The following is a 58,494-nucleotide window of genomic DNA, read 5'->3' as shown; positions in this document are numbered from 1 at the left end:
GCTTATCCAACATTCTGCTGGCCCGTTTATGTTGGATAAGTGAGACTCTACTGTACATGTTTTCAATCCTGTATAAAACTACCTCTGAGTATTCTTTACTTTAGAAAACCCTATGCAGTTTGCAGGGTTGCCATAAATTGACAGGTAACTTGAGGACACACATACTTATTAAAATCAATGTGTCTTAAAGTGTCTAATTTGAGCTGAGAGTTAGAAAACAAAGGAAGAGTATATGGAAGCAGAAGTGTGATAAAAGGGGGAAAGTTGATGGGTAGGTTTACTGTTGGATATGGTCCTGTCTTGCTATTGTAAAATATAAACCCATGTTCAGGAAAAGCTTTATTTGATTAAACATCGAAATAGACTGCATTCAACTCAATTCTTTTTGGAACGCCAATTGAATGATAATCCAGAAATTTGCATCTAAGAACTCCTCGACACTGTCCTAAAACCCAGGGGGAACAGGCTTATTTTAACCCAGTTCCTACGATCATATTCTGGGATATAGGGCCTGTTTGGAAGGGCCCTCAGACAATATATGGGTAAGTTAGGATTGAGGTGCAAGGCTGGCTTTGGGTGGTTTTACTGCAGCAAATTAAAATGATTTTATTTATGTATTACTTTATATATCTGAAAGAGGTCTCCAGATAATTTATAAAAGGCTGGAAAAAACTATGTATCTTGGAAGTCCCTTTAAAAACATACCTCAAAACACCCTCTGCTTTCCCATGATCGAAAAATGAATGAACACTTGAGATGTTCTAACAGATCACATTTTTCATTACTAAAACAAACCTTTTTCAGGACTATACCACTTCGGACTGCATATCAAAACCTATGTGAATAAATTATCACGCCTGGGTGTATTATGGATTGCCAGAAATTTCCCAGTACTGTATTTAAAGAGAGAAGTGGCCTGAAATGGCCACATGAGGGAACCAAAGAGGAAGAATGGGAAGAGAGGGGCTTTGCTGTCTCACCTTTCAGCTCCACTAGAGCCAGATGGGATGGTCCAAGCAAGAATGCACCCATCTTGGTTCCTCTGCACATCCCATCCCAGGCTGTTCCACCTGAAGAGGGGGGGGGGGTGCTTTTAAGAAGGGCCAATTGTTCCGTTTCAGTTCTCCCATGAGTCCATTTAAGGACACTTCTTTCTATTCCATTATTTCTCAGGAGCGTGGAGCTCCTGACTTCCTATTCTGAATTAATATTCATCCCCACCTCATTGTGCCTACAGGATCCCTGTTCAGTCACCACCTGAGCTACCTATCCCCATGTTGCAGCAGTACTCTTAACCATTTGGGAGCCTTCCAACCAAAAAACCTTCCTGATTAAAGATTTGAGTAAGGTTTTCTGGCAGCTTCATTTTTTCCATTTGCTCCAAAGTCCCTCCATACCTTTTCATCTGAAAGTTGGCTGCCTTCCCTCCTTTTCCTGTAACTTTCTTCCAGTTTTTATCAAGAAATAAAGTATTTATTGGCAGCCCAATTGTTTTAAAGCATGAAGTTGTATAGCACAAAAAACCCTCCTCCTACTCCCATTTTTCTAAAATTTGGCCGGCACAATCACTCCCTTCACATGAAGAGTTACCCCACACATAATCTCCCCCCTGTAATTATTTTTAATTTCCAGTTATAATCAGTGTTAAATACAAAACTTTGGATTTCCCAATCTTTGTCCAGAGGCACATCCACATTCCACATTACAGCACTAATAGCCCCCTTCTACACTGCCAGATTATCAAAGCAGATGATCCACATTATCTCCTTGAACTAGATTATATGAGTCTACACTGCCATGTAATCATGTTCAAAGCAGATAATCTGGATTTTATATGGCAGTGGATAAGGGGCCTTAGTCTACTCTAACTGCCATGGTTCACTCCCATGGAATCCTGGGGTTTGTAGTTTAGTAAGCCACTGGAGCTGACTGAGAATTCTAAATATGGATATGTCTATGTGCATTCAAGTCACCTGTTGACTTCTAAATACTCTTTTCTAAATTCAAATCCCAGGATTCCATGGGACAGATCATGGCAATTAAAGTGGAATAAGAGTACTATAATTTTGTAGTGGGAATGGACCCCTTTCAGAAGTGCTTTAGTTTTGTATTCCTGCAAGCTGGGGTTTGAATAGATGGCCCTTGTGGTCCCTTCAGATCCTAAGATCCTATGACCCAAGCACACTGACAGTCTAAGTTGATGTGAATTAAAGCTATCTTTTCCCCCAAATCAGGGTCTGAACTGAAACTTGTGGATATTGTACATTCTAGAGAATATAAAGGAGGCAGCAAATTTGGTCCTTGTTGATGCCTTCACTGCCACACAATAGGAATTATCACACTTGGAAAAAGTGTTGTGCTGCTCAATTTTAATTTGTTCTCTATCTATTCCATTGGTCAGAGATCTCCAGTAAACAGGGCACCAAAGTTCAAAGGGCAATAGAGGGTTTTTTTTCCATTTCAGGAGTGACTTGAGAAACTGCAAGTCGCTTCTGGTGTGAGAGAATTGGCCATCTGCAAGAATGTTGCCCAGAGAATGCCTGGATGTTTGATGTTTTCCCATCCTTGTGGGAGGCTTCTCTCATGCCCCTGCATGGGGAGCTGGAGCTGACAGAGGGAGCTCACCTGCTCTCCCTGGATTCAAACCGCTGACCTATTGGTTCGCAGTCCAGCCGGAACAAGTGTTTAATCCATTGTGCCATAGAGGAATGCTAAGATGCAATTGTATGCATGGTTTTTTTTTTTCTACATTTCTCCATTCTGCAGTGAGACTATTTGACAGAGTCATTCTCTCTGGCTACTGGGGGAAAACAGAGTGAATCCATTAATTTCATATCTCTTAGGGCAGATAATGTTCAACAGTGGAAGTATACGGATAGGGGCTGGCTTTACAAGTCCAAACTTTAGCAAAAGGTAGCCCATTCATGAGGATGTGATGGTGCATGTTTCTCTCAATATATGGTCCAATCGCTTCCTCTTATATTGAGACTATGCAATATTTTTATGAATATGATCTTACTCTTGTTTTGTACAGATAACAATATGAGGACATGAGGCACTCTTACAAATCAATATAGTATTTAAAACAGTCTTCTCAGGTCCAAAGGCAAAATTCACAGGATACTAGATACCTGCTAGAGGCAGAAGCAAACGCATCTATTTTGAACCCTGTTCTAAGGAAAACAGTTGAATAAAAATAGAGACAAATAGATAGATATCTATTCAATACTTAACAACTGGTGAGCTGGAGGAAAATATCAGCGTTCCGAAGGCAGAGTTCAGGAACAAAACCAGGTCTGGGGCAATTCACCACCCAGGTACTGGCAATATCCACCCCACTGTCACCATGCACTGTTGACATTTGGAAACAGAAATAAGAAGCTTACCCCCATGTTGTTTTGCTTGAAAAAAGGCAAGTGTGTGTGTGGAGGGGCACACATTTTGTTACAAAGGGAACTGTATTTTTAGAGGCATTCTGGGGGATGATTTAAATGTAGAAACCCATTGCCAAATTTCAGCATCCTGCAAAACTAGCTGTAGAGCATTCAGTGGGGGCCCTTCTACATGTGCTGTAAAACTCAGAAATAACTGGGTTAAAAGGGGTGTGGGGGGGATTGAGTTAAGAGGTAAAATGCACATGTTAAAAAGATGAACGTATAACCCGATTCCAGCTGAAAAATGCACACCTTTCAATGACTATATATCCCTGCAGTCATGAAAAACACATGCTTTCCTTCCCTTCCCAGTGTAGACTGCTCCAGCACATGTACGCTTTTTAAAAGCCCAATACAGCTGATCTACTGTCACAACAGACACACAGATGGCTCAAGGGAAACACAAATGGAAAGCAATTAGAACTCTCTGAAACTCTTTATTTTACACTTTATAATCTTATAAAGCTTTAGGTCGAATTAACAATTGGGGAAAGAGAGAGATCTGATAAAAAATGTTTTAATAAATTTCCACTGTTATGCGCTGGACCTCACATGCAAATCTGCTTATATTTCTATTGAGATATTCGCATGTGCGCATATACGGTCCAGCGCATAACGGAGTGAATTTTAAAAAATAAACTTCCTCTGGATCTCTCCCGTCCACCCTCCATCTTAATCTGCTTCAAAAGGGGACCGTATTCTTGAACTGATAGGTATGTGTTGTGGACCTGGTGTCAGGTTCCAGGATTTTTAAACCCACTTTTAACATGTGGATTTTGGCACTGTCTGGAAGCGCCCTGGGACAGAGGCTACATGTGACCTGCAGAGACTGTGTTGCCTTAATGCTTTTTAAAGGAGTAACTTCATGTTTGGATTAAAATACAAAGGACATCTCCTTTCCTACCTCACACACTGAATCATCCACTCTTAGCTTGCAGTTTTATCTGACCAAAGTCCTGCCAAGGGAGTGATCCTCGGAACAATGGGATTTATAGCTTCTCTTATCAGAAAATCTAACTTGTTGTTCCATTTTTCTTTTAACTGAAAATTAATGGGGGCACTTCAAGGGATCTCTCTATGAACAGCCCAAGTAGCATAATAATGGGTAAGCTTTGCCATGAGGACCTGAACTTCCTATAAACAATATTGTTGAGGGAGACCTCTGTGGTTTCACAGACTCAGCCTTCCTGCCATTGAAATGTCCCAAAGCACAATTTCCTTGAATAAACATCACAGACAGGCTTTATAACATAAAACTCATCTAATGCCTTTATGGAGGAATTAAAAGCATGTAGCTCCCAGAAATCCTTGAAAAACAACCCCACCATGCTTAAATACAGAGGATTGTTTTTGGCATAAATGTAGCTGGGTGGTGTCCAGGAGAACCCTGCCCCTAATTCGATTATAGGGGTGCACCCTATGGCCTTCAATCTGCATTGCTGAATGGAATTGCTGGTACACAAGCAAAAGAATATACATAGACTAGACTCAATGTCAAGGGGAAACCTTTACCTTTAAACAGGAAGTCACACGAACATATATATCATTAAAAGGATTCAAGGAAACTTTTCCAGTAAAAGAGGTCATATACATTTGCATGAAACACAAGCGAGAGGTGCTGTTGCTTTTGTTTCTGAATTTCCCAGAGGTATTTTGTTCATGGCTGTGGGAAAGACCTTAAGTTTCCTCCATCTGTGCTCTTCTGATGTTCTTATGTAAGAAGAATTCAGGCTTCCCTCTCTATAACCAGAATTGTTATGAGATGACAACCCACTGCATAGGCTCCTCCAACATCTCTTGTTACTGCATCACTAGGAGAGATGGGAAAGTGGTTTTCATGCAACATTAAAGTTATATATTATTGGGAAAATAATGTAAAAGTCTGTGACACCTTAGCAACAAATACATATTTATTTTTTACAAAGAAATCCTCTCAGGTGCTTAGTGGGATTATATTATACAAATGTATAAAAGAAAAACATGATTAAAAACAAATGTTACACAGGGGAACCTAGAGGCAGAAGTTCTGAAAATCCTCTAATGCAAGAGCCATATTTCTCTGGAGAGGATAAAATTCAGTCAGATAATATGTGTCCAGTGGGACACCTGGTGTAGGACTTTGAGGAAGAAGTCCAGACTCTCATCCAGAAGAATAAGTGAGGCATCCTTAAACACAGCAGAAGTGGTTCACTATATTTTGAAGACAGCAAGGCCCCATTTACACTGCCATATAAAATCCCAATTATCTGCTTTGAACTGGATTATATAAATACTATATTATACTGTGTTATAACCCAGTTTAAAGCAGATAATCTGGATTTTATTTGACAGTATAGATGGGGCCTGAGATAACATCATTACCACTTACAGCTCGCTTAAATAAGACAAACTTTTCTTTGAAGTTCAAAGTGATTTAAGAGCCATCTGTCAGGGGTACTTTGAATGTGCTTTTCCTGTATGGTAGGGGGTTGGACTAGATTGCTCATGCAGTCTCTTTCAACTCTACAATTCTAAGAACCTTTTCACACTATATAAAATTAACAATCAAATAATCAATTAAATAATTAAGATTCAGTTTGATTTTAGACAGAGTATCTCTAGTGCCTCGTGAGATCCCATAAAATGTAGATGTGGCAGTTAGAGTGGAACCACAGTGCTATAACCATCTAGTAAGAGTCCTTCATGTATCATTTGATGTGAATGATTTCCAGTTAGAGGAAGAAGTAATTAACTAGCACTGGAAGAAAGGGCAGAATTAGAGGACAATTACTTCCTACAGTGAGGAAACTGGTCCTTAAATGCTATTTGAGGCTTAAGGTACATGATACAATGACTAACAAATTCTAATACAAAGACTTTATACTGGAACTTCTCTTAGAAACTCTTTGTTGTTAAGCAAAATGACTTTTCGATAGGGAGTTAGAAAAAGCTAAGTTGTATTTCCTCAGCCCTTACATTTAAAATTAAGAGACGCAAGGGGAAAAAACCCTTGTATAACTAAAAGATGTACCGCCTTCTCAGATGGCAAAGGCTTTGCTTTCCGGAAGTGTCAGCATCTTGGGTGTGCCTCCTCCAAGCACAGGAAGCTCCACTGTGTCAGGAATGACTGGTGGATCCAATCATCGCTGATGCACAGAGATGGTAGAATTGCTGGCTCTAACAGAGACAGCTAGGAGGAAGACAAGCCCAAAACAGTGATTAATGCAGAAATGCAGTGGACAGAAGCCTTTATCAATGAGTACTTCTCTAGCTCACTAGTCATTATGTTTTAAATATATTTATTTTTCAGAATGGCAGGGTAACTGTTATCGTCAAAGAGTAGCTGAATCCGTCTGTTCCATGAATACAAAAGAGCCCTGTGATATCTTTACAACTAACAGATTTATTCTGCCAAATATTCTAAAGAAAATTTTAAAAATAGCATCCTCACATGTTTCCACAGAAGAATACTAAATCCTAAGAAACATCTATTTAAATCTCTCTATATAAAAATGTAATGTGTGTTTTTCCCATGGTGTAAACAACAAAATCACTGAACCAAATCACACCAAATTTGGCCACAAAAGACATAGTCATCCCATCTATGTCTTTCAATCAAAAAACCCTAGAAAAATAAAGTCCAAACTACAGAGGATGAGGAGCCGTTCTCCCCCTGGCTGCTAGTCAGGAGGGTAGGCCCCACCCCCTTTAGGCCTCACTCACAAAGGATTTCTCCAGGGAGGAAACAACCAGGCTTTGAAGCTGCAAGTGCTAATCAAGGTGACTAATTACAACATTCATACTTGCTTCCACAAACAAAACCCCACTTAGGACTATGCCGCAGCAACGAGTGGCTCAAACTGAACACTCCACATAGTTTTGAATGGCAGTTAGGGCCCTTCCAGATAGGCCCTATATCCCAGGATTTGATCCCAGGTTTTCTGTTTATCCCAGATTATTTGACAGTGCGGATTCATATAATCCAGTTTAAAGCAGAAAACCTGGGGTCAGATCCTGGGATATAGGACCTGTCAGAAGGGCCCTCAGGCGCAAGAATGAAACAGTATCAGAATTTAATGATTTACCCATGCTTCTTTTTACAAAACCTCAGAACAAAAAATATATATATCCAGAAATATAGAAAGTGGGGTTTTTTTTATAACAAATTCTAGATAAAGGATCATATATGAACATACAAAAGAGCTTTTTCTTAAATGGGGTCACTGTTATTGTGGAGAAAATTCAGCGGTTGGATTAAACACTGAATGTGTTTCCAGTCTTGAATTGGTTTTGAAAACAGCTCTTTTCATGTCTTTCTCATTCCCTTGAAAATGCAAGAATCCTAGCGTGGAAAGCAGAAACGATAGTGAAAACCTGCCTCTTGGGGGCATATAGCAGTCAAGTAGGGTTTTTCCCCCCAGAAGAAAACAAAGATCCCCATCCAAGTCTGAATACATTCCAGATAAGGCCCTCCAGCTCTTTTTTATCCAGAGTAAAAGTGAAAACATGTGGTTTATATGCCGTGCTTTTGCCTTAGCTGTCTTGCTTTTGATTGATTCTTCTGCTGATGCTTTTTCAGTCCATTTTCCTGCATGCTTACATTGTCCTTTATTATATTTGTAATATTCATATGTGGTATTGGGCCATATCCACAAAATAGCTAAATAACTGATTTTATGGTCTTTCTTTTATTTACTACTAGCTTGGGGAGCCCGAGGTGCATGGGTCATTTGAGAAAGGCATTGTTTGTCTGTGCTCCAAGTTTAGTCTAGATCCAATGTCATAACAATGTTTGAAAGTACTGCAAATCCCATAATCCATGGTCCATCCTCCCCCAAAGTGCTGCAGCGTGTAAAGTGCGTCATTTGGGATATGTGTGCCAAGTTTGGTCCAATTCTGTCATTTGTGTCAATTGCAGTGGTCTCAGGAAGTGAGTGACGGTACTGCAAGTCCCATCATCATTGGTATGTCCTCCCCCAATCTGCACCAGGATGTAAAGGGGGTCATGGGGATTCTGTGTGCGAAGTTTGGTCCAGTTCCGTCACTGGTGGGCATCACAGTGATCTGTGGGAGCCAATGCAATTTAAAGTACTGCAAATCCCATCTCCGTGGTCCCTCCTCCCAAAAACCACACCAGACATAAAGTAGGTCATGGGGGTTAAGTGTGCCAAATTTGGGCTAGGTCAGTCATTCGTAGTAGTTGCAGTGGCTTGTGAAAGTGGGGGCCAATCAGAAAGCTGCCACATACATACATACATACATACATACATACATACATACATACATACCCACCAACATACCCACATACAAACACTGACTTTTATTATATAGATAGATATAGATAGAGATAGAGATATAGAAGATATAGATATAGACTAGAAGTGCTCCCTCCTTCAAGGTTCTGACTTCCTCGGATTTGTATAAATTCCATTTGGACTGAATCAAGAGGGGCCATTGTTTGTTCATGTTTGGTGTGCTGGGCAGAAAAGTGGAAAAATTAGTGAATTGTCTCACCTTCCAGTGAAAAAATATTACATGATACTCGGGGTTACAATCTGGCACCCTTACGCTGAACTAAGCAGGTTCTGGCAAGATGAAAAGACTGGCGGCACTTATGCCTACAAAGATGTCTTGTGACATTTTAGTAATACATGCCTCAATGATGTTTTTAATATTTGTCCACCAACCTTTGTGCGAGAGTTCAGTGAGGCAAGAGGAAGAGGGCTGAACATGGGAAAGTTACTTTTGAACATGGGAAGTTATAAGTTCAAAATCCTTCAGCCACCCAGGCGAACATTTTTGGACTTTGGAGAATGTTGTATTTTGTATTTGCCAGATAAAGGATGCTCAGGCTGTACTATGTGAGCAAGGATTTACAAGGAGCATGTTTGCATGGATTGAGCACTATTGCCAGGGACTACTTTTTGTCCCTTTGTGATGCGCAGTGGCTGGCGGAAGGATCCGGCTCATTCCAATAAGTGAGGCTGTCCCGTTGGTTCCGTACTGTTTTTTTCCCACTCCTTCTATTGCCAGAGCTTTGGGCAGGATGAGGGAGAGAGATTAGGGGACAGGTAAGTCAAAGAACATTAAATTTACCTCCCCCCCCCCCAAAAAAAAAAGTGAAAAGAGGAACAATTGGGTAATCTGGCAAAACCACAGCAGAGCATAGCTCAGATTTGTCAAAGCAAACCAAGGACCTTTGATGAAATCTTCACTTACAAAAACAAGTTCCCTGGTTAGAGAACAGTTAGTTAAATGTGGAAAGGAGAGACTACAAAGAAGCTGATGGAAAGTAGGGGAACAGACCCTAGTGACACAGATAAGGATGGTAAGAACGAGCATGATTTTTATCCAGTGATGAAAAGATTTTTAAAACCCAAGGGTGTTTGCTGTAATATTGACTATATATTATAACACACAAATATAGGTACACAATAGATTCATGTGGATTTTTCTGTGAAATTGTGAAGCTCTTCTGAATCTACTCTCCTTTGGCCACCTTCGGCAGACCCATCTTTGAAGATCTGTGCAGTGAGTTATTTTGACACATGGTGTAGCCATGGCTATTTGGATCGATTTGAATAGTTTAAGTTTCCAATCCTCCCTTTGTTTACTTTATACTTCCTTTTCGAATATTGTACGATTAGAATATGAAGTGCTGGCTTAATTTTAAAGAAATAACTGATGATCTTGTTTTGTTTGTGAATCGTTCTGGGGGCCTTTGGTCGGAGTGGAGGGCATTAGTCTCATTCTTTCAGATGCACTCCTTTAGCCTTGTAGAGTCAGCATTAGTTTGGATTTCTGCTGGTTTTCTTAGGCAAGGTTTTCTTAGTTCCCAGGCAAGGCTGAGGAAACACTGATATTGGGATTATTTATCATAGATCTGTGGAAGAAACCAAGCAGTTACAATTTCAGTGGACAAAAATACAGGTTGGCTACTTTTTTGCTCTCTATGTGTAAAATGAGGAATTTTTTTGGAGGATTTCATTTTCTATGTGCTCTATTAACCTGATATTTACCCTCAGCCACAGAAGTCATGTAAGTAAGTGTATTTCATTCCTCTTGCTCTACATGGAAATGTATTCTTCTATTTATTTCTATGGGAATCCTTTTCTATGTTTTAAACCGTTGTGCTTTGATAACCTGATTTTTACCCTCAGCCACAGAAGTGATGTAAGTGAATTTAATTCCTCTTGCTCTACATAGAAATGTATTCTGCTTATTTTTATAACCTGATATTTACCCACAGCCACAAAAGTCATGTTGATAAGTAAATTTCATTCCTTTTGCTCTACATAGAAATGCATTGTTTATTTCTATGGGGAGTCTTTTCTATGTTTCAGATCGTTGTGCTCTAATAACATGATATTTACCCTCAGCCACAGAAGTTATGTTGGTAAGTACATTTGACTCCTTTTGCTTTACATGGAAATGTAGTCTTCTGTTTATTTCAATGGGATTCCCTTTCTATGTTAAACAGTTGTGCTCTAATAACCTGATATTTACCCTCAGCCACAGAAGTCATGTAAGTACAATTAATTCCTCTTGCTCTACATAGAAATTTATTCTTCTGATTATTTCGATGGAATTCCAGGTTTGAGGTTGAAGAAGGGATGTTTTGAGATTATGTTTCACTGAACAGACAAGAAACTCCCAGACCAGTGAAAATATCTGTTTACTGGGAAATTCCCAAAATCAAGACGGGAAAATACCATTTCATGATCCAGCAGCTGGAAGTTCTGTTTACGTTTCGGGAAGATCAGGCCCATTGGTGATAATGGGAGAACTTGTGAGGGTCTTCTTTCAATAATTTCTACTGCTATCAGGATGAAAATGGCCACATTTGGAGGTACTTTAAGAAAGATGCCTTTACTCTGCACCACTGGAAAGGTCTTGAGAGCAAATGATCACAGAGAAATTGGTGCCTTAAGAAAGATGCCTTAATTCTGATTCAGTGGAAGGGTCTTGAGTGCAAACGACCCCAGAGAGAGTGGTGCCTGAAGAAAGGTGCCTTAACTCTGCTTCAGTGGAGGGGTCTTGAGGAAGGGTCTTGAAAGGTTTTCTTTTCCTGAGAGAACACACTTGTGTTCTCTCAGGTTTTGCTTTTCCCCTTCTCGCATTGCCAGAAAAAAGCAAAAGACGCTGGTGGTTGGCGCTCCTGGTTTCCAGGATGGGGTTCCATTCTCAAAGTATTGCTGTTTTATTTTCTCCTTTAATTATTTTCTTTGTTTTGTAGAAACAGAAATATTCTATGTCCAGAGGAAATCAATGAACCAAATACTACGATTAAAAGCAAGAGGATTTAATCTGTTGTCAAAAATCTTGGGGGTCGGGTCAGCCCAGCGTGCCAAGCTCCGATCAATCCAATAGAGATACACAGGTTTTGAGGGAAGAGTCAGAGATCGCTTTATTGCTTCGTTTGGGTGTTGTGAAAAGAAGGGTGTTGTGAAAATTCTCCCAGGTCTGAGCTTTACGTTCACAGACCTGGACATTTTATAGACATTTGTAAACAACAGATATTGCTTTGATTGGTACAAATTATGACTGTTATTTCATTGGTTCCAAGTACATTCAATGTTGTCATGTTTATGTTTGTGATTAGTGGAAAATTTAATAAAGATTTTTTTAATTGGAAGAATTCTGGAGTCCGTTTTCTGTATCCGTGCCTGTGCAAGCTCATTAGCAGAGGAAGTGATTACTTCAGGGGAAACAATGTTTGCTGGTTGATATCAGGGCTGGAAAAGGGAAGGTTCCTCGATTAAACAATGGATAGTAATCCTGGAATGATGGGCTTGGGTCTTCTTTGGGATGAATTCATTGTATCTTCATGGGATCAGAAGATACCTGAGTTCCAATCTCTGCCCTCTTCCAAGGCTTGGCCGAAGCCCCATTTTGTGGTGGGGAAAGGAAAATGGGAAATTGTCAGTCCTACTCAGCTGAGGATTAATTTCCAATGTTGGGAGGGGCAACTATAGGACATTCCTAAACCTCAACTTTCTTCGGGGGATGGTCCAAGCTTCAGACAACAAATCTTTATTGGACATTGATGAGATATTTTTTTAAAAATGATAAAACATTTGGGGTTTCTGTAGTTCTCTTTACTCAGAGATGGGGATGTTTTTCTTACAAGGGTGAGGGATTTATTGTCTAAAGATACAATATGGAATACCACAGTCAGAATTGCCCATGCCATTATGCTTTCAATGTCTGTGTGATCATGAAAGTTGGATAGGGAAAAAAGCTGCTAAGAAGAGAATCCACTTGTAGAGCTGGAAGGAGGCTCATGGGCAATAAAATCCAACAACCTGTTCAGTGTAAGGTCTCCAACTAAAGCAGTGGTTCTCAACCTGTGTGTCCCCAGATTTTTGGCCTACAACTCCCAGAAATCCCAGCCAGTTTACAAGCTGTTAGGATTTCTGGGAGTTGAAGGCTAAAACATCTGGGTACCCCAGGTTGAGAACCATTGAGCTAAAGTATCCCCAGCAGGCAGCCTCTTGACAAAATTGGGCTCAATATTGTTTCAAGACTACAGTCTTGAACCCACTGAATTTTGCCGGTTGTTGTAAGCCGCCCTGAGTCCCCAAGGGTGAGAAGGGCGGGGTAGAAATGTTGTAAATAAACAAATAAATAAATAAATAAATAAATTTCCCTGAGAGAAAGGCCTCTGAAATAAACAGGGATTCCTTGCATGTAGACGCATTTGTCTCCCCTGCTAACATCCCAAAATTGAGCTCCTGCTCTAGAAGCAGGAGTCGAGACTGTGAAAAAACACTGGACTCCAAGTTAATTGCTACAAAATCATGGCCTTTGAGTCTTCTCTTCCCAGGTGTTGGGAGGGAAGGGTGATCTGCACATGTCCCAATAAACTTTTTTGACACAGGTGTGTCTTATCTAGGGTGAAAGGCACAGAGCCCATATCCAGTCTAGTCCCCTACCTCCCTGATTTAGATTAATCTGGAAAACCACTAATCTTCAGCAGCAGAAAAAAATAAGACACCCCACCTAAGATATGTGACATTGGAGGAGAGTCCTTAAATGACAGATGGAGGGATTCAAGAGCAAATCAAATCTAAATTCTCCCTAGAAGACAAAATGACTCAGCTGAGACTTTGAACATATGAGGAGACAAGAAACTTAGAAGCAAAAGTGATGCTTGGTAAGGTGGAAGGCGGAGGGCAGCAGGAAAAAAGGGAGAGTATATTACAGGTCAATTGATTTAATCACAGAATAAGTCTGCAAGACCTGCTCAGAGATCTTGGGACAGGGGGAATTGGAGGTCTCTCATTTCCAAGACAGACATAAGTTTAAGTCAATTCAATGTCCATTAACAACCAAATCTTTGTTCCTGTTGTTGTATGCCTTCAAGTCATTTCCGACCTATGATGACACTAAGGTGAACCTGTCCCAGGGTTTTCTGGGGTTGAGAAGGTGTGACATGCCCAAGGTTATCCAATGGGCTTCCATGCCCAAGCAGCAAATCAAACCCTAGTCTCCAGAGTCATAGTCTACTGCTTAAACCACTGTATTGATAGAGATCAAAGACTGAAGGCAGAAGTTCCCAAATGGTGTTCTGTGGAATCCTAGGGTTCTGAAAAAATAACAAAGAGTGATTCTCACATAGAGTTGCTGTGAGTTTTCCGGGCTGTATGGCCATGTTTCAGAAGCATTATTTCCTGATGTTCCACCTGCATGTATGGCAGGCATTCTCAGAGTTTTTGAGGTATGTTGGAAACTAGTCAAGTGAGGTTTATATATCTGTGGAATAAAACCCCACTTGACTAGTGAAAAGATGTCAGGCAGGGGGGAATCCTTTCAGATCCCACCGCTGCCACCAATTTGAAAGGATGTCAGGCAGGGGAGAATCCTTTCAGATCCCACCACTGTCACCAATTTGAAATGATGTAAGGCACTAAACTTAGGTGTTACACTAAATCTTGATACGTTGCCACCAATTATATACTGTGTGTGTGATTGCGATGGTATGAGGTGAGGCAGGGAAATGGTAAATGCTATTTCCACTGCTGAGGGGAATATTGATCTTTTATTCCCTCTAGATTATATATATCACCTTTATATGAGGGGAAGGGTTACAGGGGGTGATCTATGTTTCAAGATCCCAGCCTCTGTTTTTGTATTTAGGGATTTAGATGTTGTGGTTCCCTTTCTGAGGTAAATATGTCTGTTATTCTTCCCCCAATTAGGTGATTTATTCAATTAACTGCCACCAACGTGAGGTTTTTGAATTAATACTGATGAAACTTGGCTCCACAGACGTAAATGGAATGAGATGAGACAGATGTTAACAAATAACAACAAATTTATTTGTACAAAGCTTAGTTGCGGGTTTGGTTGATTAACTTATATAACTTTAAATAGACAAGTGGCTTAATAACTCTATAACTACCTAACAGTAGACTTTGGTGTAAATCTTCTTTCACTCTCTTATTGATGTTACCAAATTGTAGCGAACCCTAACCTCAGTCGAGTTCCTTCATGGACAATGTCCCCACTACAGTAAAACTAATAATTTGATCCAATATCGATCAAATCTTTGATCACTAGTCTTCTCTCAACTAGTGGTCTTACTAGATTCCCTTTAGTCTATCCTGATTAAAGATTTCTGGCCAGTCAGCCCTTCCTGACTCCAAAGCCTCCAGCCACGCTCACACACACTTTCTCCTTCTCTCCCACACCCTCAAAAACTGGCTTCTCTTTTTAAAACTGCTCTTTTTCCTTCTCCTGACTCCGCCTACTTCTCTCTCTCATAAGCTAGCCAGCTTCGTTTCCATGGTAACCGAACCACTGTGGAATTGAAACAAAATGGCTGCTGTTTCCTTCATGTTACAAAATGGCTACTGTCAACTAAAACACAAATACATATTCCAACAGACATAATTTAAACACAATAGCCATGACTTCTCCACAACTAGTTTCCAACCTACCTCACAACCTCTGAGGATGCCTGCCATAGATGCAGGTGAAATGCTCGGAAAGAATGCTTCTGGAACATGGTCATACAGCCCGGAAAACTCACAGCAACCCAGTGATTCCGGCCATGAAAGTCTTCGACAACAGATTCCCACATAGTTGATTTTTCACATTTGTATTTGATTTGTATAGTTTTGAGATGAAAGACATTTGGGATAATAGTGAAATTTCTGATTTGAAAGAACTGTATAACAACGAGTCCCAAAATGGGCCAATGCAAAGCCTCAAATTGGAGGAATCAGATTTCAGATTTGATTTCTCCCAAACCATGCCCAAATATCGTACTACAATATGCATTCCCTCCAACAATGTCACCACTGATTATGCCAATCACTTTTCTAACACACCAAAATGGTGAAGGCTGAATTAGAATATTTAGACATCACGTACTAATGTACTATAGACAGTCAGAGAAGTTTCTGTTTGGGCTTAGTCGTTTTCTATTTTCATGATGAATACTTTGTAGCATGACTTTGGGGTCATGCAAATTAAGGAACCCTGGGATGTCCATTCTGGAGGAAAAACAGAACATCTAGGATGAAATTGTCTTCGCATGAAAGCCTTCACTTGGGTGGGAAGCAGAATAATATTTGTGCAGGGCACTGGCAGGGTTTGGGCTACATGTTCATGGCACTCACTATAACCTGCATGTCAATGGAGGGAGGGCTATAGGTGTCTCCAGCTCAGTGGGAATTAGATGTTTGTGGAGGTGGTAGGCTGTCTGTGTAAGTGGACACCTCCTTCACATACACACATAAACATTTTCCACTTTTATTATGTGTATAGATTTAAGCTTTAACTATTCTTGAGGTGCTATGTTGAACCTCAGACTGACAAACATTTTGAAATTGATAGCATTGTGATTGTTGTTTCCAATCATTTCAACATGTACATTTCCACATCCAGACCAGAGAAGCATTTAGGACAGGGGAGTCAAACTCATTTTTATCATAGGCCACTTTGGCCTTATAGCTTCAAAGGGCCATTGAATCAATGGGCACAGAATTTGTGGATACAGTGGGCCAACTATAATTTTTTCACATGGGGGTTGATGTTCTTTGGTTTTTACTCAGTTTGGGTCCCCAGATGTTATTGAATGACAACTTCCATCACTTTTGATTATCCGCCACACAGACTGGGGATAATGGGAATTGAAACCTAACAGTACTTGTAGCTCTGAGTTGGGGAAAGGTTAAAAGACATTTTAAAGTCCAACATCATATCCACAAGCCTTGTATCTGAATTTAAACCCCATTATCCGAACTAAACAGAAAAAATCTGAGGCCTTCCAGTTGTTACTGTATTCCAACTCCCATCAGCTCTAGTAGTTCAGAGTCAGGAGACCCACATAAAATGACATGGCTGACCAGATTTGGCCACATGCCTTTTGCTTAACTCATGTAATTTAAGATTAAATTCATTTTCAATTCTCTTCTAATAGATCCCATATTTTGTTCTGGGATACTGTGATTCACAGTATCATAGAATCATACAATTGGAGGAGACCACATGGACCAACCCTCTTCCATGCAAGAAAAGCACTATCAAAGTACCTCTGACTGAGGGCCATCCAGCCTCTGTTTAAAAGCCTCTAAAGAAGGAGCTTTCACCACACCCTGAGGCAGAGAGTTCCACTACTGAACAGCTCTCATGCCAGGAAGTTCTTCCTAATGTTCAGGTGGAATCTCCTGAAACTTGCTCTGAGTCCTAGTTTCCAGGGCAGCAGAAAACAAGCCTGATCCCTCTTCCTTACGACAGCCTTTCAAATATTTAAACATGCATATTGTGTCTCCCCTCAGCCTTCTCTCCTACAGGCTAAACATGCCCAGCTCTTTAAGCCACTCATCATAGGGCACTTCCTGCATCAAAAAGGGGGGTGTCCAGGCATCACCCATCCTTTATCTTTGCATTTTATTTTTTCTGCCTAAGTGAAGTATCCTACATTTCTCCTTTTTGAAATTCGTTTTGTTAGTTTTGGCCCAGCTCTCTTAGGGCCCACCCAGACAGCCCCTTTTATGCAGGACTTCCTGCATCAAAAAGGGGGCTGTCCAGATGATGTTTTTTGAAAACATGAATTAATTCAGCACAATCCAGGAAAACCCTGGTTTGTGGCAAATTAATTTGATAGTGGGTTTATTCCGTGCCTTCCAGGAAGGCGCAGGATAAACTCACTACTTCCACTGTCTGCAGAGCCGGCCCTAGGTATTTTTCAAGTGTAGGCAAACAGAATTTTGGCGCCCCCCCAAACCAATCACTGAAAAATAAAAGCGTTGGATAAGCGAAAATGTTGGATAATAAGGAAGTATAAAGGAAAAGCCTATAAAACATCAAATTACATTATGATTTTAAAAATTAAGCACCAAAACATCATGTTTTACAACAAATCAATAGAAAAAGCAGTTCAATACATGGTAATGTTATGTAGGAATTACTATATTTGCAAATTTAGCACTAAACATTGAACAGGGATATAGGGCAGTGTGGACTTAGATAACCCAGATAGCCCTCAGTATTTAAAAAAACCCTCTAAAATCAGGACAATAAATAAAGAACAACACTCTGAAAACAGAAGAAATCCAGACAGTAAACAATCAGGGACAGCTAACTCCTCCCAAAAAAAGATTCTCCCAGGCAAGAAGAAGCCAGGCCTTGAAGCCACAGGGCCATTAAATGCTAATCAAGGTGATTAATTACAACATTCACACCTGCTTCAAAGAAAAGTTCTTTCTCCCACCCTGGACCTTCTACAGATATATAAACCCCACATACCTAGCTTCCAAGTTCCTACGGACCTCACAATCTCTGAAGGCCCCAAAGGTGGGCTTGCGTGGTGCGAAGGTGGGTCTGCGTTGGCCGGAAGGCCCAGCGCAGCCGCTGGAAGGCCCGAAAGAGAAGGAGGTGGAGAGTGGTGCCCTCCTCCCAGGACGATGGTGCCCCCGGGACGATGGCGCCACAGGCAAATGCCTATTTCGCCTTATGGTTGGACCGCCTCTGACTGTCTGGACTGTAGTCCAGACAACAGTCCCATAGTTTTCCGGGCTAAATTGGCTTTTCTTGTTGGTCTGTAATTTCAAGGCATTTCCAATTTATGACAAGCTTCTTGGCACGTTGCTCTCTTTTGCCCTCCATTCGTGCCTCTTCAAATTCCACAGCACTACTTGCCACAGGTGACCTCCACAGCTGACCTGTAATGTGTCCGACACAACTAGAACTGGATCGCCTCTTCCAGCTATTTCTGAGTGATATCGCCATAGCAGCACTTTGTACACACAGAATAATTTAGAAGAAGAAAGAAGTATAGTACACTTTGTTGCAATGCCACATACATCCAAGAAGCAAGACTGTCATGTTCTCCTTAATTGTACAGATGGAAACAAATACTTTGAGATGGCCTGAGGCTTGAAAAAGCTGGATTTTGACTCAGTTTGGCTCCAAAAAAAATATTAAATTTCATGGCTCTGTTCCATAAATATGCACAGTCAAATGCAGAATGCTCCTCACTACAAAATGCAGTAAGACTCTTGCCTTCTTCTTTGAACAGTCACAAATGCTTTGATACATATAAATTGGCAAACAATGTGTAGGTTCACAATCTAATAGACATGGTACAAAAGGGGTGGGGGGGGGAGCAGGGAAGGAAAATAAAATGGAAGCAATGGCCCCATCTCTAGGTAATAGATGGAGCCAGTTTGGCCCTAGTTCCCAAAGGTGCTTTATCCGGCTAGAAAGGAAAACCAAGATCATCTCATCACTCTGTCTTCAGGCAAAGGTTTGAACAAGCATGAGTTTTGTTAACCCAGATGTCAAAAACAGCATCTGTTGCATGTTTGTATTTCTCTCTTCTGGCAGCATATATCAATTGGCAGAGTCTAACCATCAATGGCAAATCTGATTACAGTTTTACACTTTTGTAACTCCAGGCAGAAGATTGAGCTTTTGATAGTTTAGATATCAGGAAAGCATGCAACTTTTTCGTACCTGATACAAGATAAGTATGAAAAATGTTGCCAGGAAAAAGAACACTTTCATCTATAGAACATGTCTATCTTATTCATAGAATAGCAGATAAATCAATCCTAGTAACCCACGACCTTTTTGTCCAATCTCTATTTTTTCTTGTTACAAGGAAATCTTGTTCTATTGTGTAAAACTTTGACTTACTGGTACAACAAGCTGAAAATCATTTCTGGTAAAACACACTGTTCTTCTGCTGACAGAAAACATGTTTTTACCTAAGAACTTTTTTTAAAAAAAGTGTATTTCTGATAGACCTATCTTCTTTTACATTGTGCAGTGGGAGTAGGAGGAAATACTAGAGCAAGAAAATTTGCCAAATCCAATTTTGCTTGCTGTCACAGCCCAGGCATTAAAGAGCATACCCATACTCTATAATTTGATGCCACTTTAGCTAACATTACTCTGTCCCATCAAATCCTGGGATTTGTAGTTTAGTAAGAAACATAATTATCTAATGCAATCCTCTAAACTACAGAACTGAATCTTTCTAGAATCATAGAATCATAGAATCATAGAATAGTAGAGTTGGAAGAGACCTCATGGGCTATCCAGTCCAACTCCCTGCTAAGAAGCAGGAAATCGCATTCAAAGCACCCCCGACAGATGGCCATCCAGCCTCTGCTTAAAAGCCTCCAAAGAAGGAGCCTCCACCACGGCCCGGGGGAGAGTTTCACTGTCGAACAGCCCTCACAGTGAGGAAGTTCTTCCTGATGTTCAGGTGGAATCTCCTTTCCTGTAGTTTGAAGCCATTGTTCCGTGCCCTAGTCTGCAGGGCAGCAGAAAACAAGCTTTCTCCCTCCCCCCTATGACTTCCCTTCACGTATTTGTACATGGCTATCATGTCTCCTCTCAGCCTTCTCTTCTGCAAGCTAAACATGGCCAGCTCTTTAAGCCGCTCCTCATAGGGCTTGTTCTCCAGACCCTTAAGAAATTTCTAAATAGCTCACTACAGTATTAATCCTAGAACTCCATAAGACAGAGTTAAAGTATAAAATCAGTCTTAGGGTCCTTCCAGACAGGTCCAAAATGCAGGACTTGCCATGGGTTTACCTGAGGCGTCCAAACACAAATTTATCTGGAGTAACCTGGGTTTTCTCAGTTTACTCTGGAGTAATAAAACACCTGGAAAGATTTCGAACTTAATGTAAGGTCTTTCCAGGTATGGACCTTGTTGGGATTGACTCCTGTGACCCCTCTGCAATCCTGCAGAGTCAATCCCTACTGCGTTCCCAGTTTTTGGCACCCCATCCTCCCCTCTCAGCCCCCCATTTACCCCAAAACTTGCTCAGGCCACTCTGGTGAAAACTCCTGCTGCATCAACATTCCCCCTCTCCCCAACCTCCTGATGCATCCTTTTGATGTGCCAGGGCATGTAGCCCCCCCCACCCCCACCCCCGGGAAAGCCCTGGGTTTGGGGTGGGTGTGGGGCCTCAATTCTGAGAGCAACTGGGTTAAAATCGAGATTGGGGCCTGTCTGGAAAAACCTTTAATTGTGTAGTGGGTATACCATCAGAGGATCAGCCAAGGAAATGCCATGAGAGGCCAGCAAATTGGGTTATTTAATTTGTTATTAATGTATTTTTTGATATTAAGAGGGAATGAAGATACCAGTTCTGGGGAATACAGACCTCAATTTGAATACTGAATGTCATTTGCTGTTCTACCCCAACCAGGCTACACAAAAGGACCAGACCTTGGAGACTGAATTTGAATAATAAATCATGAAATTGTTAAATAAAATAATGTTTATCTTGTGGAATTGTGATCAGATCAACTTATGGTTATAAAACAGGGTGGGTGACATCTTGTTCTTCATCTGAAGCTATCAGATAGAATAAATCAGCCCTGAGAGCCCAACTGCAAAAAACTAATCTAACATTGGGTTAAGTAAAAGGATAACAACACGATACGCAATAACTGAAATATATAGGATAGAAACAGTCAACCCTACAGTCCACATCTTCTTTTGGCAAGTAGTAGTCAAGATTTAAATATTATTCTTATTTGTCTTTTGGCTTGCTCAGGTTGACTTTAACCCTTAACTTATCCTGCATTCTGTTTCCTTGGAACTAACATTTGATGCCAAGTAATTTTAAAACTTGAAAATCGTAGTCTGATTTCACCCTTTTCTGCTCAGGGGCCCTTTAATGCAAACAATTGTTGTTGTTGTATGACTTCAAGTTGTTTATGTGCTATAGCAACCCTGTCACGTGGCTTCCTTGGTAAGATTTGTTCAGAGTGAGTTTGCCCTTCTTTTCCCCTAAGGCTGAACATGTGATTTATAGTCATATTATTCCACAGTAACCACCTTGTCTTCATTTTACATAATCCTGGGGTCTTTTATTTGATGGGAAGCATTAGAGGAGTTGTCTGGCTCAGAATTCTAGATGCCCCTCCCTGAACTGGATTCAGGTGCAAACCTAGCCAGCCTAGCCCTGAAAAACAGGCATCTCTGGGTACATTCTTTTGCAACATCTTTCCAAATTTGCTCCCATATATTCACTCTCATTTCATTTTTCAAATTTGGGCAGCTTGCCACAGCACAGTTCATCCCACCCCACCCTACTTTCCTGGCTCCCCTCCCAGGAGATAATTTTTGAGAATTTGGAAAAGACTGGGCTGTTGCCCTTGAGTGAGTCCTATAGAGAGGCATGCCCTCTGGGCCACATCACCCTGGGAATCATTTGATGAGTGCAGTTGCAGTTTGCCTTCAACTGCCTTTAGTAGTTTTGTTGCTCTGAGAAATATACTGCCAACATAAAAAATAAAAATAATAGAAGAATGTTATTGAAGTTGCCAAGGCAAATATTTACAGGTCAAGGCCAGCAAATCACTTACTGGTTGTTTCTGTGTCTTTCCTTCTGCATAGTCATTACAATACCCCCCTCTGGAGGCAAATGTGCCCAATGAAGTTACTGCAGTATTGTATGGAAAAGACCAGAGCTCATCACTTTACCAAGAGGACAGGAAATTACAGTTCAAAATAACATTCCAAAATGATGAGAGATTTCCATGTTCATTTGCAACTCAAATAACCTCTGCGCCATCTGAAACAAAACCTTGTTTTGGACAGTACCAATGCAGATAGTTAGCTCCTGATTTCTGTTCTATCTTAGTCTAATCAGAGTCAGTCTTTTAATTTGAGTTTGCAGTTTCCATTATTTCCAGTCCCCTAATTTTTTTAGTCTGCACAAATAATTTCTTTCTTTCAAAGGGTGCATCTACACTGTAAAATCCATACCGTTGGGCACCACTTTCACTGCCATGCCTCAGTGCTATGGAATAATGGGAGCTGTAGTTTGCTGAGGCAGCAGCACTCTTTGCAGAGAGGATTAAAGACCTTGTTAAACGCCTGGAAAGATCTGGAATTTAATATAAGGTCCCAGATCTTTCCAGATGTGGACCCTGGAAATAATAATAACACATTTAATACAATAAAATTTCAGATAACATAGTAACAATAAATTATAAGATAACAGTTAAACCAATAAGAACATTATTGTGCACAGCGCGTACCTGGACCAATTAAAATGACCTAACTGCAGAGGGTGCCTGGCATTAGTTGAAATTCAACATGGAACTTAGCAGCTATAAGGTGACGGTTATGTTAATCCTCCCGCTCTCCATACACTAAGGTACACAGGAGAGGAGGGTGGGGACCATTTTTTTTCAGGAGGGAGTTCCAGAGGTGTGTGTGTGTGGGGGGGGGCAATCATGGAGAAGGCCCCCTCTCTCATTCCCACCAACCGCGCTTGTGACGGGGGTGGGACTGAGAGTAGGGCCTCCTCCGCTGACCGAAGTGCATGAAATTGTCTATATAGAGAGATGCAGTTAGACAAATAAGCTGGACCCGAACCTTTTAGGGCTTTATAGGTAACAACCAGCATTTTGTACTTAGCTCATAAATGGATAGGCAGCCAACGGAGCTGCCATAACATTAAAGTGGTTCTCTGCCTGTATGGATCTCCAGTTAATAATCTGGTGATCTTTGAAATAACTGTAGCTTCAGAACAATCTTCAAAGGCAGCCCCATGTAGAAAGCGTTGCAGTACAGTGTTCCCTCACTACCTCATGGTTTGCTTTTTGTGCCCTCACTGTTTAGTTTTTTAAAAATATAAACACTAAAATAATATTATAAATCATAAAAACTTATGATTTACTGTGGCGGTGGTCTCAATCGGGTGCGGGCAGCGAGGCAGAGAAGGAGCCCAAATAGCAGCGGGAAGAGAAGGAGGCGACACCATGTTCTCCTGCCTCTTTCTTCCCTTCTTCTCTCCCTCCCTCCCTCCCTCTTTCTACTTCCTTCCTAAAGAGAAGCCTAATGTCCCTACTTCGCAGATTTTCACTTATCGCAGGTGGTTCTGGAATGTAACCCCCATGATGAGTGAGGGAAAACTGTCGTCCAAACGGGATGTGACCAAGGCCTGGACTATCATGGCCAAGTCAGGCATCTCAATATACGGGCACAACTGACACACAAGTTTTAACTGTGCGAAGGCACTCCTGGCCATCGCTGACACCTGGGGTTCCAGGGTCAACCTTAATGCTGGGAGTTCCCAAGAAATGCCATGTGCATCTCCAAAATACAATTGATTTGTACAGGAAAAAAACTTGGAACTTCCAGAGAAATTTTAGTTGACTAGATTGGATGTTGCTCTCATTGTTCCAACAGAAAAAGTGCTGCACTAATTCACAAAACAAATTGATCATCAAGTTTGCAGACGACACCAAACTGGGAGGGATAGCTAACACTCCAGAAGACAGGAGCAGAATTCAAAACGATCTTGACAGACTAGAGAGATGGGCCGAAACTAACAAAATGAAGTTCAACAGGGACAAATGCAAGATACTTCACTTCGGCAGAAAAAATGGAAATCAAAGATACAGAATGGGGGACGCCTGGCTTGACAGCAGTGTGTGTGAAAAAGACCTTGGAGTCCTCGTGGACAACAAGTTAAACATGAGCCAACAATGTAATGCGGCAGCAAAAAACGCCAATGGGATTCTGGCCTGCATCAATAGGGGTATAGCGTCTAAATCCAGGGAAGTCATGCTCCCCCTCTATTCTGCCTTGGTCAGACCACACCTGGAATACTGTATCCAATTTTGGGAACCGCAGTTGAAGGGAGATGTTGACAAGCTGGAAAGCGTCCAGAGGAGGGCGACTAAAATGATTAAGGGTCTGGAGAACAAGCCCTATGAGGAGTGGCTTAAAGAGCTGGGCATGTTTAGCCTGCAGAAGAGAAGGCTGAGAGGAGACATGATAGCCATGTACAAATACGTGAAGGGAAGTCATAGGGAGGAGGGAGCAAGCTTGTTTTCTGCTGCCCTGCAGACTAGGACACGGAACAATGGCTTCAAACTACAGGAAAGGAGATTCCACCTGAACATCAGGAAGAACTTCCTCACTGAGAGAGCTGTTCGACAATGGAACTCTCTCCCCCGGACTGTGGTGGAGGTTCCTTCTTTGGAGGCTTTTAAGCAGAGGCTGGATGGCCATCTGTCGGGGGTGCTTTGAATGCGATTTCCTGCTTCTTAGTGGGGGTTGGACTGGATGGCCCATGAGGTCTCTTCCAAGTCTACTATTCTATGATTCTATGATTCTATGAAATAAACAGTAATATAACAGAAACTCACTAAAAGTGTGAATACGTTTCTTCCAATTCTCACGATACTGAATGCAGCATAATTACATCAAGGCATTTTCATTGCATCATGGAAAGGGCAACAAGATTACAGGCAGTCTGCCCAAACTGTTACAAACATAGAAACAAGCAGCAGACAACTTTTCTGTATTATTGTGCAACATCTTAATAGGCTGTATGACTCTTTTCCAGCTTTTTACATTGAGTCACAACTGCCATGTCCCAATAGCTCCAAAAATAATCCTAGCTCAGTAGGCCCTTAGAAGGCTTGCATGCACAGATTGACTATTTTTTTTTCTGCTTCTTATAATGGCAATCAAGAAAGAAGCAGGTCAGGATGAATAAAGTTTTTACCCACCTTATCATGATTTTTCTGTGATCCACATGTACAGCACAAGTTATATTAAAAAGTTTATCCCTTGAAAGCTACCTTCTTGGACTTATAGGACTTGATCCTGGAGTAATTCACTCCTTTCCATCCGCTTTCCTCTCCTGGGTGGATCAATAATGGACATAAATCTTCAAAATAACCCAATGATAGTTCATTAAATTTCCTGCCATGACCAGAGCCAATTAGCAAGATTGAAGAATGGAACCCTTGACCTATCCAGGAGTGGATCCTAGTAGCCAGTACCACTTTGGACTAATCAAAAGCCAGCACCACAAGGTGCCTTTGTTTTGAATAGCTATCGAAGTGTTATAAATAAACCTATATGTTCCTAATTGCAATACGTCAGTCTTTGAAGCACAGAATCTGCTGACATCACTTTTAGCCAAGGAGAATAAATGCCTCTGATTTTGCCTTCAGCTCATCTGTGTCTTATTTGGCCTTCTGGAAGCTTGACACTCTGGGCCATAAAACACATAACACGCTGACCTATGATGACCATATGAATGTTATAAGGTTTCATAGGCAAAGAATACCCAGAGATGATTTTGCCTGTCCTTGATTGCCTTTTGGAGGCAGGTGAATATGTACCTCTGCCATTGAGCATTTAGGGACTGATGAGAGGCAGGTTGCTGTGGATGATATGACTGAGATTTTGCAATGGCTGTGTATTTTAATGCATTCTAATATTTTTAAGTTTAACGATTTAATGACAGAAAGGGTTTAATTGTTTTTAAAATATCTTTTTATATCTTAATGCATTTACACTGTTTTAATTTGCATTTTGTCATATTTATTGTTAACCATCTTTGGTCCCTTTATTAAGAGAAGGGCAGGATAAAAACAAAGTAAATGAATAAACAACAGTTCCTGAAATAGGAGAGAAAGGACAGCCTTTCCATGTAGCAGAATGACTTGGGCCAACCCTTAGGTGTCTTTTTCCCTGCTGGATCTGAGTTAGAGACCACAAAGTACCCCTGTAATAAGCCCTTAATCCACAACTAATCATAACCCTTCATCCTTCCCATGAATTTTTGTAACACTTGCCATATAGGAGCCTATACCTTAAACACATTAGAAGTAATTTACATTGTAGGCATTTCCTGTGATTGAAAAGAACTGAACAAGATGCAACAGATAAGCTGTTAAGACGAAACAAATGATTGTGACAGGATATCCCAGCAGGATGTTAAATGCAGAATACAATACCACAGTGAAGACATTTTGGTAACATAGCATTTTCTGGCTCCTTAAGATAAACCAAAGGTTCAATCCATCAGGAAGTTCTACCTTGCCAGCCCCACTAAAATGAAAAAGAACTGTGATGTAGAAATGCTACTATAGTTATGCTTGTCTTTGTCTTTTAAAACTTTTAGAAACCTTTTCAAAATCAACCTCAGTTCAGTTTTCAAGATCTTTTAGATTAAATGCCTGAATCAGTGAGGATAATAGAAGCTGTAGTCCAACACATATATGATGGGAAAGGCTGATGGTTCTAAGAACTGATTCACCACATACCATGCAGGGACTGTTGAAATGACTGTTGGTGTGTACAGAGTATATAACGTTTTGGTATACATACATACATATAGATACACATACAAATAATTTCCAAGAATTAAAGCACATATGGCATAGAAAGAAATAATCCTAGACTGAGGTGAAAGTTTTTCTATGTTTTCTATAATCTGAAAAAGAGTAACAGTGCAAAAGGGTTCATCATCATGTTAGGAAAATGTTACAAATAGTTTACTCTGTAACCAAGGGCTGGCAGCCAATTCAATCATTATGATGTTGTAAGCCCCAGTAATGACATCACAATTTTATGAATTTACTTTCACAGTCATTGCACCATTGTAGTGACTGGTATCCCATAAAAATCTACCCTTTAAGCCATGTATTTTAACCCCAACAGGACAATTTCTGAGGCACTGGAGCAGGCATGGGCAAACTTCGGCCCTCCGGGTGGATTTCAGCTCCCACAATTCCTCAAAGCCTACCGGAGGAGGGAGAAGATAGCCTGGAAAATGCGAGAGGGTTCTAACCCCCTCCCCCAAACCCCTTAAAAACAGGGGGGAAAGTGAAATAACTTACTCGACTGCCATTAAACTGCTGCCAGAGCTCTCCTGACATGACAAAATGACATGCCAAGAGAAAGGGAAGGGGATGAAAATCGCTCCTGTCCCCATATGTTGTTGGACTGCAACTCCCATCAGTTCAATTATCTACCTCAATTTGGGGACAATAGCTTTTCAAATTGCATATCCAAATGGTCAGGCTAGTGGGGAATTCTGGGGGCTATAGTTCAAAAAAAGTAACTTCCCAAGCTCTTGATGTAAGATGATGGGAGCTGCAATTCAGAAACATTTGGAGGGCCAAAATTTGCCCAGATTTGCCTGCAGGGTGCAGAATGATCAACAGCACATACTTGTAAGACATCTTTTCTACACTCAAGATTATATACCATGAAGCATTTAAACTTGATGAAGTATTACCTTGGAGTACATAGACTTGAGTTTACTGTTTGGCTGTAATTGACTGTGTGGCATCTTCAGCAGTATCACTTAGAGCTTTTAAATTGGTTTGGAAGAAGTGAATGTCATTTCGTGCAAGCCCAAAGCATTTTGCTACTTGAGCAAAAAAAAAAAAAAAAAAAAAAGATTGCCTAACTTATATGGCACAGTGCTTTTGAAAGTCTTTCTGAACTCTGTCCCCTTCCACCACTATCTAAATCAGATTGCTTCACCCCTTTGTATGGAAGGACAACTGAAGGTTAACAAAAATCCTTATTTTATTGTGTCTGGAGAACTGGGGCTTGATTTATTGGTTTGGTGCAGTCCTGATTCTTCTCTGCCCTGCAATGTATGGGGAAATGTAGTTGTACCCCCTTTCCATCTCCTTCCTGTTAAAAACTTGACCCCTCATCCCCAATTAATGCCATCATCTTATACTGGTACAAATGGGAACTTTTCCACTGATGGTAATAGAGGACTCCTTCAATCCAGTTACTGGTGTGAAATATTATACTCATTATTACACTTCTAAAGATCAGGCAAAAAAAAAAGACTAATCTAGTTTGGCTCCTATTTTTAAAACACATTTTAAAAAGTATGCTTATTACAGATACAATAGCACAAAATGGAAAAAGAGAAAAAAATAAGGGAAAGAGATTCATGCAATTCTTAAGACATGATCCTAGGTTAGGCATATATATTAATGTAAATTGACAATAAGTCCCTCTTCAAAAATCTGGTTAAAGCTTATGATGATAAAATGAACACAGATTCAGTATTAAGACCTCTCATTACCGTATGATAGGTGGTGAATATTTGTCTCTGTATCCTGAAGTATAATGAATAATACAGAGGTTATTTATTTATTTATTTGGTTGGTTGGTTGGTTGGCTAATCAATATTTTTGTCTGATTGATTGATATTCTACCTGCCTCTGAATAAGATACCCAAAGAATATGAATTGAACCAATCAAATTAGGCGAGTCTTGCATAAGAAAATAAAGTATGTAGAACCTTCTACAGACCATTTGAATGCACTCTCAAAATGCATCCAGATTGCTTTCCCCCTTGACTTGCCTCCATTTTATTTTTACTTTCATTTTGGTGGCTGAATGTACATGTCTTCTTATTTTTAATCTGTTATAAGATAGCTAGTGTGTAAGGCTTATTCCCCTTTCTCTTTGTTTTACTCTATGTGCATGCTCAGTAAGGGTTTCTAGAGGCAAATGCTTTTTACCTTGGCTGTCATATACACAGCCACAGCAGACCCGGCAAGAGCTGGATTCCATTGCGTATTTTTCCAGCTTTAGTTGGGCAAAGTCTGAACTGAGTTTATTGCAGATGCTTTGCAAATATGTGGTGCTGGAAGTCGGTATTTTTCCAGACTTCTTTCACTATCTTCCCAGTGCATGGTAAACAGAGCTGCCTTGCAGCATTTCACTGCCCTGCATCCACTGCCCGAGATGGCTGGCTCACTTATCCTTATGGTAGGGATGGCCCTTACTGTAAACTGGACACAGCAGAGAACGCTACTGGAGACATGGAAGATTTCCACCAAGAAGAACATGAGACAGAGGTACCTTCTGAAATAAACTGCATTGACATGTATGTATTTCCACAAAGGAAATACATCCTTGGCCACTTTACTTACCAACACATCAGTCCCCCTGGCCTCCTTTTAAAGTATTGTGTTTCTTTGTTCCTTTCTGCTCCCATCTTTCCCTTCCAGCTATGCCCCTGCCACACATTACACACTTCCCTTAGTGAGCTGTTTTCTAAGGTCTCAAGACACCACTCCCTTTCACTACTAACCTACCATCCTTCTGTGCATTTAATTCTGATCTCTGCATAAGGTGGTATGGTTACACCACATAATTTGGGGTATTTCTGTGAAAAACCCTTGCACACAACTTAATAAAAGCACACATTGCCTGCTTTGAACTGGAATGTATGGCAGTGTGGACTCAGATTCAAAGCAGATATTGTGGGATTTTCTGCCTTGATATTCTGGGATATAGGGCTGTGTGGAAAAGCTCTAAGATAATTCTAATAGCACAGTGGTTCTCAACCTGTGGGTCCCCAGATGTTTTGGACCTCAACTCCCAGAAATCCTAACAGCTGGTGAACTGGCTGGAATTTCTGGGAGTTGTGGGCCAAAACACCTGTGACCCACAGGTTGAGAACCACTATAATAGCAATTGTAATAGGAATTTGGGGTCAAGTTCTGTCCAAGTACATCACCAGTTAGGATACATATCAAAATTCACAACATACATCTCTACTCTAATTACATGTAAGTATAAACTACTAGCATACATACATAAACTGGTTTTAAAAGTGAATTTCTTGCTTCTTTTTTTAGTTTCTTGAAAAGTTAGTATTTTTCTTCCTCCTTATATCCAATAAATTGTTTACTTCTTGCCTCTTTTAACATATACAAATAAATAAGTTTTTATTTCCAGACCTACACATAAAATCTTTCCCTTTCCCTCAGACATATACAGTATTGATAAAAAGCTTTCCATATATCTAAAATGTGTCCAATGACCTATCCTACAGAGCTCTGGGGAAATTTCTGTGTAAACATTATCAATTAGAAAATATTCACAAGATTGATCAATCAGTATAAGACAATTTCCTACCATGATGGCTTACAGAATGAACCTGTTATTAAATATTCCTACTAGGGCCCTCTTTCATTACAAATGAGAAAGATCAATCTCTGGACATACTGCAGACAACAGAGGTCCGAAACCTACTGTCCAAATTTAGAGCTCCATTTCCGAAATTTTGTATTGCTAATAAATTGAAACTTTAAACTTGTTGCATCCTCATCCCAGCAAAAATGCAGACTTGTCAGCTGAAACTGGATCAGGGCATTAAACTGTGTATTAATTGGTTCACAACCCTTTGAAAACTTGGCTCTGTTATTAAAGCTTAAACATTCCCATGACCCAGTTTCTATTTCAGAGCTTCTGCGTCTATTTAAAGATATAAAATTGTGAAGGAGCTATGCTATGTTTTCTCTTCCAGAAAAAAAATGCAGAATCGTGAGATAACTTATCTCTAGATCACATGGTCGTGATGGTTGCTGTTGCTTTTTTAAATTATAGTGCCTGTTTGAAAAATGGATAGCCCTATTTGGATTTTTAAATGCTGGATGATGTTTTACTACTTTAAAAATGGGAAGGGAAGGAGCATTCCACTGAGATTCTCACATGAAGAAAACAGACAAGTTTAAAAATAAGAACTCTGAAAGAGTATAAAAGAAGGATGTTTGGAATAATGAGAGGATAAACCAAACTGGATATCTAGGACTACAGTTAACAATACAAGCTTTCTCAGGAAACTTAAGTCTCCGGTGACAAATAAGAGTCACAACAAGACAGGATACACATGGACCCAACTGCTGAGCAGAAGGGATATGGGAGGCAAACAGCCTGTGATCCATTGTCTTAGCATGTGTTTTTAAAAGCTTTCTTATTATTCAATCTCAGCTTGCAATGCAGAGATCACGAAGTTCAGTGCTCCTTCGCTCTGTCAAGATGGAGAATTGCCTTCAGATCTTCTGGCCAGTCTTACTTCTTGTGGCACTGATCATCCATCCCAGTGAAGAGGCAGAGGTCTTGTGTACTGGGACTGCTTGCTACACACTGGACTTAGAAAAGCACTCATGGACAAAAGCTCAGCAAATGTGCAAAAACAATGGGGGAAACCTGATGACCCTGAAGAGCCAAGAGGAGGCATTAATTGTCCAGCAGCTACTGAACAAGATACCCCAGGAGGGAGCTGGCACAGATGTGGAGGTAAGAGTGTGGATTGGGCTCCACCGAGAGAAGGGCAAATGCTACCAGCAACATCAGCCCCTGAAGGGCTTCGTCTGGGTGACAGGAGGCACAGAAACTAAGTACTCTAACTGGGGACAGGAGCCTCGGGGAACATGCACAACAAATAGGTGTGTCACCATTCAAGGGACTCCTTCCTCATCTCAAGAACTATTTTGGGCAGATGGCCCATGCAGTCAGGCTACCAAGGGCTACTTGTGCAAGTTCAACTTCCAGGGCATGTGCCGGCCACTTGTATTGGCAGGGCCAGGCATTGCCAGATACACCACCCCTTTTGGCGTGACTACAGCTTCCCTTGCAGCAGTGCCATTTGGCTCCAATGCTCAAGTGGAGTGTGGACCTGAGGGGAAAGAGATTACTACCTACCTCATGTGCATGCCTCAGCCAAACAGCAATATCTCTGAATGGAGCAGCCCTGGGCCATTTTGTGCTTCACCTGCTTATGGCTGTAGCTACAGCAATGGGGGCTGTGAGCATGACTGCCTAGACCAGGGTGGGGGCTTGTTTGAATGCTCTTGCCACTCTGGATACCAGCTTGGTGGGGATCATCTTTCTTGCATTCCTGTGGACTATTGCATCTCCAGTCCATGTCAGGGGAAGTGCTTGCCGTACCCTGGTGGCTTCACATGTCAGTGCTCTGTGGGCTATATGTTGGCCGAAGATGGGTTGAATTGCCTGGATGTTGATGAATGCAAGGCTTCCTCTCGGCCCTGTGAACAGATCTGCGTGAACACAATAGGCAGCTTCATATGCCGCTGCCACCAAGGCTATAAGCCTACTGAACCTAATGGCCAAGCATGCCAGGACATTGATGAGTGTGCTACACTCACACCGTGTGACCAAGTTTGTTTAAACACACCAGGCTCTTTCCTTTGCTCTTGTCAAACTGGCTATCAGTTGGAGGGGATCAATAGTTCTTCTTGTATAGATGATGATGAGTGCCAGGAAGAGTTTTGTGAGCACATGTGCATCAACCAACCAGGAAGTTACCAGTGCTCTTGCAGGCCAGGCTGGATTCTGGCACCCAATAAGATCTCTTGCTATCCAGATGCCATTACTTCTTTCCCACCTACCCAGAAACAGGAATTGGTGAGTCCAGAAAACGTTTTTCCTGCTTCAGAGACACCAGCCATGCTTTCTACTTCCTCTGTTCATGTTGAAGAAAGAATTCTTGTATCCCAGGAATCTACCTTCCAGCCAAATGTGTTCAGCAGCCCATTAGATGCTAAAAATGTTGTCAGAGATGGCTACACTGACAATAATAGTGGCAACTCGAAGCAACTTCTATATTACACCTTGGGTGGGGTGGCTGTCTTGCTACTGTTGGCTCTTGTTCTAATTGGGATGGCCTACAAGAAAATGAAAGCCAAAAAAGCCAAGAAAACATCTACAAATGCTGCTGATAACTATTCGTGGGTGCCAGATCAGCGGGATACTAAGGCACAGAGCAACGAATACATATAATTGACACTGTGTTTTTGTTGTAGCCATGGCACTCAGCAGAGGACAAAGAAAATCTATATGAAAACTGAAGATAGGAAAAGAATGAACTTGCTAAGAACATTGTCACATGGCACTCATTAAAGACAATAACTCTGATTCATTGTGCCACCTAAACACTGAGGATGATGAAAGAAAAGGGACTTTAAGACTAAACAGAGAAAGATCTGCATATTATGGACATTTCATTTTGCATAGCCTCAAACATTGAATTTTGGGGTGGGTGGCTTTCTTCATGTATTTTCTTATTTCAGAAAACATTAATGGGGAAAAGGGAATACCTGTAAAATCTTCTTTGATTGTTGGAAGTTCTCTGAAGCATACACAAAAGATCAAGTGGAAAAAAGGATCAGCCTTGTCTATGCATCAGGTGGGAATCATTAACCATATTTTTAAAACAGTGAATGCACATTTATTTATATACATCAGAGGTGGAAATCACATGATCCTCCAGATGTTGTTAGATTAGTATTCCCAGCATTTCTTACTAGGCCTAATGGGAGTTGCAGTTTAACAATAAGGACATGGTTCTCACCAATGGTATATGCCCTTCACTTTCTTCTGGTTCCAACTTTGGGGGGGGGAAAGCATTTTTTAAGTTGCAAAATTATGCCAAAGATTGGAAGAAGAAAGCATATGAGTGAAATGGATGCAAGCCAATAGGTACCTGCTTCAGAAGAACAGCTCTAAGCACATTCAAAGTACTCCACAAAAACCATATTTGTGTAATCCATCAATAAATTGCTTGAAAAAAGTTTGTATGCCATTAAGCAGATTTAAATCAGAGAACTCTAGGTCATGAATTGGTTGTATTTTATTAAATAGATTTCTTAGGGAATTTCTCAGGGCCCTTCCACACAGCCATATAATCGAGAACATCAAGGCAGAGTATAAGATGTAGGGATAATGAAATGATAGTAAGAATTAATTATGGCCCCTTCCACATAGCTGTATAAATCTTTATAATTGCATGTTTTATTATGGAAATAAGTACATTTGATACTAGGATCATATACTGCAATGGCACTTGGCAGATGCTTTCTCAGATTTTCCTCTGGAAGAATTTTCCTCAGCCACTGCAGAGCTCTTTCTACAGTATAAACAATTTAACTCCCCAGGTATACATTTTCTCAAGTGAATATTTATATAATGAGATTATATTTACTCATTTTAAATTTACATTTCAATCAACACTGTGCAGGACCCTCCAGAGTTAAACATCTTGATAGTCAATTGGTTTCAACAACAGAGAACTAAGTACATGTTTAATCGTTTATTTAATATCAGTCAGAATTGTTTTATTATAACCTGCAACACATGTCCCAGATTGTTGCAGGTGTGCATTACTACAGTAAAGTTTGTTATAATCTGCCAGCTACATCCTGTTGCTTAGTAAGTACAGAAAATAATTTTCCTCCTGGTTTTTCTCTCCAGTAGGCTTGTTATGAGATCAAGGAAGCAGTGATGAAAATGTAGAATTTCAATTGCCTGAATGTTTTAAACAGTTGTCTGTGTGTTCTTTTTGTATAATTACCAAGAACAGAGTTAAGGGATGAACAATATGGGAGCCTTTCAGAAACCATAAATAATGAAGACATTATTTCAACATTACAGATTCACCCTATTTTATAGTAAGGCCTCCACTACAAACCAGCTCTGAATATTCCTTGACTAAAAAATGATGAGATTGCCTTAAGTTAACAAACAGCTTGAAGATGAATGCACACATATGGGTATATCCTGCCAGTGCAGTCAAGGATTCTCAAAGCAGCTAGCAAAGATATATTATTTGCATGATGTTGTAAAATAGATTGAAATGTGCAATTAATTTTATACGTAAATCAATTAGAGAAGGATTACTGTCACACAACAATAAAAACAAAAGGAAGCTTGAGTGAAGTGGAAACAGAACAGTTAAAAAGCAGAAGCAAAGAGATTGGACACTGCGGGTTAAGCATGTGATGCTAGGAATGGCTCATCCAAGCCATTGTCAGTCATATGATTTCCTTGGCCACAGCTTTATTTCTAATTTGCAATTTGGAAGTAATAACTGGCTCACTGAACTAATGAAAAATTCCTGGGATGGTGTACTTGGGACATTGGCACATTCGAAATGTGCTATTAATGCAGAACAAGACAAAGTGAAATATGAAATGAAATATGTACAAACTATGAACTTGCTCTTTGTCTGTAGCATCTTTACTCCAAACAGTGCACTGTTTTCAACTACAAGTCCCATACTGGCTGGAAAAGATGAAAATTGTAATTCAGCATTATTGGAAGGTTCTTTAACCAGGTTAAAGAAGACAGGTTCAGAGGTGCAAAACCATCAGTGAACTTGGGGGTATGGTCTGATACTTAAATTATCATAGCAAAGGTTTCTGTCTTCTCGATTGAGATTTCCTTATAAATCTTAGTTAACAAAAGCCATGTCAAATCAATTCAGCTTCATGTCTCTCTTGAGAGATGTATTCTTTATGACTACCATTATCTCCTCCTCCTCTTCTAATTTTGCCTATCTTCCAATTTAGAAACAACACAGAACAAAAACTGTACTAAATTTAGTATATAAATAAGAAAGCAATTTTGAAATGTATAAAATAATAAAATTAATTTAAAAACTGTACAAAACAAAAAAGTACAGCACATAATTAAAAGCCCTTCCTATCTGATTGTGAAAAGCCTGGTGGTGGAAAAAGTTTTCCATTGTTTGGGGGAGAGAAGTGAGAAAAAAGCAGGCTGAGAATGATTGTAACAAAAAAAGAAGTAAGATGAAATGGAAAAACTCATTTTGAGGGGAAAAACTCAAGACTGCTTAGTTATTTTGCTAAAACAGGCTAAGTGTGTATCTACGCTGTAGAATTAATGAAGTGTGACACTACTTAAACTGCCATGGCTCAAGGCCAAGGAGTCAGGGGAGTTGTAGTTTTACAAGATGTTTAGCTACATCAGCTACAGTTAGCTACAGTTCCAAGGAGTCCATAGTATCCAATCCCAGCAGTTACAGTTGTATCAAATGGCATTAATTCTATAGTATAGCTGCACACTAAGATAACCTCTAAATGTTGAAGAAAAGTTCTCTCTTCTTAAAACATCAAACTGGAGTGGAATCCAATAGCACTTTGAGAGAAAGCATTACTTCCTTAGGTTCCACATTCTTCCTTTGAAAGTCAAAAATGTTTTCTTAATTACTGCTATGTTCCCAATTCACATCCTTATCTGATGTGAGGAAATGACTGCTTCCCATTTTGCTATGGAACTAGTAGTGAGAAATAATCACAGAGATCCAGAAACTAATGTAAATAATATAGTGATTAGCAAAATTAAAAAAGAAATTTGCATATTATCCAATGAAGTTCTACAAAGATGTATATATATATGAGAAGCTATCTATATCTGGCATCTCCTACAACAATTGATGGTCTAACTAACCTTTCCAGCATTTGGAGATTCCAGAGTTTGTGCATTGCTTAGGAAGGTACAGATTGTGTTCAGTGCTTGTCAGTGGCATCAGAAGGAAAAACAATAGATTCAAACCAGCCAACCAGCCAGCCAATCATTCATCCAGCCAACCAAAGAGTTGACTCTAGTAAAGGTGTCTACATAAAATATTTCTTCTACTTACATCAAAAATTAATTAATGTACCTAAAATGAACCTGCATTTCATAAATATCATATCATGAGGAAATACGAAAGGAGGAATGTTATACACATAGTGCAAAATTCTCGGTCACAGCAACAAAAGAGTCTCCATCTGAGACTTAATAAGGTAGACCCAGAAGACTGGGCCCAAGCAATGTCATGCACACAGGCTTGGGCTGTCCTTTGTGCACCCCCACCCCCAATATTTTTAATTAAATCGGAAATAGCCAATGAAGAACTGATCGATTTGGACTGAGAAAAGTTCCTCTGACTTTATCTTAGTGGAAACACCATTTTTGGAGGTGATTCATTCCATAACCAAATAAGGAAGGGTGTCACCACCCTGAAACTATGATTGCCTCCCATGTCAGTGGGCAGGTGAATCTGATCTGTTTTTTGGGTTTTGTTTTTTTGTTTTTGTTTTTTTTGTCTCAGCTTGAAAGGCACTGAACTATATGTTTGTCACAAGAGGTTCAGCACCTGGGAGAGCTCCTCCAAGGTCTGAACTACAAACCTAAGCAGATTCACAGCCCAACTGACCTGGCAACCATCAACTGTCACTGCTATGAGACTCAGATCATGCCAAAAGTTAAGAGTTGACAAACTGTAATTAACCCCAGATTATCTTGTTCTCCAATAAAATTATATTGTGAGACAGAACCTTTAATATGAACAAAGAAAATATAGCTACTAACTTTAAAGCAAAGCCAGGATTTGGAACTACAGTTCGAAACTAACTTAAAGTTCTGGCTTGTCCAAAGGCCTGTTGTATTCCAGAATTTGTTGAACTTCTCAGCCTCTCTCAGAATGCCCCATGTGAAACATGGAGGAGTTGTAGTTTCTTGAGGGGTGCAAGATCCCAATGATTCAGAAAATGAAGAGAGAGGACATTTGTAGAAGGACAGCACTGTATAAAAATTGGCATTTAGTTGTGTGGGGCTGATCCAGGTTGTAGTGGATTACGAGCATCAGATAAGAAAAGATTGAAAGGTGCCATACTCCCTGTGTATACACATGCCTGTATATGCATGCACGCTGAGCAAACTCTTTCCCAACTCCAAGAAATCAAAGCAAGAAACTGTCCAAAGAACCATTCAGATTGAAACCTGGTAAAAGCAAGGAAGCCTGACTACACAGCACTAGACAAACACTGAAATGCTATAATTAGAGCATCTTGGAGACTGTCCAGTGACAATAAAACATGGATAACAGAGGCATAATTCATTGTCATTGTCGATGGTAGTTTCTTCATTCCATGTAAGGAGTACCAACATAAAATGTGCCCATTGTATTTTATCATCAGAAGATTCCTATGAGGTGAGTTAGACCCATAGGAGTTAGATCCATTCATCCTGTGTTTAACAGCCAAATAGAGAATTGAACCAGGTCCTCCCATCACAAGCCAAGCACTATATCATAAAGCACATTAGGTCTCAAAAGTCTGCTTGTACCCACACCCCTTTCCTCATTTCAGGGTAGGTTCCCTTGCTGCATAGGAAATGCTGTTCAGAAGAAAATGAAGATAAGCCACTTGACTGTTCAGCATTTTTGCTGAAGTACTGCTCTTGGAGAGGAAAGTTACTGTCCTGGTCAGATGCCAGTTCCCTAGCGTGATGTAGGCTGCTGGCTTGTATTTGGGAGGAGTGCTCACTTTTCACTCCTTGGCAGCCCTTGCAGCTCCTCTGAGTCAGTGGGGACTCAGTCTGAGAGGTGGGGAGGTTCCCAAACTTCAAAACTCATCTATTAAAAAAAAGGGGGGCTGCCATCTCTCTTCTTACCAAACTTCTACAAATTGATGCAAACTGCTCTAAATTACTAGGGATAGTGTCATACGGAATGCACCATTTCATCATAGAGTGCCATGAGACATCTTGGAAAATAAAGATATCCTGATCCGCTTTTGCGCAAGAGGAGACTGAGGCAAATATGACATACCCCAAGCCTTCTGTCTCTCCATGCCATAGAAAGTCTAGCACCGAAAGGCATGTTCCTGTCTCAACAGTTTGTGATTACATCTGGCATCAATCTCACAGTCAACAGCTGCAGTGCTGAAGGTCAGAAGGATGAAGGCCAGCCAGGCATCACAGCAGCTGCATTTCTCACAACTATTCTGGTCTATGCCTGTGACACACATACATACATCACAAAATACTCAGAAACAGCTGTTGTAGAGTCCTTATTGGCTTTTAACTCATAGCCATATATCTATGTTCAGAAATAATCCACATTTCCCCCTTCACACTTATAAGAATTTAATGCACCAAAATTGTTATGCACAACACCAATATAATTGGAAAACAAAATCTAACTTTGTGTGAAGTGTGAAGGAGTCCTTTAGGGTATAATCTACATGTGATGCTAACTGCAAACCTTACAATGCTATAGTCATCTTAAAAAATTCAATTTCAACTTTACCTATGTACTTCTTGCCCTGCTCCCATTTTTATTGGGACCACAGCATAGCAGTGGAGGAGTGGAGATTTGCAATTTATGACCAGAATGGCTGGCAGGTAGGAAATAGTTACTAGCATGTTTGTGCTCTAGCAAAATGTCAAATGAAACTATTGATTTTAGTTAATTGAGCTAGATTTTCATTTGTAAAATTGACATATTGCTTATATTAATGAATTGTACAATACATGGCTGCCTCCATGAAAGGCCCCAACATCCTTTCTATGTTGAAGCAGCCTATTAGAAAAGGAAAGCACTACAAGCTGCCGGATGTAATCCTGTTCATGGTGACAGTTTGATGATGATGGGCACCCAGCTTTAGTTGTCAGAGAACCTTCAGCTACTGGTGACAAAATAATGAAGGGGATGATGTCCAAGGAGCAATTCCTAATATATGAGACTAAAGAGGTTAAAAACACACAAGAGATCCATGTTTTCATAATTTTAAACCATGTCTCAACGGACCGCCCATATAAACCAAAACATGGTATAATGCAAGAGTCTTAGAATCATAGAATAAAACAGTTGGAAGAGACCACTTGGGCCATCCAGTCCAACCCCTTGCCATGCAAGAAGAGCACAATCAAAGTACCCCTGACAGATGGCCATCCAGCCTCTGTTTAAAAGCTTCCAAGGAAGGAGCTTCCACTACACTCCAAGTCAGAGAATTCCACTGCTGAATAGCTCTTACAGTCAGGAAGTTCTTCCTAATGTTGAGGTGGAATCTCCTTTCCTGTAATTTGAACCCATTTCTAGTTTCCAGACCAGCAGAAAACAGGCCTGCTCCTTCTTCCTTATGACATTATTTATACATGTCTATTATGTTTCCTCTCAACTTTCTCTTCTGCAGGCTAAATATACCCAGTTCTTTAAGACCACCCTCATAGGGGATGGTCTTCAGACCTTTGATCATTTTAGTTGTCCCCCTCTTCAAACATTTTAAGCAGAGGGCTGGTTGATGGTCCCTCAGACTGTTGGGAGACCTGACTATCAGGCCTGTAGCGAGGGGGTTCAAACCCCCCCTGAAATTTTTCAAGTTATAAAAAAAATCTCGTTTACTCATGAATTTTAACTGGTTAACCAAATCCCCATGCTAAGTCTATGAGATGCAAAACATTAAGAGTCCCTCCAGGCACTATCTCAAGCAGATATTGACAGGTTTGTAGCGGGGAGGGGTATGTGCTAGGGGTTCAACCCCCCCCCCCCGAAATTTTCAAAACCCCTCCCGAAATTTTTTTCTGGCTACGGCCCTGCTGACTATAGTTTGAAAAAAACATGAATGAATTCCCATGCACACTGCACATATCTTATTTATACTGCCAAAAGAATGAAAGAACAATAAAATTTTTAAAATGATGAACAATTTTAACCAACGTAAATTTACCAGTGTTTCAATGGGAAGTGTAGGCCTGCTTTGGGCTGATAGCAATAGTCAAGTCAATTAGGAGTGTTGCTGTTGCATGCCTTCAAGCCACTTCAAACTGTGGGCAACCCTAAATCTAAAGCTGAGGGCAGGAGCCAGGTGAATGACCTGGATCCGGCCTTAATTTGAAGATTTCGCATTTAGCACTTAGATGATCCATTCCTCAGCTTTCGCACAGATCACAACATCTTAGTTTGAGGAGCCCTGGTTTAATGGTTTGCCTGTTTGACTCTAGAGATTTGGGCCTCTTCCACACAGCTGTATAAAATCCACATTGAAGTGTCTTATATAGCAATGTGGCCTCAGATGACCTAGTTCAAAGATATTGTGGATTATCTAACTTGATATTCTGGATTATATGGCTGTGTATAAGGGCCCTAGGATTCAGATCCCCACTTGGCTATGGAAACTGGGCACACTGGGCAAGTCCCAGTTTCTGAGGGCCCTTCCACACAGCCATATAACCCAGAACGTCAAGGCAGAAAAACCCACAATATCTGCTTTGACCTGGGTTATCTGAGTCCACAATGCCATATATTCCAGTCCAAAGAAGAAAATGTGGGATTTTATTCAGCTGTGTGGAAGGGGGCCCAGTCTCTGAGGGCTCTTTCACAAATAGTAGAGTCTCACTTATCCAATCTAAATGGGCTGGCAGAACCTTGGATAAGCAAATATCTTGGATAATGAGAGATTAAGGAAAAGCCTATTAAACATCAAATTAGGTTATGATTTTACAAATTAAGTACCAAAACATCATGTTATACAACACATTTGACAGAAAAAGTAGTTCAATACACAGTAATGTTATGTTGTAATTACGGTATTCACGAATTTAGCACCAAAATATCATGATATATTGAAAACATTGACTACAAAAATGGCTTGGATAATCCAGAACCTTGGATAAGCGAGTCTTGGATAAGTGAGACTCTACTGTACCTATAAAACCCAGAATATCAAGGCAGATAATTCACCATAACTGTTTTGAACTGGATTATCTGAGGCCTCTTAAGAAAACTCCATATTTTCTGCTTTGAACTGGAATATATGGCAGTGTGGACTCAGAGAACTCAGAGCCCTTCCACACAAACCTATATCCCAGAATATCAAGGCAGAAAATCCCACACTATCTGCTTTGAACTGTGTTACCTGAGTCCATAGTGCCATATATCCCAGTTCAAAGCAGAAAAAGTGGGGTTTTATTCAGCTGTGTGGAAGAGGCCTGAGTAAGGAAAAAGCAGACCTCTTCTGAATATTTCTTTCCAAGAAAACCCGATGACAGGGTCGCCTAAGGCGGGAAAGCGCCAAAGGGGAAAGGGGGGAGGGCTGAGACGGAGAGCGGGTAGCATACTTCGCCCCCCCCCCCCGCCCGTGCCCAGGAGGAGAGTCCTTGCGCGGTCCTCCCCACTTTGGGCGGGAAACCTCTCAGAGGCGCACGTGCGGGGCGGGGCAGCGCTTCCACTCAGGAGACAGGAAAGCGCGCGGGTGTGGCTTCAGGGCGTCTGGGGCTCTCCTAGGTCCCGGGGAGAACTCTCGTGGAAGGGGAAAGGAGGGGGAAGAAGGAGCTCCCATTCCCGCCCTGAGGCAGCCTGGGGCCCGCCCTTGAGGAAGGCCCGTCCCGGCGCGCCCACGGAGCCCAGGAGGGCGGGGCCTGTTCCCCCGAGCCTTTCCCGAGCCTCCTCCCGCATGGAGGGCGTTATAAGGGCGACGCGTTGCCTGAAGGGGGGAGGCCAGGGCTCCGGCGCAGGACTTTCCTTCGCGCAGCCATGTGGCTCCTGAGGCTGCTGCCGGTGGCGCTGGCGCTGGCAGTGTCTGCTTCCCCGCCGCCGGCCCCTTCCCCGTCGGGGGCGCAGTGCCTGGGCTCGGCTTGCTTCGCCTTGTTCTGGGCGGCGCGGAGCTTCGCCGAGGCGGACCAGGCGTGCCAGGGAGGCGGCGGGCGGCTCATGACGGTGCGCTCGACGGTGGCAGCGGAGGCCATCGCGCTGCTGCTGCGAGGCGGGCCGGGCCGCGCTTGGCTCGGCTTGCACCTACCTGTGGGCGCCTGCCGGGAGCGGGGCAAGAAGCTGCGCGGCTTCCAGTGGGTCTCCGGCGACGAGAGCACCGACTACGCCGCCTGGGCTGGAGACGGAGCAGAAGGGGAGGCCTTGCCCGCTTTGTGCGGCCCGCGTTGCGTGGCCGTGACCCCCGAAGCCTTGTCTTGGGAGGAGCGCAGCTGCGAGGCCCCCTCCGACGGCTTCCTCTGCGAGTACAGCTTCCCCTCCGGCACCTGCGCCCCCTTGAACCCCCCGCCAAACGCGGAGGTGCTCTACGTGACTCCCTTCGGGGCCCAAGAGGCCGAGCTGGCATCCTTGCCCCCAGGGAGCACGGCCCAAGTGCCCAGCTTGGGGGTCGCCCTGGAGTGCATTGCACAAGGCCAGGAGGAACCCCGTGGGCGCTGGCACTCTGCCACAAAGGGAGCCTGGGACTGTCGCCTCGATAACGGGGGCTGCGAGGGGCAATGCCACCCCGGAGAGACAGGACAACCTCATTGCACCTGCCCCGGCGGCGTGGCTTTCGTAGAGGCCGACGGTCGGAGCTGCCGGTCCCCCTGTGCCCACCTGGAATGCGAGCATCACTGTGTACCCCAAAGTGACTCCGCCGTCTGTATGTGCATGGAGGGATACCTCCTGGACGCCGACGGCAAGAGCTGCGTGGACGTGGATGACTGTCAAACCCAGCCCGGCCCCTGCGAGCAGGTGTGCCGCAACACCCCAGGGGGTTTTGAGTGCCATTGCTCGGCAGGCTACGAAATGCTGAATGGCAAGTGTCAGGAGAACCAGCGGCCCTGCTTTGACCTTCTCTGTCAGCATGACTGCACCCTCGTCAATGGGACGCACAAATGTACCTGCTTTGAGGGCTATGTGCCAGACCCCTCAAAGCCAAACGAATGCCTCCGGTTCTGTAACCAGAGCCACTGCCCGGCAGAGTGTGACCCCCACACGGGAGACCACTGCGACTGCCCGGACGGTTTCATCTTTGACGTGACCGAAGATGACATTAAAGTTTGTACCGATATTGATGAGTGTCATTCCGGAGAATGTGGTAAACTGGAGTGCGTAAACACACCAGGGAGTTACCACTGCATCTGCCCCAGTGGGCATGTCCAAGATCAGAAGCCCTGTGAGGAGGATGAGGAGGGGTCAGGTGAAACCGAAGTGTACTCCAGCACACCGGTTACTACTACTACTGTGCCACCAAAGGACGGCAGCAATCAATGGGTGCTAGTTGGACCCACTGTTAGTATGATGTTGATGAGTGTGATGACAGTAGCGCTGCTATGCTAGAGGGTGAAGATGCATTGCCCTGCACAGTCCTGAAGGGATTCAGGATGCCTGGTATGGTTCTGCAGGAAGTCAACCTAAACAGTGAAGGAAGAAAATGTTGGAGACTGTGTGCAGAAAAAAGGGGGACAGGGGAGTGTTTTTAAAAGCTGAATGGAAATAATGACAGATTCCAATGACAATCCTTAGGCTGATACTGTTTTCTTAATGGGTTTCTGTGAGTTTTCTGGGCAGTATGGCCATATTCCAGAAGCAGTCTCTCCTGACGTTTCACCCACATCTATGGCAGGCATCCCCAGAGGTTGTGAGGTATACAACCTCTGTTTTTGTAATATTTTTAAATGCTGGATGGAAATAGTGACAGATCCCAATGACAATCCTTGGGCAGATACTGTTTTATGTGTTGTCGACGGCTTTTATGGCTGAAATCACTGGGTTGCTGTGAGTTCTCCGGGCTCTGTGGCCATGATCCAAAAGCATTCTCTCCTGACGTTTTCCCCACATCTGTAGCAGGCATCTTCAGAAGTTCTGAGGTATGTTGAAAACTAGGCAAGGGAGGTTTATATATCTGTGGAAGGTCCAGGGTGGGAGAAAGAACTCTTGTCTCTTGGAAGCAAGTGTGAATGTTGCAATTAATCACCTTCATTAGCATTGAAAAGCCTTGCAGCTTCAAAGCCTGGCTGATTCCTGCCTGGGTGAATCCTTTGTTGAGAAGTGTTAGCCAGCCCTAATTGTATAATGTCTGGAATTTCCCCATTTCCAGAGTTTTGTTCTTTATTTACATGGAATAGTCAGGGCTAGCTAACACCTCTCAACGAAAGATGCCCCAGGCAGGAATCAGTCAGTCCTTGAAGCTGCAAGGCTTTTCAGTGCTATTCAAGGCGATTAATTGCAATATTAACACTTGCTTTCAACAGACAAGAGTTCTTTTTTTTTTTTCACCCTGGACCTTCCAGAGATATATAAACCTCCCTTGCCTGGTTTCCAATATAAATGTGCCATAAATGTGGGTGAAACATCAAGAGAGCATGCTTTTGGAACATGGCCATATAGCCCAGGAAAGTCGCAGGAACCCAATTCTTGGGCAGATACTATTTTCTTAATTTTATAAAATGCTGGATGGAAATAGTGACAGATTTCAATGACAATCCTTGGGCAGATACTGTTTTATTAATGGTTTTCTGAAGGAACACAGGAAACATTTTTCTGCTCAACTTCCTGATGATTGTTAATAACCATAGATTGTAAGCAGCGCCAGAACTTGAGACTGACTTGTACAAGGGAGAAAGAATAAGCAGCAGATCACCACAGAGGCTGCATTCAACTAAAACATTTGTGATTTATTTTTTTAACTAGCATATGTGCTTGGCATGACATTTTCAAATGCTTTTTAAATCAAAAATACTCATTGTTAACTTCATGATTTTATGAATAATCCCATTAGAAAATGCGTACTTGAGCAATGCCAGATACATGCGCTAGTGTTTTATAAAAGTTTCAATACTCATCTCTGTACAGATTAACTCAGATTAGTTTTGTTCCTCCATGCATAAAAAATGCATCACTCTGAATGTAGGATCCTGTTAAAAACTGAATTATTACACAAATTTTATCATTTTAAGGATTCCTTTCTCCCTTGTCCAGATCACTTCCTTTGCCTGTCTCTGAGAAGGCCTCTCTTAGAATGTCTCCATGACAAGGTTTTGGCCATCTGAAAGGGACTGATGCTCTTCCATTTGTCATCTCTCCTTCTGAGGTAGGACCCTTCCACACAGCTGAATAAAATCCCACATTATCTGCTTTGAACCTGAGTATATGGCAGTGTGGTCTCAAATAACCCAGTTCAAAGCAGATATTGTGGGATTTTCTGCCATGATATTCTGGGATATATGGCTGTATGGAAGGGTCCATAAACTTGCTATCCTCTAGTGGTTGCATCTGATTGCTGCAGTGTGAGGTTCATTGAATAGCAATGTAGATCATTTTAAAAATAAGAAAACAGACAAAAAGGAGTGATTTTTAAAAACCCCATCAGTATTTTAGTGCATGTGTTTCAGGTTTGGTCCAAATCCATCAAGCCGTGAAGGAACCTTTGGGGTACAAACGTGCATACATACATATTTTCACATATCAGTGCAGATATACCACAGGGATGAGCATACCTCAGGCTTCAAAAACTGAATTTGTTACAGGAATGCAAAGATCTACCAAGAGTTTTGTTCAAGAACTCACAGTTCTCCTGCCTCAATCTTCCTTTGTTTCAACAATGGAATTTAAAGCGTAGGATGTTGACTTTTTTGATGTTAAAACTATTGGGAGCCAAGTTTTTGTAGATATGTAAATGTCAACCTGATTTATCAGACAGTTGGTATGCTTAAAACTGAAGAAAATTGGTGAGCTGGAAGAACTAATCTACCTTTGAAAAATGACTTTGGTTGGGAGGGGGACTCTCTGTTTCCAAAATCCATGGTTTGTTGTTGCTTGTGCCTTCAAGTCCTTTTTGACTTTGAGAGGCCCTAAGGGGATTTCTGGGGCCGATGGGTTTGTGATTTGCTCAAAATCACTTGGTGTGTTTCCAAGACCGAGTGAGGAACTCTGGAGTCGTAGTCCAATGTTCGAACCACTATTGAAATTGTTTACTAGTCTAATATTCTATGTAATGTTCTCATCATATTGTTAGTCTTTTTATCTGAAGTAAGTAGTTGCCTACAACATTCATATCAAATCAACATTCTGGGGAAAAACAGGAGCAATACCATGCAGTTCCCCCTTTCAGAATATGGTATTCCAGAAAGAAAATTAATTCATTGTTAGATTGTACACCATGATAATTGTTAACTGCCACAGCAGTTTTATATATTTGGTGCTGGAGACAACACATCTGCTTTACTGCAGTGTTAGTACTTTTTCCATTATGTCATCTCTATGAAATTCCCATTTTTTCAGTTTTAGGCTATTTTATTTGTTCTGTAGTAGATTATTCTGAGATTTAGAAATAAAAGCTGTTTATTCCAGGTCATCTGTCACATTCCAGTATGCATTCAGAAACTTTTATTGAGCTGAATGGAATCTCTTTACTGTTATGCTTTTTAATTTTTCCATTGCATGAAGTTTTCAATGGAAATGTGACTGTGCCCTTTCACTTTGCTTTTTAGCATTGTCTTGGAGAACTCAAAAAAATGTTTTAGTGTTCCCAGCAGGGTTATTTTTGTTTTTGTAAGCAAGATGCAAGTCTTGTACAGTGGGGTTCAAAATGCATTAAAAACCTGATGGCATTAATTCAGCTTTAGAATAAAGTCTAACCAAGATTAAGCACTTTGCAGGAATGGCAGTGAAGGAGTTTGTGCCCCTACTCTTAAGGCCCCTTCAATTTCTTTATTCATGTTTTTTCACTTTCATGGGAATTCTGTGTCCCTAATTCCAGTGAGTATGAAGTGATGACTATGGCTGGATCTGCATTGCCATATAACCTAGTTTCTGAATCCAGATTATCTGCTTTGAACTGGAATATATTAGTCTACCCTATCATATAATCCAGCTCAAAGCAGATAATCTGGATTTTATATGGCAGTGTAGATGTCTCCTATGACTTAAAACTGGGTTCTGAAGGGATTTTCATGATCTCGTTTGCTGTAGTTTCCTTTGAAGTGTTACCTTACAAATATTACCATAAATCTTGAAAATGATGAAACTGGCATTTTTAATGTTGGAAGATGTGACTGTTTTAAAAAGTAAATAAGAACATTTTCCACCATCTGTATTATAAATTATGCACTGTTGTAAGTATTTATTTATTTATGAGAAATATAACATTGCAAAATTATTTTGTCCTTGCATATAATAAAAAAACCGATCTATCTATCTATCTATCTATCTATCTATCTATCTATCTATCTATCTATCTATCTATCTCAATCAATCAAACAATCAATCAAAAGCTTCCAGTATGAAACGTTGTTGCCTTCCAATATTGAACAAGACCTATGCTCCACAGATTTATTCTAGAAAAACATACAAGTAGCCTGTACTTGGTAAAACATATACAGTAAGCTCATACACTAACCTGAGAATTTGTACAGTTGAATTCCATGGGGTGTCTAATATTATTTGAATGAACACACAGACAATTACAGTGAGTATGTTTCAGGAAGAATATACAGTTATTATCAGCAAACAACAATTGAATACATTAGAGCTGAAATTGGTCACAGTCGAATTAATTAAAACCTGGGCTAATTGACAAATACTAACTGTTGGACCTGTGAACTGACTTCAGGATATTACTGCTTAAGGAAAAGAATAAACTAAATGTGAACTTTTCTGCTAATTATACCACTAGTATACCTTAACCAATAAATATTTTTTGGGAATTATTTCTTTAACAGAAAATTTGGTAAAACAATATGGAAAGAATAAGAATAGGTTCCTACAGCACCAAAAGGAAGAGGAATTGAACATGTTCCAATAAACAGTTTATTTAAAATTCAAAATATGTATGTGTGAAATGAAACAACCTGGTTAGGTAAGCTAAGCAATAAGCATAAATAAACAAAAACACTATTCATCAGTACTTTTTCCTTCCAAAATTCATCCAGAAGTGACTTTTCATTTCCCAACCCTTTGCTTTTTTAGATTATGATTTTGGTAGCTATGTATATAGCTGTTTGTTTTGTAAATATGTTGGAGGGAACAGGTGAGGCAGACTTGTCTGTTTTCCCCTTCTAATTATTTTATTGTTCACACATGCGCAGTAAGGGATTGTGAAGATAGTTTACTTTGCAGACAAACAGCTACAGTTTAATTAACTAGAGAATAATCCCATTCTTTTTCAGCTCAGTCTTTATTACATTATTTGCTGCAGATGCTTCGGTAACCAGAACTAAATGTCTTTTCCCAACCTTCCTTCATCATCCTCCCAATGTTGATGCTGCTAAAAAAACACTTTGCAGTTAGACAGAAAATGAGAGCAAAAAGGCATGCTGGGCAGGTGTAAAGATTGCAAATTAAACTTTACTTTTAAAGGCTTAATTAACTGAGATATGTCTATATTTTAAACATCATTGAACAAAACTAAATTACAGTAATACTAAGAGAAAAACAGACTCATAGGCAGAATTAGAATTAGGATGGAGTGGGTTTAACATAATTAGACATGAATCTAACTTCAAATTCAACTGATAGTGTACAATAGTATATTGTTGAAGTGCCATAATCTGATTTTTTTTGATACTATCGCTCAAATCTAAATAATTATAATAGCTATCCATTTCCCAAAAACATTTAATGTAGCTTTGAATGTATAATATATGACGTGTTCAGAAATCTCATTATGTATATTTATACTGTTGTACAGCATGTTTTCTAATCCTGAAGCCTTTGTTTATTAAACTGTGAGTTATCCTCACTATTTTTAAAAGGTAGCTTTATTGGGAAGAATATTTCTTTCTGTCTCTCATCTGCTCATTTCCTACATGGATGAGGAAGATGTGCCAGATCAGTGTATTAGGTTTCATGAGATATGTATGATATGAATGTGTCTGACCTCTAATAAAATGTACAATAACTGCTAAGTTCAACAGCCTGGTTGTAATTATAGGTCATGCTTGCATCACATAAAGAGCATGACTTCCATAATGAAGTGTAGTAGCTTTAATAACAATAGATCAGAAACACATGCCCAAACCATGTTTTTACACTAACCTTGTATTGGCCAATCTGGAAATTGTGGAAATAGTATTTTGTTAGGCATTTCCATTTGGTGTAAACATACATTCTGATTAAATCATGAAAAAAATGAAGTCAGCAGAGTATCATTTAACAAAATAACATCAATTCCATTTTAACAACCCTAAAGTGAACCTATCGCAGGGTTTTCTTGGCAAGATTTCTTCAGAGGAGATTTGCCATTGCCCAAGGCGACTCAGTGGGTTTTCATGGCAGAGGTGACTTGAACCCTGGTCTCTATAGTCCTAATCCATTACCTGATCCACTACATCACAGTGAGGTTTTATTAAAGAGATGAAATTGAAACAATATTCATAGACCAGAATAACATGTGGAACATTACTTAAAACAAGAACTTCAGTCTGCTTCATTCAATAGGGGTTTCTCTCTGGAAAATGTGTGACACTGGAGCATTCCTAAAATTGAATGCATCCCAGTTGTCAGTCCATACGTTATAGGTATGTTCAGCTTGAACATGTGCTTTAAAATTGCATGACCAGGATCATGTGTCTGCAGTGACATGGCTATGGCCCACTCCGTAAGTGTGGCTGCTTGGCTTTGAAGGTGTCATATTAGGGCACATTTGCTATCATGGCAGCAGGGCCACAGTCATAAATATGAATGGCAAAATTTAAGAAGTCATATAGTTAACTTATGACATTGCAAATATTGCATCACATGTCAGTGTGATCAAACTATCTGATATGGCAGGCCTAGTTTTCTCTCTTCAATTTGCCAGACACCAGGATCATAATTGTGCCACATAATCATATAATATCCTGGAAATATAATATAGACTGGCAGCCAATGTTCATGGATCACCACTTCAAGTAGTATTACTTTAAAATATGTTCGTGAGCAGTACATGTTAAGTCTTTAGTAAGCATACTACAGCTTGGGAGTTTCCCTGGATTCATCACTGAGCCTGGAACCCCAGGTTTTGGCGGTGGCCAGGGGAGCATTTGCACAATTTAAAGTAGTGCACCAGTTGCGCCAATTCCTTGAGAAGCCAGACATGCCCACACCGGTCCACGCTCTTGTTACATCTCGTATAAACTACTGCAACACACTCTACATGGGGTTGCCTTTGAAGATTGTTTGGAAGCTTCAAGTAGTGCAATAGGCGGAAGCCAGATTGTCAACTGGAGCGGTGTACATAACCCCCCTGCTACGTCAGCTACACTGGCTGTCAATTTTCTTTCGAGCACAATTCAAAGTGCTGGCTTTAGTCTTTGAGGCCCTGAACCACATATGGACTATGTGGTTTTAATTGCTGTTTTAAACCCAGTTTCATATTTATATGTTATTGTTTTATGCTTAATGATTTAATGTTTAATGTATTTATAATTTGTGTGTTTATGTTTTGATGTGGCATCAAATTGTGCGAAGCTATAACCAGCTCTGAGTCCTCTTTGGGGTGAGAAGGGCAGGATAGAAATACGGTAAATAAATAAATAAGGTAGTTTAAAACCATGTTAAAAGCTCCCTCAAGCAATGATTCCCATACTATGTTTCATAGAACTCAAGCATTTGTAGGGGTTACCCGAAAAATCTTAAATAAAATCTTTTTAAAAACAAGTCCATGCCAGATGATAAAGATCTTATTGAAATTCAATATATATCTGCTTTAAAAGCAAAAGTTAAATCTGTGCCACTTAATGACTTTTTGGTAGGACTGCTAGACATATACCCAACCCATCAATAGCTGGAAAGGCTATTCGAGCGATGCTCCTCTTCATATCCATCTATCAATGCAAATCAAGGTTTTCAACTCATACCTATACCAAAAACAAATTTAGGAGTAAGCTGGATAGCACTCCAAATTTATATTTTCTGTGGTCAGACATAAAGCACATTTTCAAAAGTATTTTTAGTTTTAAAAATAAAAGAATTTCATTAATCAATTTAGGTATGAATGCAATATTTTCTCGTACCAAAATAAAGTTTGTGGTTATATTTAAAATGTTTTCTCTTTTTTCCAAACTTACAACATTATACAAAATGCTTGGGCAATAAGAGTAGACGAAAAAGGAAGACCTTTGTGGGTTCACAAGGCTTAGGACAGGGGTCCTCAAACTTTTTAAGCCGAGGGCCAGTCCACAATCCTTCAGACTGTTGAGGGGCCGGATTATCATTTGAAAAAAAAAATACAAACAAATTCCGATGCACACTGCACATGTCTTATTTGTAGTGCAAAAACAACAACAACAACAATGAAAGAACAATAAAAATAAAAACATTTTAACCAACATACATTTATCAGGATTTCAATGGGAAGTGTGGTCCTGCTTGTTAATTAAGGTTGTTGTTGTTGTTGTTGTGTGCCTTCAAGTCATTTCAGACTTTGGGTGAGCCTAAGTCTAAAATGTATTTATTTATTATTTATTTATTTACTGCATTTATTTACTACATTTGTATCACACCCTTCTTACCCCAAAGGGGACTCAGAGTGGCTTACAAATTATATGTACATACATTATATTATATTATTAGCATAGCACAATATTAGCATTATATATTACTATATTGAACTATACCACTATATTGTAATATTATAAGTAATATTATAAGTAATATAGAATATATAATTAATATTATTATATGGTATTATTATTAGTGTTATATTGTATTGCATTATAATATTATTATCAATATTATATGTATATACAATATATTATATTATAAAACTGAGGGTGGGGGCCAGGTAAATGACCTCGGAGGGCCGCATCCGGCCCCCGGGCCTTAGTTTGGGGACCCCTGGCTTAGGAGAAGAGTTAGGGTTCTGTGGGGGGGGGGGATCTTCTGACTGGTTCAATGATCATAAATGTTTGGCAACTACTGCCCTACAGCACAATTTATTTAAAAACTTCTTTTATAGCCTTTGACATAATGGATTTTATTCAATATATAAATTATCAGCCAAAAGTTAGAAAGAGTTATTCTTAATTCTTAATAATACTGGGTATCGTCCATGGTATACACATTTTCACCCATTTTTCTTCATAGCTAAATGGGGTGTGTATATTTTTGAAAGTCATAAAACAACATAATCTGAGCAGGCATGAGCTGTAGATAAGCGTCTGTCTCACACAACTATTATTACTTGTCTTCAAACTGTACCAACCCCATTTTAGGAATTAAATACATTTGGTTTGATTTCAAAAACTTGCATAAAATTAATGTCTGTCCTCCAAATCTCCTCTTTCATCAAAGGCTGTCTAAAAACAGCAACTTTGGCAAAAAATGAGGCCAAACATTCCATAGACTGCTAATACGAAAGCAAGCCTAAGGTGATTTAAAAGACAACCTCAATTAATTTGCTAACCATTGCTTAGATCTTGCATCAAAAATGTAGGGAATTTAATTACCCTATTTCACATCTCAGAAATAATTCAAGAAAATTATTTTTTGTACTCCTAATTTATGAAGCATATCAATTATTTTAGAATTAGCTTAACTGTCAAACACAACTAACATTAACACAAATTAAGTAATGATTAATATTTTGTAGCGTTTTTTTCATTGAAGGTGACTGTTTTTGACTTTCTATAAGGGAATTTCAATTAAAGAATAAAACTGATGTGCTATTTATAATATTAGAGAGTAATGTCATTTTCTCTTGAATGTCTAGCATTTACAAATACATTTTCCACAACTCATTGCCTCGGTGAGTTTAATTCAAAATAAAATGCTATGTAATAAGTAAGTAAGAAACTTAGGAAGGAAAGTTTTGTATGTCCCTGAAAAGATGGAACACCCAGGTGTATGTGTAAAAAATGTCGGGTGGAGGAAAGGGAAGGTGGATTTAGGATTGACGAATACAGAGGATTTTTTTTCTGTGTCAGGAGTGACATGAGAACTGGTGTAAGAGAATTGGCCATCTGCAATAACATTGTCCAGGGGATGCCCACATGTTTGATGTTTTACCATCATTGTGGGTGGCTTCTCTCATGTCCCCGCATGGGGAGTTGGAGCTGACAGAGGGAGCTCACCCACTCTCCCAGGATTCGAACCACTGACCTGTTGGTCAGCAGTCCTGCCAGCACAAGGGTTTAACCCATTGCTCCATCAGGGCAATGAGACAGAAGAAGACTGGCACCTGAGAGATGGCTTGTGATAATTTGTGGGGTTGTTTCTGCATGTGATGTAACCGTGTTTTTTCCTCCAAATCCTCTAACACAGTCATGAGAGTCACCTATCTGCTTTATTCATCTGGGTTATATGGAAGCGTAGAAGGGGGTTCTGTCTGCATTTAAACCATGGAGGACTAATGTGGGAAGTTTCAATATCCAACTCATTTCTTTTTTATGCAGGATCCTTTTATTTTGGAAACAATGTTTCTTAAAAATGAAATAAATCTAATCTTGCTTGGGTAGGATCATGGCATGCAGCTAGTACAAAAGACCGCTTCTCCAAAATCTGTAGTTTTTGTAAGTTTAAAGTTCATCTAGAAAGATCAACTACCATTGGACTAAATCAGAGGAGTTTTGTTGTGCATCACTATGTCTGATGTGCTTGGTTTTGTGTGTGTGTGTGTGTGTGGGGGGGGGGGGGTTCCAATTTATGATAACCAGTGTGATGGAATTGTTTTTTTGTTCTATTTTTTGTCAGTATGTGACAAAGCAGTAGCTTGAGTATCAAGCTATTAAATCAATAAGGAAAGTTACAGCGGCATGAGCTTATCATACAGTAACAAAACACTGCCATGTTGTAGATTGAAGAATGGAGCTTCCAAAATGCTTTCTGCAATTTCAGTAAAGCAAAAGTCATGTTGTAATAACAAGAGCAAAATCTATGATGGAATGCAGATTGCAGAGTGGTGATCCAGTTACAGTCAGGCAACAGGAAATTCTCAGATTCTGATTAGTGAAAAGGGTGGAGGGCCTGGAATATTTTTTAATAAAAAAACCCACATGTTCTTACTCAGTCTGTTTGGTTTTGTAAAGCAAATTAGATATGTATGGTTAGGAAATAACATGTCCATGTTTAAAATATCTTTAGAAATTTTAGCATCATGTGCTGCTTAGCTTTGATTTTACACAATGTCTCATTGTGCATTAAATTGTGGCATAGTATATTTCCACTAGCCATCATAAATATTCTGACCCCATCTGATTTTGGATACTAAGCAGAGGTGGCCCTGGCTAATACTTAGATGAGAGACCACCAATGACTACCAGTTGCCATAGGCTATGTTTCAGAGGCTGGAAGTAATAAATCTGCCTCTTGGGTCCTATCTACATTGCAATATAATCTCATTTCTGAATACAATTATCTGTTTTGAACTAGATTATATCATAATATGGCAATGTAGGCCAAGCCTTAGCATTCCTTGCCTAAGAAAACCTTATGAAATTCATAAGGTTATTACAATGGGGAATGCCTGGCTTGACAGCAGTAAGTGTGAAAATGATCTTGGAGTCCTTGTAAACAACAAGTTAAACATGAGCCAACAGTGTGATGCAGCAGCAAAAAAAAAAAAAAAAAGCCAATGGTATTTTGGCCTGCAAAAATAGGAGTATAGTATCTAGATCCAGTGAAGGCCTGCAGAAGAGAAGGCTGAGAGGAGACATGATGGCCATGTATAAATATGTGAGGGGAAGTCATAGGGAAGAGGGAACAAGCTGGTTTTCTGCTTCCCAGGAGACTAGGATGCGGAACAATGGCTTCAAACTACAGGAAAGGAGATTCCACCTGAACATTAGGAAGAACTTCTTAATGGTGAGAGCTGTTTGGCAGAGGAACTCTCTCCCCCAGACTGTGGTGGAGGCTCCTTCTTTGGAGGCTTTTAAGCAGAGGCTGGATGGTCCTCTGTTGGGTGTGTTTTGAATGCAATTTTCCTGCTTGTTGGCAAGAGGTTGGGCTGGATGACCCAAAAGGTCTCTTCCAACTCTATGATTCTATGACAATTTGACAGCCTGCTTGAAGCCACCTGTGTACACAATTTTCCCCCTTTTATCAATCTTGAAGACTGGATGTATAAGAAAAGCCCATTAAAGTTCTTCACATTTACCAAAGGAAATTACTTTCCTAAATACAGGCGATGATACCCCACAGGAGCTCTTCCAGTCAAAAGTTGCAAAGTCCGGAGTGAATCATAGATTACTATCTCCTGCCTTATCTTGTGTATTCACAAGGAGCTGCAAACAACATGTGATGAGCATGATAGGGATTGTCCAAGATGGTTTGCTATCTGAATTAAGACTGAAATTTTCCCCATCCTTGTACAGAATTTGAACAGACTGGCACTTGAATTATACTTCAGCAAAGTAGACAAGGCAATCTCCTCCACTTCATTTGAGGGCAGATGACTCGCTCCTGGGAATGCAGGGCAGACTAAATGGTATAAAACAGCTTGGTCTTCCAACTCTTTGTAACCAATCCTTATCTCATTATCGGCTACGGAAACAGTGGCAGTTGCATAGTGAAAGATCAATTCAAGTGACTTGCCTGGAATTATTATTGGAACCATATTATACCATATTATTTTTAAGGACTTAAGAAAACACCTTTAGGATGGGTGTGTGTGTGCGTGCGTGCAGAAAACATACTTCTATCTTCATAGTTCCTGACTGGAGATTAAGATTTGTAGATTTGGATGAATGTTCTACTTCATCAGTTTGAGGCTCTGCAGTTTTCTGCTCTGTTTTGTTTTTAATAATGCACATTTGAACTTTTGGTAATGAGATTGTTTTGACAGCTGGCACATAGAAATATTATTTTGTTGGAAGGCTGGAATTTAAAAAACTCTATGTAGATACGTTTTGGGATTCAGATTTGTTTTAACCCATGCAACTGCATGAGTATAAATATTGTTCACTACACTTGTCTTGCAAAAGCCCCCAATAAAATGAAAATGGCATATACTTCTTGCATTTTCTCCCATTTGTTTCCATTATGGGGCTTATAGAGAACTGTTCAGACAACTGCATCCACTGTTGATCAAAAATATTAATACAATGATATGGAGTTGAATAGTTAATGGATCCTATTCAGTGAAAGCCAACGCATCCCTTTATACTCAAATGTGTATAATGAAGCCCGACAGTTCTGTTTGTTTTTAGTAAGGAAAATGAGCCCCGGCAGCCTGTGATTTTGAACAAGGAATCAAGAGAGAAGTGTGTGTTTGTTTTTGTCCTCACTTCCGTTTGACATGAAAAATTATCTCACTGGGCTTCCTGGGTAAATGGGCTGCTGGAAACCATGCAGGGTGAAAAGCAACTTGGCTCAGCAATTTCTGGTGAGAAACCCGAGGGGAAAAGATTATGCACATCTCCTCTTCCCTGTAATACCAATCACCATCTTGTTGGTGTTGTTATTGTCACCAAGTCAACTTTGACTTATGGCGACCCCATGAATGAGAGTATAAGTCACTCTATCCTCTACAGTCCTGCTCGGGCATATTCAGGGCCATGCCTTCCTTTATTAAATCTGTTCATATGATCTCCTCTTTTCCTACTACCTTCTATTTTGCCAAGCATTATAATCTTTTCTAGTGACTAAGATCTTCTCACGAGATGACCAATTCATTGAATTTGCTCTATGACCAATTTATCTGATTTTTTATTGGTTTATGGTATATGTACAGCTTTTTTGAGTATTACATTCCAAATGAATTGATTTTCTTCTGATCAGCTTTTTTCACTCCCTTGACTTTAAATACTGGCTATGTAGCATTCATGTGGATAGCCAGCAAAGTGTAACTGTTTGAATATTAGGCTAAGGGCTCTTCCACACAGCTGAATAAAATCCCACATTATCTGCTTCGAACTGGCATATATGGCAGTGTGGACTCAGATATTCCAATAAAAGTAGATATTGTGGGTTATTTTGTCTTGCTATTTTGGGTTATATGGCTGTGTGGAAGGGCCCTATGACACTGGAGACCAGGATTTGAAACCTTATCCAGCCATGGAAACCCGTTGGGTGACTTTGGGCAAGTCACATTCTCTCAGCTTCAGAGAAAGGCAAAGACAAGTCCCATCTGAACAAATCTTACACCCCCCCACACACACACACAAACTCTTATGATAGGTTCACCTTAGGGTCTCCATAAATTGGAAATGACTTAAAGGTGACAACAACAACACATCCATGTCATTCACCTTGGAGACCCTGAAAAGCCGCTCCAAATATTATTATTTTTCATTCATTCAGAGATATGTATGGCATATCAGTTGAAAGATTTTGATAAGATAACTTAAGAAAAAAACTACAAATAAAATATATACAAATAAAATTCAATTTCCCTATAAACAGAATGAGTAAATAGCTGAATTGATTCAGCCAGGAAATTTTCCGAGGTCCCATCTTCACTGCCATATAAAATCCAGATTAACTGCTTCAAACTGGATTATATGGCAGTGTAGACTCATATAATCCAGTTCAAAGTAGATAATCTGGATTATTTGCTTTTAGGTCCATCCTATGTGAGTGAGTATGTAAGGTTTCAACCAAATAAATATATTCACACAGCATCCAAGTGGGAGAAGGATGTTATGTCAAGGACTACTGAGACTTATGTGTAATTGAAAAACACTTGGGCTCCTGAAGAATTTGTTGTCCAGAGGAGTTGGAACTGAATGGTTATTAAGGATGGGTCATGGCTGGTTTTTTTAAGCAGT

At 40.4% G+C, this 58,494-nt stretch overlaps 2 protein-coding genes across 2 annotated transcripts; both read left to right on the top strand.

The window, feature by feature from the left end:
- Nucleotides 1-31,163: 31,163 nt before the first annotated feature.
- cd93 (CD93 molecule) lies at nt 31,164-35,485 on the top strand. The gene has a single exon (XM_003220025.4). The coding sequence runs from the start codon at nt 31,468-31,470 to the stop codon at nt 33,271-33,273; it is 1,806 nt and encodes a 601-aa protein (XP_003220073.2). The 5' UTR covers nt 31,164-31,467; the 3' UTR covers nt 33,274-35,485.
- Nucleotides 35,486-42,286: 6,801 nt separating this feature from the next.
- Nucleotides 42,287-49,722, top strand: thbd (thrombomodulin). The gene has a single exon (XM_062977927.1). The coding sequence runs from the start codon at nt 42,593-42,595 to the stop codon at nt 44,147-44,149; it is 1,557 nt and encodes a 518-aa protein (XP_062833997.1). The 5' UTR covers nt 42,287-42,592; the 3' UTR covers nt 44,150-49,722.
- The last annotated feature ends 8,772 nt before the right edge of the window (nt 49,723-58,494 follow it).

The sequence above is a fragment of the Anolis carolinensis genome, chromosome 4 (genome assembly GCF_035594765.1).
Source record: "Anolis carolinensis isolate JA03-04 chromosome 4, rAnoCar3.1.pri, whole genome shotgun sequence".
Classification (NCBI taxonomy): domain Eukaryota; kingdom Metazoa; phylum Chordata; class Lepidosauria; order Squamata; family Dactyloidae; genus Anolis; species Anolis carolinensis.
Note: the sequence above shows the minus strand (reverse complement) of the source record. Positions and strands in the feature narration are given on the sequence as shown.

Excerpts from the sequence above, each read along its gene's own strand:
- cd93 (XM_003220025.4), top strand. The coding sequence starts at position 31,468 with ATGCAGAGATCACGAAGTTCAGTGCTCCTTCGCTCTGTCAAGATGGAG.
- thbd (XM_062977927.1), top strand. The coding sequence starts at position 42,593 with ATGTGGCTCCTGAGGCTGCTGCCGGTGGCGCTGGCGCTGGCAGTGTCT.